Raw genomic sequence first — 72,089 nt, 5'->3', positions numbered from 1 at the left:
AAAGTCCCCTTCAGGGCTAGTCTGCGGTGACCCTCCAGCTCTCCAAGGTCAGTTGTCACCCAAAGCCTCTGTCTGCTTGTTGGGGATTTGTATTTCATAGTGAGCAGTCCACACTCACTAATTAAAACCCCAGTTGGAGCTCAGCTGAGCTATGTTCACTTGCTGGGAGAGAGCTTCTAACACCAGGAGGCTTTGCAGCTCAGGTTGTGGGGGGAGGGGTCTCCCAGCTTGGATCCGCAGCTTTTACTTACAGATTTTATGCTGCGATCTTGGGCATTCCTCCCAATTCAGGTTAGTGTATTGTGAGTGGACAGTCACGTTTGTCCCCCCTGCAGTTATTCCAGATTATTTCCTAGCTGTTCCTGGTTTTTATTAGTTCCAGGGGGACTAACTGTCTTCCACTCCTCCCTATGCCACCATCTTAGATCCTCCTTTCTTGCCCCATTTTTACAGAAGCATCTTAAGTGAACATTTATGTTTCTAAACAGTGGCCTCTGGATCCTGTTTCAATCTCACCTCTCCTCAATTTCAGCGCCATACCATAAGAAAACTGCTTGACTGGGTGCCTCTTTGGGATGACTGCTAAATGAAAGCATACCTATCCTAGAGAAAATGAATTTTGAGAGGTGAGTCACAAGATGTGTAACTGAATGTTAGAGTCTTTTCTGTAGTCATATAATCTCAGGCAATGGTGGAAGCTGGAGATCATTCTTGAGAAAGCAGGTGACTTTTTTGAGTAAAGGTTACCCCTTTGCTCCACACCATGTAAGGCTATATCTATAGCTGCCATTGCCTTGAATTTGGTGTGAACTTAGTAACTAGTTGTTGAATAAGTGGATGAATAAACTTCAGGTTATTTCATCATTAAATATGATTCATGAATAGGTTTGTTCAAGTAACATCCCTGAAGTCACCTCTGGGCCAATCCCTCCACTGAGTAATTCACACTGAATGCTGCTCTCTAAGGACTAGAATGGGTTATGGATACAAAGGATAATGTCAATAGCATGATGTAAGTGCTCTAAGGGAGGTAAGTTGCTGAGGACCAGAGCAGAGGAAATCAAGGAACAAGACACAGAAAACAGGACCTAAATCTCATCCTGCAAGAAGAAGAATATGCCTATTAAAATGGACAAAGTAGGGGGGGGGTGCTACAACAGCTGCCCAGCCCACTGCTGGGGATTGTGCAGTTGTGGGTCCATCCTTCTGTTGCCTACATTTGGAGGTAATCTGGGGGAGGACCACTAGGCTCCATAGACTTTATGCTACATTCTTTCACTGTCATTCATTCATTCTAAATTTCAAAAATATTTACTGAGTGGTAAACTTTTATGATCCAGGCCCAAGTTAAGCATTGAGGACACAAGGTTAACTAAAACATGGTCTCAAGGATTTCACAGCATTACATGGAGGGAAGCAGAGGGTATTCAGGGATCACGGCTGACACTCCTGACATGGCTTAGGGTGGGAGAGGGCAGAGTCTCAGTTCCAGTCTTAATGGAAATCACAGTCTGGTCTAAAGGAAATAGAATTTTTTGCTTCATCTGCATTCTAACACTGCATTCCTAACACTAATGGATTAACTTACCCTGGCATTATTCAGTAACTATCAGAAAGAGTCTCCAGTGTCTCTTGGAATACAGGAGGTCCCTGGGCATGAATATACCAGTATTTATGTACATGTATATGTAAATATATACATTTCCCTACTCATACTTTTTGATTTTTATAAATATCAAATCTAATGAAAATTTTAAGGAATATTATAATAAACACTTTTATTCCAATCTCCTAGATAGAGAACATTTTTTTCAAATTTGATTTCTCTTTCTAGCCCCTCACTGTTTTTTCTGATTCACTTCATTTTATAATCCCTCACAACTAAATATTAAGCCTGAAGCCCCCAAAATAGATTCTCCTATATAACCACAATATCATCTTCACAACAAAGAACACTATGCTCATCAAACAATAATAATAATAATAATCAATTTCCAATATGTTCTGGTTTGCTAATGCTGCCATTTCACAAAATACCAAAAATTGATTGGCTTTTATAGAAGGAGTTTATTTGGTTACAAAGCTACAGTCTTAAGGCCATTAAGTGTCCAAGGTAAGGCATCAACAAAGGGTACCTACACTGGAGAAAGGCCATTGGCATCTGGAAAACCTCTGTTAGAAGGGAAGGCACTGGCGTCTGCTTGCTACCAGGTCACGTTTCAAAATTGCATTCTGCATAATGTCTCTTTGTCAGCTTTGCAGGGCAAACACTGGGCTAGAACCTCCAAAGCATCAGCAAAACTCTCCTTTCAATGGCTGTCTTCAAAATGTCTCTGTAAGTTGCAGCAGCAAGCTGCTTCTGTCTGAGCTCTTATATAGGGCTCTAGTAAACTAGTCAAGCCCCGTGCTGAATGGGCAGGGCCACACCTCCATGAAAATTATCTAATCAGGGTTATCACCTGGAGTTGCATGGGTCACATCTCCATGAAAACAACCTAATCCAAAGCTTCCATCTTCATTAACACTAATACTTCTGCCCCCACAAGACTGCATCAAAGAACATGTTTTTTTCTGGGGGACATAATATACACAAACTGGTACACAATATATATTCAAATTTCTACTATTGTCCTAAAAATGACTTTTATAGTTCTTGCTTGTTTGAATAAATCAAAATTCATGAATAAATCAAAATTCATGAATAAATCAAAATTCATGCTTGTGTTTGTTACATCTGTTTAATTTCTTTTAATCTGCTGACATATATATATATATATATATATATTTGTTTTGTTTTGTTTTGTTTTTAATAACTGTGTTTTTTAAAGACCCTAGGCCAGTTTCTCTGTATTCCTTCCCATATTCTGGATTTTTCTGATTATTTCCACTTGGTTAGATTCAGGGTAAACATTTTTTGCAAGAATTCTACATATGTTATATTGCACCCTTATTGCTCATATTAGCAGGCGTATATGCTCAGGTCATCCCATGATTGTGTAAGCCAAATTAGATGATTGCTTAAGGTAGTAATTGTCAATCTCTTTACTGTAAAGATATTCTTTTTTGTCTTTAGTAAGCACTCCGTGTGGTGATCTTCTGAGGTTGCATGAATATTCTGTTTTACAAGTCTTTTAAACATTTGTGGATTACCCTTGTCTAAAACAATTATTTCATTGAAAGTAGCAAAAAATGTGATTTTCTAAATCAATTCTTTTATCTTTATTGATAACATTCTTCTGTGAGAGTTTTCTTTTTTGTTCTTTTCCTTTTTTCCTTTTTGAGTATCACTATGAACTCATAATTAAAAAATCACAGTATGCCATGCCTGTACTAGAGGTAGTCCCCAAATACCTAGGTCCCTACCTGAGATTCTATAAAGATTCACTCACTAAGTTTTCTCTCTCGGAAACTTAAATCCACCAAAGTAATCCTATGCCAGACAAATCCTAAAACCCATAAGCAACAGCCTCTTTCAGATCAACAATTGGATGCAGCCTCCTTCCCTATATTGTTGACATCCCTTTTTAATATGAACAAGTTAGGGTGCTCACTACCTAGACACCCCTGAAGATGGAGAAGGAAATTAAGTGAGAGGAAGGGATAGCAACAAACAAGATATGATTTAACAAAAGTCTATGAATATGAAATTTTATATGAATATATATATAAATAGTTTTTGATTCTGGGGTGTCAGAATAGCTGAAAGAAGGTAGATGACATGGTGGAACTGTAACCTATAAAATTCTTTGAAATTTGCTCATAGCTGCTTGTTGAATTGTGCTTTGAAAGTCTTCACCTTTCTGTGTATACCTTATATTGCATAATAGAGAAAGGACTGAGACTGAGGAACTGTAATCCATAACAATTTTTAAAATTACCTATATAACTGCTTGTCGAGCTGTACATCAAAAGTTACACCTTTTTGTATGTATGATATATTTTATAATAATGGAAATAGCTGAAGTTGTGGAACTGTGATCTATGACATTCTTAGAAATTTGCTTTCTAACTACTTGTTGAATTGTACTTTGAAAATTTTCACTATTATGTATATATGTTGAAGTTCAAAAGAAAAAAAGAAAAAATCAATTTGTTATAACACATTTAATGTTCAAGTTGTCTCACTTTTGGTCTGCATTAGCCCCTTCAAATCAACTTCTGTGTATTTTCTTTTTTCATGCCTCTATTGTCTTTGTGTTTTTCTTGCTTTCAGGCACAAGATGTTCCTATATCACTTTATATTTTCCCTGATTCCTATTTGGAATTAGTCATTTTCTTCAAGGATCCCAAGTTCTTTGAGGTGGGGAGTAGAACTTAATGCATAGGTGGGTGCTAGCTCTGCTCATTGCTGTGGGTGTCATAGCTTTGGTACATTTTCAGTGGACAGAGATTGAGAAATATGGTGATAATTTAAAAAACCGAACATTTACTTTTCTCTATTCTTGATGACACTGACTTAATTTTAGCCTCCATTCTCTTCTCCTAGGCTATTAGAAAAACCTCCTAAATCATCTCCTTGCCTACTTTTTCTATGCCTCCACGTTTGCCTTTCTAAGACCTAATACACAGTTAATCCTATGCACACTCCTGTAACATTTCTAAATGGTCTGAAAGGCTCCACAGTGTTGCAACCTTCTGTTTTTATCTCATCTCCCTCCAATACACACATGCTGAGCCACACCTGCCTACTTACCTTTGCTCAAGAATACCATATTCTTCTACATCTCAGGTTTCCCCCCACCCAAACTTTTGCTTTTATGTCCTACCCTTCCCATCCCTATTCTCTGCCAGACAAACTCTCACTCACCTCTCAGTCTCCTTCTTATCTGACTTGTTTTTCATTTCTTCTTGGGAGGGTCAGTAAACCCTCTTGTGGATTCCTATAGCCTTTTGTATGTAACTAACACAACCTTCTTACACTTTACTATAATTTTGTATTTACAGGTGTTTGTCCTACATCGGAGGGAAGAGTTCACTTTAGAATCTCCCGTGCTGAGCACAGGTCCTTGTACACCTTTCACTGGACAGAATATCTGAAGTCATTGAGGACATGAAGGAATGGAGTCTGTTGTTCTCCCATCAATCTGAAGATATCCAATTGCTTGTCATATTCTTGACAAGGTGTCTAGCTCAGAGTTCTAGATAAGGGCATGCTGGGTAAAAGATATGACTGTTTGGCAACATATCCCCTTCAGATCCAACGGAGGTTTCTTGGTTTCATCAGCCGTGGCCCCTCCTCTTCAGCACCCTGAGCATGGCCTCCCTGATGGGCTTGGATTTGACACTGTAGATGATGGGGTTGAGCACAGGAGGCACCACCAGGTACACATAGGCAACCAGAGCGTGTACAATGTGAGGCAGGTGCCTCCCAAAACGGTGGATCATGGACACACCTATTACAGGGATGTAGAAAACCAGCACAGCTAAGATATGAGAAATGCAGGTGTTGAGGGTCCGGAGGCACTCCCGGGGAGAGGCCAGCCCCATCACTGTATGAAGGATGAGCGTATAGGACAGGACAATAAGCAGGGAGTCTACACCCACTGTGGACAGAGCCACATAGAGTCCATAAAGGATGTTGATAGTAATGTCAGCACAAGCCTGCTTCATGACGTCTGCATGGAAACAGAACGAATGAGACAGGAGGATCTTGTCAGGGCAGAAGTTCAGACGTTTAAGCAGAAAGGGCACTGGGAAGACAGACAGGATAGCACGAGCCACCACGGCCAGCCCAATCCTGATGATGACGTTGTTTGTGAGGACAGCAGCGTAGCGCAGGGGGTTGGAGATGGCCACAAAGTGGTCAAACGACATGGCCAGGAGCACTGACGACTCCACCACAGAGCAGGAGTGCAGGAAGAACATCTGGACCAGGCAGGCGTTGAAGCCGATAAGCCGGCGGTCAAACCAGAGCACAGCCAGGGTGGTGGGCAGTGTGGACAAGGTGAGGCCCACGTCGGTGAGGGCCAGCATGGACAGGAAGTAGTACATGGGCTGGTGCAGGCTGGGCGTCCTCCTCACAGCCAGGAGGATCAGGCAGTTTCCCGTGAGGGCCACAGTGTACATGGAGGAGAAGGGGATGGAGATCCAGCCGTGAAGGGCCTCCATCCCTGGGATGCCAATCATCAGGAAAGCAGGTGGCTGGAAGAAGGAGGTGTTGGCATAGGCCTGGGCAGGGGGCATCCTCAGAGGGCACAGGAGGTCTCAGAAGGATGTGACCTGTTCAATCTGGGCAGAGAAGGACTCACAGGAAACTTGTATAGGGGAGACATTTATTTTTGCTGTGTAGGCTTTTCCATTAACTATTTCCCATTTATTTAGCCCTGAATCTGTATTACTAACCCTTCTGAGAATTTGCATACATTAGCTCATAGGTCCCTGAAAGAAATGCAGACTGTGTGGGAAAGTTTAGTTTAAATTCTCCACAGTTACCAGAAAATAAATGAAAATAAATGAGATGGGTATAAAATTTAGATGTTTCCAAACAACTATAAATTCTATAATATTTCCATTCTACCACTCAATGCCTTTATTATATGAGATGGTGTTTCTTAATACTCTTCTAAAATGTAAAGCACTCTATAAATGCTCACTATAATCATCATCATCATCATGATTTTACTTCCATTGATATTGCATTTTGCGAGACTCTAAGTGCTTTCAAGTTTATTATCTCTTTGGATTCTCGTCATTTCCTTGCATGATGGACAGAGAAGGGAATTATCTTGGCTAAGGTGAAAGGAGTAGAATTATTGACTCTATCAAAGAAAGAAAACAGAGACTTATCCCAACAAACCAGTTCCTAAACTCAAGATGGTTTTTTCTGGATATGGAGAGGTGGAATAAAAGTCCTAGGACATTGTGTTTTAATGAAGTCCCCATAATGATAAAGTCCCAGGCTAAACATGGGAACAGATAATAAAAGTGTTTTGGCAAATGAGGCCAACAATTGATCCTCACCAAGACACTGAGAACTCTCAAATATTTGGGGTCATTGCTACAGGATATCATCTTAGATTACTGGATGTCCCTGTAACCCAAGCTGCAAATTTCCCTGAAGTAATCACTACCTTCCTCCATTCACTTGACATTCCCCACAGCCTTTCAGACAGCAGTCAAACATTTTTTTTTACCTCTTACAGCACCTATCTTTATGTCTTGATTTACCTTGGGATGTGCCTCTGTGTAAAAAGCTCAGCATTGAGGTATATTGTTATAACTGAAAGGGGGGCAGCTGCAGTGCCAAGGACTTTGAGGTCTCTTCCCAAAGTTAGAATTTCCACAGATATCACTGAAAGCATGAAGCAAAGACATAAATGTAGGCTTTTTTAATCTGCTGGGGGTCCTTTCTTACTAATGTCACTAATTTCACTGTCTGATATTAATTTTATATATATAATTTATATAGCAAATTAATTTACTAATTTATCAATTACTGAATGTCTCTTTTGTACCAGGTACTAAGATTCTTCACCTTTTGTTTTTTTGTTCATAAATAGTATCTCCCAGCTTCAAAACAACCATGCGGGGTAGGTATTATGGTCTATGGTCTCCTTTTTACAAATAATAATAACAATAATAATGATTAAACAACCAACGGCAACACAAAAACTGTAGGGGAGAGATTTATGTAATTCCTCTGGGCTGGAGTGACAGAGTAAAAATTAAAATACAGGATTGCTTGGGTTCAAACCCTTTTCAATCTCTCAGGTTGCCTGAATTGGCCATGGGACATCCTGGATTCTGGGGATCAATAAAATATGAGATTGATTAGGTCAGATTACTTGGAAGAGTTTCTTTACTTCTGATGTTCCATGGGGACAGTATTTTTACCTTTTCAGATTAAGTCCCTTCCTATTTCTCCAAAAATCTTCCTTTTACTCCTAATCATGAACCTTCGGTGTTTCTGTTATTATTATTATTTTTTAACTTCATTTGAGTATTCTTGTGCTAATTATCACCTCACACCTGCTTTTCTTGTTATTAATCTTCGTGAAATTTTTTTCAGAAACCCCACTCAATCTTATTTCTTTGATTTTGATGATTTAAAATTCTTGTCCTTATATAAAAGCTGAACACATTTTTTTTTTTGAAGGGACAGTCGATTGAATAATTGAAATAAAAACAGAATGAGTGCTTTCCAAAACATTACTGCCTTCCACCCCAACCCTAAATATAGTATCCCAGCTGTCATAAGCATAACTCATACTGTATATTTTTTATACATTAAAGACCCATGGCTCCTCCACATTAATGAAATTAATATTTATTTTTATTCAATCTTACTTGAGTTTACTCGGGGTCAATACAGGAAATAGTCCCTTTGTCATTGGTAGCTTTAATCAGAATAGAGGGTAATTTCCTCTCTATTTAACTTGTAGGAATCTGAGGATAAAGTATCCCTGGAATTAATGTCACAGCTCCTTTCCTTTCATCCTGCAGTGATTTATCTATTATCGAGTGACTCAAAAACCTATCCCTTGTCTTAGAATTTGTCTTTGTCCACTAGTTTGTATGTAGGTTCTAGGCAATCCTGATTATTTGCCTGATTTATTCTCCTTGCTAAGATAGAAGAGTCCAAAGGCTAAATTCAGCTAAATATTACAAGAAGCTGAGAAGTCATAAGAAAAAAATTTTAAGAGAAGTTGCCAAAAATTGGAACAACTCTTGCAGAATCAAGCTAATTTCCCCCTTGTCTCCTGATAATGGTCTCTCCGTCCCTGTCATGTGTTGTAGTATTACAATTTTATGAGGGGCCTTGCATTGAGGAGGCATTCCGTGTAGTAAAGAAAGGTTTTGTTGTTGTTATTGTTGTTGTTGTTTTGTTCTTCTACTAAAATGCCCATTTGTCTTGTTTCATGGTTTGCATCAACTCAGAAAGCATTGTATTAAATCTCTTAAAGCCAGATTTGGTCTTCTGTTTTTGTTCCCAGGACAGCTATTTAAAAATTATAACTCTCCCTTGGGGAAGTAGGAAAAATGTGGATGGTCTTTAAATCATTCCCATTTTCATGCTGTAGGATTCTGTGAGCCTGTGATTATGTGTCTGGGAAAGTTGAGTTGCCTGGTAGCAGAAGGGTAAATCTATTATGCTTCCCCTCCTTTCCCATTTGGGAATCTCATAGTGAGTGTTGAGACACTAAGCAAACACTCAGATCACTCCTGGAATGCTAGCTGGCATGGGACTGCATGATATCCTGTACAGTTGCCCTACTTTAGAGAAACGAGAGTGCTCATCTGTGGGGACACACAGTCTGGGATCCTGAATCACTATTTGAATTGGGAAATCCCTGCAATAGGAAAGTAGCCTCCTTTGCTCCCTCTCTCTTATCTGTGGGCATAGACCTACTATTTATGGAAGTCCAAGCTTCCTTTTTCTCTTGTTCTGCTTCTCACATCTGCTCTTCACAAAGAGCATTGGCTCCTCCACCTGGCAGCAAATGGCAGAGAGGGCATCTTAGACCTGTCATGCAGGCACTCACCTTTTAAAATGGTTTACAAGGGGTTGTGTGGGGCCCCCAAGGTACTCACAGTGCTTGTCGTCCCAGGCTGCCCCACTCCTCCACATCCTGTGGGAACCCAGGAGGACTCTGCAGCTGAGGTATTGTCTTTATAGCACTGGCAGGATGCCTTGGTGAGTTGCCTCTCCCTAGGGATGCCTGGGCCACGGGCCCCAGAGGAGATGCTTTGCTTCATTTTCCTGGGCAATGGGAAATGTGAGGGGTGTCCATGTTTAGATGGAGAAGAGTTTGGGAGGTCAGGTATTTTGGCAACTGATCTTGAAGTTGAGTGGAGGAGTAGACATATCATCTCTCTGGAATCAAGGGCTAGCCCATTCTGAGTTTACCACATCTGCCTGAGATTTTGCAGGATATGACAGTCCTTTCCTTTTACTGGGCTCCTAATTGTCATCAGCTCCACCACTTGGAGTCACAGAGAATAATTTTGGGCCCCTTCAGAGATTCAGATTCAGCAGTGTCATTTCCCACTACTGTCCCCTAAACCCCCAAGACTACTCAAATTGGTTAAGCAACTCGACTTTCTCTGTCTGTTCCCCATGTGACATTGTGAAACCTCCATTCTGTTCAATGGAAAATATGTATTGAGTAACCTGAGAGAGGGCAGTAAAGGACCCTAAAAGAGAAAGAGAGAGAGAGAGAGAGAGAGCAAGCAAGAGAGAATGCTGAATGGGGGCAAACAGCTCTTTGTTTATTTTACCCTCAGAGTTGTGGTGTCTTCCAGCCTAGGGAATTTTCCTTGCTGGGATGCCCCATCCTCAGAAGCCTACTTTCATCCAGATAAAGTGAACTAAATTGAGGACACAAAGAGGTCCCAGGGCTGGACTGCAAAAGCCTATTGTATTATACAGTTTTATTGAGATATATTCACATACCCTAAAATCATCCACAGTGTACAATCAGTTATTCACAGTACCATCATATAGTTGTGCGTTCAACACCAGAATCAATTTTTGAACATTTTCCTTACTCCAATAAATAAATAAATAAATAAATAAATAAATAAATAAATAAATGTAAAAAGTAAAAAGGACACCTAAGACATCCTATTCACCCCATCTTTCATTTAGTTTTTGAGCTTATTTTCTACTCATCTGTCCATACAGTGTATAAGGGAATGTGAACCAAATGGTTTTCACAATCACAGAGCCACACCATGTAAACTACATAGTCATGCAATTGTCTTCAAGAATCAAGGCTATGGGTTGCAGCTCAACAGCTTCAGGTATTTCTTTCAAGCTATTCCAATACACTAAAAACTAAAAACAGATTATCTGTATAGAGCATAAGAATGCCCTCCAGAGTGAACTATCGACTCCATTTGAAATCTCTCAGCCACTGAAAATTTATTTTGTTTCATTTTGCTTCCCCCTTTTGATCAAGAAGTTTTTCACAATCCCATGATTCCAGGTCCAAGCTCATGTCCGGGAGTCATATCTCATGTTTTCTTGGAGACTTGCACACCTGGGAGTCATATCCCACGTAGCAGGGAGGGCAGTGAGTTCACCTGCCATGTGGGCTTAGATAGAGAGATGGGGCCACACCTGCGCAAAAAAAGAGGTTCTCTGGGGGAGACTCTCAGGCACAATTATAAGTAGGCTTAGCCTCTCCTTTGCAGTAACAAGCTTCATAAGAGCAATCTCCAAGATTATGGGCTCATCCTATTAAATTGTTAGTCCTCAATGTTTGTGGAAATATCAGTAGTAACCCAGGTGGGGAAGTCCAACATTACCCCATTTTTCCCCATTTCCCCAGGGGGTCCCTGCAAATATATCCTCATTCTCTGCCCAAATTACATTGGGATGTATCAGAATTTCACACTACCCTGTACAAATCTACCAGAACTGACTTCCTATTCAAGAAAATTTCCATGTAATTATGTTGTTTTAATAAACTGATTGTACAAGTTAAATTATTTAGTATTTTGCAGAAAATATAAATCCTTAACCAAATAAACCTCTCTTCCCTTGTTCTCACACAGAAGTTGAAGATTTAAAACACTGTCAATATCGTCTTTTACCCTTTGGCCTGATTTGCCTTAATCCTAAGCAGATCTGCTTCCTTCATATCTCTAATTGAAGTCTGAATTCTTTTTCAGCTTTTTTAACAGTTACTGAATGAGGCAATACTGACATTCATAGGTGCTGAACTCTAACTCCGATTTTCAGGTGTTACACAGATACCCAAAGTTCCAGAGATGGACCAGGTTATACACAAAAAGCTCAGCATGTCAGAATTTAGAGATAAACATTACAAATCAGGAGTTGATGTGAATGCTGTAAGAGCTTACAATCTAGGGACCATTGCAATAAGCATTCCCCTGATAAGCTATGCTCTAAGATTCAATTCTCATAGTTTACACATTACAGTTAGTCTATACTAGTGAGGCATTATAATGTTTGTCTTTTTATTTCTGGCATACTTCACTCAAAATGATATCCTCAAATCCATTCACCTAGTTGCGTGTCTCACAGCTTCATTCCTTCTTGCAGCTGCTCAATATTCTATTGTATGCATACAACACAGTTCACCATTCTGTTCATCAGGTGATGTTTCCTTTGGCCACCTCTATCCATTGCAAATTGTGAATACTTCTGCCATAAACACCAGTGTGCAAATTTCCATTCCTGTACCTGCTCTCAGATCTTCCAAGTACATACCCCATAATGAGGTTGCAGGCCCTTATGGCAACTCATACTTAGCTTCTTGTGGAACCACCACACTGTCTTCCAGATAGGCTGCATCATTCTCCTTCCCCACCAAGAGTAAATAGGTACATCCCTCTCTCCATAATTTCTCCAGCCCTTGTATCTCTCTGTTTATATTTTTCCCCTGCAATTTTATAGAGATATATTCACATGCCATACAATCATCCACAGTGTACAATCAATTATTTGCAGTATCATCATATAGTTGTGCATTCATCACCACAATCAGCACTTGAAATATTCTTACTTCAAAAAAATTAAAAAAGGTTAATTAAAAAGATAAAAACATATTAAAATACCATGCAATACAATATAATAATAAGGTCAGACAACAACAGCACAACAAAAATCTCATACCCCTCCCTTATATCTCCCACTCACAGACATTCATCTTCAGTATATTGCCTTTGTTGCATTTAATGGAAGCATATTATAATGTTACTGTTAACCATAGACTCCAGTTTGCTTTGATTATATTTTGCCCAATAACATCTCTTTTTCAACACCTAGCAAGGTTGACATTCATTTGTTCTCCTACATGTGGCAACATTTTTATATTTGTACATTTCGTCGCCATCATTGACCACTCTAGGTTTTACTAAGTTATATGTCTTTCATGAGAGTTTGGAAATTTTCCATAATTATTTCTTCTATTATTTTTTCTGCACCTTTTCCCTTCTCTTCTCCTTCTGGGACTCACATATTTGTGTCTTTCATGTTGTCATTCATTTCCCTAAGACCCTGCTCATATTTTCCATTCTTTTCCTTATCTGTTCCTTTGTGTGTAGGATTTCAGATGGTCTGTCCTCTAGTACACTAATTCTTTCTTCTGCCTCTTCAAACCTGGTGTTCTCAGTCTCCATTGTGTTTTTCAGCTCTTATATTTTGTCTTTCATTCCCATAAGTTCAGCCATTTGTTTTTTCAAACTTTCTAGTTCATCCTTATATATCTTTTGTCTCTTTTGCCATATCTTCTCTCATCTCATTGATTTGATTTTTGAATTGATACAGGAGATTTTTTGCGTATTAACTATTTCTTTCAATTCCTATATATCATTTGAAGTGTTAGTTTATTCCTTTGGCTGGTACATATTTTTGTATTTCTTGTATGTCTCATTTGTTTTAGCTGTCAAGACATCTGAATTTCTTGTTTAATTTATTCTGGAGCTTGTTTTCACTCTTTTACCTATGGTTTTCTTGTTGGTTGGCTTTGTTCTCTATCCTCTGGTATTCAGTTCAACTTATTGTGGACCTCTAACATAGCTTCTGTTTAGTTGATCAGAATTTTTTACCTCTTGTTTTTCTGGTTCTTGCCCTGCCTCTATGTAACTTTTTTGTGAGAGGGTCTCCCAGATATGATGAACGCTGCTCAGATTTTCCCAGTTCAGAGAGTCCCAGGTCTTAGGAGGAGGTATGGAGTTTGCCTGAGAACTAGAACCCACAGGTTTTCAGACCCTCCTGTGAAGCTTGTAGACACTGTGCTTTTCTTATCCTGTCCAGCAGGTGGTGCTTGCCAGCCTGTGGTTCCCCACCACTGTAAAGAGGAGTCACAGGTGCCTTTATTCTCTGCAGACCCTATCTCTGCCCAGGTTGTGACTGACTCAAGCTGGTTTCTGTTTTCCATCCCCTGGGCTCTGAGTTCTCTGAATGAGGGCCTCCACTTGAGCTGGGCCCTATGCCCCACTTTGTTTTGCAGATGTTATGCCCTTTAGGGAATAGTCTCCCCCACTGTACTCATTGCTTTTTCTCTCAGAGCTATCTTAGCTCTGCCCTTGCCTGGGTCCACTGGCCCATTGCAAATATCTGAGGCTTTCTGTAATGAACTATTTAGAATAGCTATTTCAATAAAAAGAAAGAAAAAAAATAAGAAATCCCTTTTCAAGGCCTTTCACCAGCCCCCAAGTTTTGTAAGCTCTGCTATTGGCTATTTAAAGATAAGCATTTTAGGCTATTATCTCTTTCACCTAAATAGTTACTGGCAGACAACTTTAATTCTTAATTCTGTCCTTGCCTGGGGTAGTGCTGAAGCAGAAGCCCTGATGGGCTATTGAAGAGTAAAAAAGATACAGAGTCTGAGAGCAAGAAAAGAAAAGAAGAGAAAAAAGAAATCCTTTTCAGAGCCAAACCCCAGCTCCCCAGGCCAGGAAGCCAGAATCCAAGATGATACCTGTATTAGTTAGGATTCTCTAGGGAAACAGAATCAACAAGAGATATCTATAAATATAAGATTTATAAAAGTGTCTCATGCAACTGTGGGTATTCATGAGTCCAAATTCTGTGGGGCAGGCAGCAAACTGGCAACTCCAATGAACGTGTTCAATGATCTCCTCAGGCAGCAAACTGGCAAGTCTGGTGGAAGTATTTGATGAACTCCTCAGGAAATGCCTCACTGGCTAGCTGAAGAGGTGAAGGTCTTCTATTTCACCTAAAAGTCTTCAACTGATTGGATTAAATCCAGCTGATTGAATTCTCTCATTGTGGAAGACACACCCTCCTTTGATGTAATCAGTCACAGTTGCAGCCAATTGACTACAAATGTCCTTGCAGTAATGGTTAGGCCAGTGCTTGCTTGAACAGACACATGGACACTCATCTGGTCAAGTTGACACATGAACCCAACCATCAAAATATCCATCTCTATGTGTCCCTTTTTCTTGGATCCACACCACTTTCCAGTATTCTGAACACTTCCAACTCCAAAAGTCTCTGCTTTGTTGTTGTTGTCGTCAGCTCTGCCTCCTCTCTGCTGAATGGATTCCTCCCAGCTCCTTTTGTGCCTGCTCCTGTTTTATCTGGGCTTGGAGCTTTTATTCAGCAGTCTGAATTTGTTAATTAATTCTGCAATTGGGGCTGAGTTAAGCCCCCCTCCTTGTTTCCAGCACAGACTGGTTTTTTTTTTCCCTTAGGAAACCACCTTCAATACAGTCTGCCCTGCCTGGTGGGGAGGGACACCAGCCCCCTGGCTGGGGAAACTTACAATTTTGCTGTGCTCTCAGCCCTTCCATCCATTCCACATTGATGTATGATGCATGATCAGTCACAGAAGTCCCTGAAATGTCTGTTCCATGTAGTTTCTGGCTATTTACCAGCTGCCCTAAAGGAGAAACTAATTCCACACCTCACCAATCTGCCATCCTGCCCCATTTTTGCTGAAGGTTCTCAAGTGAACATTTATGTTTCCAAACACTGGCCTCTGGATCCTGTTTCAATCTCACCTCTCCTCAATTTCTGTCAGTGCCCTGCCAGTGAGGAAACTGCCTGACTGGGTGCCTCTTTCCCCATTGATAATGTAAGATATATACTGAAGGTGACAATGTGAATCAGACTTCAGTGTTGCTCTGGAAGGACTAGAACAGGATATGGATACAAAGGATAATGTCAATAACATGAGGTAAGTGCTCTAAGGGAGGTAAGTTGCAGAGGACCAGAGCAGAGGAAATCAAGGAACAGGACACAGAAGATAGGACCTTTTATCTCATCCTGCAAGAATAAGGATTTGCCTATTAAAATGGACAAAGTAGGAGGGTGCTACAGCAGCTGCCCAGACCACTGCTGAGGTTTGTGCAGTTGTGGGTCCATCCTTCTGTTGCCTACATTTGGAGGTAATCTGGGGCAGGACCACTAGGCTCCACAGACTCTATGCTACATTCTTTCACTGTCATTCATTCATTCATTCATTCATTCAAAATTTCAAAAATATTCACTGAGTGGTAAACTTTTATGTTCCAGGCCCAAGTTAAGTATGGAGGACATAAGGATAATTAAAACATGGTTCCCCATCCCTGGTCTTAAGGATTTCACAGTATGACATGGAGGGAACCAGAGGGTGTTCAGGGATCACAGCTGAAATCCATGACTTGACTTAGTGTGGAAGAGGGCAGAATCGCAATTCCAGTCTTAATGGAAATCACAGTCTGGTCAAAAACAGATAGAATTATTTTGCTTCATCTGCATTCTAACACTGCATTCCTAACACTGATGGATTATCTCACCCAGGCTTAGTTTTAGGTCTTACCCCAGCATTATTCAGTAACTATCAGAGACAGCCTCCACTGTCTCTTGAAAGACAGGAGGACCCTGGTCGTGAAGATACCAGTATTTATGTACATGTATATGTAAATATATATATTTCCCTACTCACACTTTTTGAATTTTGTAAATATCAAATAAAAGGTTTAAAGAATATTATAATAAACACTTGTATTCCAATCTCCTAGATAAAGAACCTTTTTATCAAATTTGATTTCTCTTTCTAACCCCCACTGTTTTGTCTGATTCATTTGGAAGTAAATTGTAGATGTCACAATGCTTCACAACTAAATATTAAGCCTGTAGTCCCCAAAATAGATTCTCCTACATAACCTCAATATCATTTTCACACCAAAGAACACTATGTTAATCTAATAATAATAATAATTAATATCCAATATATATACAAGTTTCCACTATTGTCCTAAAATGACTTTTATCACTGTTGTTTGTTTGTTATTTACCAATTCAAAATTCATGCTAATGTTTGTTTGTTATGTCTGTTTATTTTCTTTAAATCTAGATTGAACCCCTGATATATATATATATATATATTTTTTTTTTTTTTTTTAATAACATTTTTTAAAGACTCTAGCCAGTTTGTGTGAGTGTGTGTTGCTTCCCATATTCTGGATTTTTCTGATTATTTTCACATAGGTAGATTCAGGGTAAACATTTTTTGCAAGAATTCTACATATGTTATATTGCGCCCTTGTTGCTCATATTAGCAGGCGTATATGCTCAGATCATCCCATGATTGGGTAAGCCAAATTAGATGATTGCTTAAGGTATAATTGTCAATCTCTTTATTTTAAAGGTACATTCTTCTCTTTTGTCTTTAGTAAGTACTCTGTGTGGTGATCTTTTGTAGGTTGCATGAATATTCTGTTTTACAAGTCTTTGAAACATTTGTTGATTACTCTTGTCTAAAACAATTTTTTTCATTAACAGTTGGGAAATGGTGATTTTCTAAATCAATTCTTTTATCTTTGTTAGATGACATTCTTCTGTGACAGAGTTTTCTCTTCTTTTTTGTTTTTTTTTTTCTTTTTTCCTTTCTGAGTATCAACATGCGCATAATGAAAAAATCAAGTATGCCATGCCCTTACTAAAAGTAGTTCCCAAATACCTAGATACCTACCTGAGATTCTATAGAAGATTCACTTTGAAGTTTTATCTCTAGAAATTTAAATCCACCAGAGTGTTCTTATGCCAGACAAATTCTAAAACCCAGGGGAAGCAGCCTCTTTAAGATCAACAATCAGAGGCAGCCCCCTTCCCCATACTGTTGACATCCCCTTTCAATATGAACAAGTTAGGGTGCTCACTGCCTAGATGCCCCAATGAGGGAGAAAGATTAAGTGAGAGGAAGGGGTAGCAACAAACAAGATAAGATTTAACAAAAGTCTATGAATACTGAAACTTTAAATATATATATGTATATACACACACACACATATATACATATACATACATTTAGATGCTGGGGTATTGGAATAGCTGAAAGGAGGTAGATGACATTGGTGGAACCATAACCTAAAAATCCTTTGAAATTTGTTCTATAGCTACTTGCTGAATTGTGCTTTGAAAGTCTTTACCTTTCTGTATATACCTTATATCGTATAATAGGGAAAGACAGAGACTGAGGATCTGTAACCCATAACAATTTTTGAAATTACCTATATAACTGCTTGTAGAGCTGTACATTAAAGGTTACACCTTTTTGTATGTATGATATATTTTACAATAATGGAAATAGCTGAAGTTGTGGAACTGTGAGCTATGACATTCTTTGACATTTGCTTTCTAACTACTTGAATCGTACTTTGAAAGTTATCATTATTATGTATATATGTTGAAGTTCAAAAGAAAAAAAATCAATTTGTTATAACATTGCTGTCAAAATTATTTTTAATGTTCAAATAGTCTCACATTTTGTCTGCATTAGCCCCTTCAGATCAGCTTCTGTGTATTTTCTTTTTTCATGGCTCTATTGTCTTTGTATTCTTTGTTGCTTTCAGGCACAAGATGTTCCTGTATCACTTTAGGTTTTCCCTACTTCCTACTTGGAATTAGCCATTTTCCTCAAGGATCCCAGGTTCCTTATAGTGGGTAGTGGAACTTAGCAACCTGTAGATGGGTGCTAGCTCTGCTCATTGCTGTGGATGTCACTGCTTTGGGGCATTTTCAGTGGGCAGAGATTAAGAAATGTGGAGATAATTTTAAAAACCAAACATCTATTTTTCTCCATTCTTGATGACACTGACTGAATTTCAGCCTCCATTCTCTTCTCCTAGGCTATTACAAAAACCTCCTAAGTGGTCTCGTTGCCTACCTTTTCTCTGCCTCTACTTTTGCCTTTCTAAGACCTAATACACAGTTAAGGCTGTGCAAACTTCTATAATGCAGTAGACTCCCATGAGTGACTCTGAAACATAGAATGAAGACCAAACATTTCAATAAGGTCTGAAAGGCTCCACAATGTTGCAACCTTCCATTTTTATCTCATCTCCCTCCAATACACATATACACCTCTCATGCTGAGCCACACCTGCCTACTTACCTTTGCTCAAGCATACCACATTCTTCTACATCTCTGGTTTCCCTCACCCAAACTTTTCCCTTTATCTGATACACTCTACCCTTCCCTTCCTTATTCTCTGCCTGACAAGCTCCCACGTACCTTTCAGTCTTTTTCCTATCTGATTCATTTTTCATTTCCTCTTGGCAGGGTCAGTATATCCTCTTCTGGATTCCTATAGCCCTTCGTGTGTAACTATCACAACCTCAGTACACTTACTGAAGGCTGCAGGGTACATGCAGGAGAAGGGGATGGAGATTCAGCCATGTATTTACAGGTGTCTGTCCTCCATCGGAGGGAAGAGTTCACTTTAGAATCTCTAGTGCTGTGTACAGGTCCTTGTACACATTTCACTGGACAAAATATCTGAAGTCATTGAGGGCATGAAGGAATGGAGACTGTTGTTCCCCATCAATCTGAAAGTATCCAATAGATTGTCATACTCTTGACAAGGTGATGGGGTCAGTGCTCTAGATAAGGGCTTGTTGGGTATAAGATATGACTGTTAGGCAACATTTCCCTCTCAGATCCTACGGCTGTTCCTTAGTTTCATCAGCCGTGGCCCTTCCTCTTCAGCACCCTGAGCATGGCCTCCCTGATGGGCTTGGATTTGACACTGTAGATGATGGGGTTGAGCACAGGAGGCACCACCAGGTACACATAGGCAACCAGAGCGTGTACAATGTGAGGCAGGTGCCTCCCAAAACGGTGGATCATGGACACACCTATGACAGGGATGTAGAAAACCAGCACAGCTAAGATATGAGAAACGCAGGTGTTGAGGGCCCGAAGACGCTCCCGGGGAGAGGCCAGCCCCATCACCATATGAAGAATGACAGTATAGGACAGGACAATAAGCAGGGAGTCTACACCCACTGTGGATAGAACTGCACAGAGTCCATAAATGATGTTGACAGTAATGTCAGCACAAGCCTGCTTCATGACATCTGCATGGAAACAAAAGGAATGAGACAGGAGGATCTTGTCAGGGCAGAAGTTCAGACGTTTAAGCAGAAAGGGCACTGGGAAGAGGGACAGGGCAGCACGAGCCACCACGGCCAGCCCAATCCTGATGATGACGTTGTTTGTGAGGACAGCAGCGTAGCGCAGGGGGTTGGAGATGGCCACAAAGCGGTCAAACGACATGGCCAGGAGCACTGACGACTCCACCACAGAGCAGGAGTGCAGGAAGAACATCTGGACCAGGCAGGCGTTGAAGCCGATAAGCCGGCGGTCAAACCAGAGCACAGCCAGGGTGGTGGGCAGTGTGGACAAGGTGAGGCCCACGTCGGTGAGGGCCAGCATGGACAGGAAGTAGTACATGGGCTGGTGCAGGCTGGGCATCCTCCTCACAGCCAGGAGGATCAGGCAGTTTCCCGTGAGGGCCACAGTGTACATGGAGGAGAAGGGGATGGAGATCCAGCCGTGAAGGGCCTCCATCCCTGGGATGCCAATCATCAGGAAAGCAGGTGGCTGGAAGAAGGAGATGTTGGCATAGGCCTGGGCAGGGGGCATCCTCAGAGGGCACAGGAGTTCTCAGAAGGTTGTAACCTCTTCAATCTGGACAGAGAAAAATAAGGAGAGAAAATAAAGTCATTGGGAAAAATACCAGCTCTGATATTAAGTGACATTGGTTCAAGAACAATAGCAAATATGATGACAGTGAAGGAAAGCTAGAAGTACAACATCTAAAAGAAACTAGGGGATGGCTGCAACCTAAACTTACTGACTGCAAATGTATCATTTGTTAGTGTGAAATAGTGATCTCTCCCCATCTTGTACAATGCAATGCTTTCTTATTTGTTTCTTTAGCCAGTATTATCAGCTCACTGTGAAAATTAGAGAGACCAAACTTTTTTGAAGGGTGGGAATGGGGGGGTGGGGTGCAATGTGCCTACAGGGTAGAGGATTGTACATAATTTGGTAGGGATTTTTAAAGAAAATTTTTAGTAAATTAAAGTCACTGGCTATGTCTTTTCAGTCATCCTCCATTCCTTCTCTCACATACGCTATTTTTGTGCAAATATCACACCCTGCTAGAACTTACCCCATTCAAGGATGAGTAAAAGAGAAAGTATAACATAGAATTTGTGCACACGTATTTTGTAAAAGTTAAAAGGTATAAAACAAGTTTAATGATATGCAAAATACTCTTTGAGATAAGGAATTATTATAGGAAAGAGAACATTCTATATAAAATATTATCTAAATACTTACGGAAATTAAGCAAAACAGTAAATTAGAATTTGTGATATTAGATGTAAAATGAATTCATAATAAAGAAAGAAAATGAAAAGCAAAATTGCATGAGGAAAATAATAAAAGCAAAACAACATGAGGTAAATAATGAAAGCCATTATAAAATTAAAAATATGCTATTACAGAAAGATCAATACTGCTTATAACATTTAGAAATATGGAGAGCAGGATTGAGAATAATCGAACAAAATTAAATTAATACAATGACAGGAGTAATTAGAGAGTGTATAATACATATGCTGAATAAATAATGGAATTCTAAACATAAGCATTCCAAAAGATCAGTAAAATAAAAAAAGAAAAACAGAAAATATCCAAACATATAATAAAATAGTAGTTATCTTCAAAAATAAAAAAATTAACTGAATCTTTACATCATTTTTCAGTGAATAAACAATAATGAATAAGCAAATCTAGATATATGCTTAGGTGTTGTTCTTATATTGTGATGCCATTGGAAAAATCCAGATTGAGGAAAACTTGACAAGACAAAATTCCAGTTTCTTCAACAAATAAACTGCAAAGAAATAGAGGTGGAGAGAGAAGTTATAGATTAAAAGAGACTTGTCTCATATCAACCAAATGCATTGTGTGAACCTTGTTAAGATCTTGTTTTGAGCAAACCAACTGTAAAAAGTGAACTAGCTAATGGACAAAAATACTTTTATGGAATACTGGAAAACTTGAATACTGCTTGAATTTTTGATGATAATATTTGAGTGTGTGTGATTACAATATTGTGGCTGTGTTTTCATATCTTTTAAAATATTTCTAAAATATAGAATGGCACAATGGCCTAGACTGACTTCAAAATTAATCAGGGGTTGGTGGGAAACACTTGTGACAGGAAGTGTATGTGGCTACAGATGCAAAAGTGACTAGGAGCAGATAATGATGGAAGCTGGATGCAGATGTCTAGAGATTCCTTGTATCCTCTACTTTTGAGGACTTTTGATGTTTTTTTCCATAATAACAGATTAGCAAATCCATAGTTTTCCTCTATAACAAGTTACAAAATTTAACAGGAAGAATTTTCTAGTTGAACATGGTGTATTGCACATGAATCTTTGTCTACACTAGAGAGATAGTGTAAAATGATAGTAAAAACATCTAAGTTTTTAGATGTGTTTTAACTTAAAACTAAGTTTTATGTTATTAACTGAGACAGAAGAACAGGATAACAGGATGGGATATGAAGGGTGCAAACAATATTAGGGCTGATGGATTAAAATGAGAAAAAAGTGGTAATTTGGCAGAAATGGAAGATTAAGTTACTGCAGAAAGAGGGTTCTGGCACAAATCTACTTCAGAAGAACTAAGGAGTTAGAGTTGATAAATACGAGAATTAAGAGTGGAATTCAACACGGGATGATTTTATAATGAGCAGCTATAAGATCACCTCTCCTAGCTGTACCTTCCACTTTTATAAAGATAGATTATTTTCTGGAGAAGTTCAACTAGCAAGGCTCTGGACCCAGGGATGCCAGGCAGAAGTGAAAGATGGACAGTACCAAAAACAAGGAGACTGAGGAAAATTGAGACCACCCAGCTCTCTTTGCCCACTTGGTTCACAGATTCCTGGTAATCAGCTTTATTCTGTACCAACCGATGGCCACTGTGGGGATCTCCCAGCCAGAAAAGTGTGAAAAGGAAATCCTTCGCAGAAATGCCAGTACAGATCAGAACTGCTGAGTGGCCGAACGAGTGCTCAGACCACCTCGGAATGCCAGATGGGGAGAGAACTTGAGAGACCCTCTCACTGACTCCTTCTCTTGAAAGTGTAGGAGAGGAGGCAGCTTCCTTCAGCCTCTCTTGTTCAGCTAAGGGATGGGGCTTCTGTTTCTGATTGCCCCAGACTCTTTATTCCATCTATTTCTGTGTTACGTCTAGCTCCATTCCACTGATATCTCTATCTGAGCAGAGGATGAAATCTTTGAGCTCAAGATTTCTGGGCTCTTAACACTCTGGGAAATGGAGATGGGGCCACAAGTTACTCACCCTGGCTCTTGTCCCAGGCTGCCTTGTGGCTACACATCCTGAAGGAGCCCAGGATGTCTCTGCAGCAGAGGGATGGAGATTTATCTCACTGCAGACGGTGCCTCAGTAGCATTGCCTATCTCCAGGGAAGCTCTAGGCTTGGCCCCCGAGGAGTCACTCCACACAGGTCCTTGAGGAATGGGAAAGCTGGGCAGTCTTGGAGATCAGGAACAGACAACAGGTTGGAGGACCTTCGCAATAAGGGGAAAAGGAATAACAGAATCATACATTTTACAATATCCTCATCAAGTTTCTATGACTATCTTCAGAGTCTGTCAGCTTCAACAGTTATCCGTGTTTTGGGATTCTTCCAGGATAATATTCCTGAAGACTTCTCTTGGCAAGGATACAGAGTGAGTCCTGTAGGAGCTTGGCAGAGGGTGGGGATATGGAGTGAGGTGGATGGGAACCTAGAAGTGGTGGCCTAAACCCAGACTGGGGGGTTAGAGGTTTCCCAGAGGAGATAGAGAGGGAGCAGACTTCTGAAAGGCCCACAGATCCTGCTCTTAGCTCTCATTCTAGAACAGATCCCAGGACTTTGGGCTTGAAGCACAGATGGGCAGAATCTGCCACACTCCTAGCCTGGGACTGATGTGCTGAATCAAGCAGGTGCAAAGGAAGGAGCTTGGATAGTGGAAAGAACATGGACTACAGAGCCAGTCAGACCTGGGTTCAAATTCTTGTACTCTCTCCTTTCTCACTTCCACTCCATAGGTGCTCTGTGCTCAGCTCCTTCCTAAACCTAAAGGTTGCCCTATGGTCATTCACCTGGAACTACTGTCTATGGACACATTTAACTCTTCTCTTTATTTTGGCTATACTTCCCCAGTCTGAACTGGGACCAGTCTATCTGGCTACCCACCTTCCTCCTTCTGTGGTGATAAGTAAATGTTGAGAAAAATCACACAGACTTGAAAATTTATGTCAAAAGAAATCATAGCATTTAACCTGAGCTGAACACTAGTACCACATCAAAATTCTTTCCTTTCAGTTTTTAAACTGTCATCATTCTTCTCAAGCTCTTTATCCAAACTTCTTCTTTGTCTACAATCAATAGCTAACTTGATTTTCACCCAGAAAATGAAGGCTACTGAGTGGGCCTTCTCTAAGCTCCCTGCCCATCCATCTGCTGTCTTGCCCACTGCCACTCCCACACCTATGCCGTGCTGGAGAGAGCATTCTAGAACACAAGTTGCTTCTTGTCAACCTCCTCTCCATCCTTCTAAAGAATTCTTTGTTGGCTGCCTATCATTTACAGCAAACAAAACAAAATAAAAACAAAAAACAAACAACAAAACAAACAAAAAACAAAACAAAACAAAAAACACAAAAAACTCCTAAGAATCTTTAAGATTTTTTTCATTAAGATTTTTTATTTTCAGATAGTTGTAGATTAACTTGCAGTTTTAAGAGACGATGCAGAGAAATTCCCTGTGTTCTTACCCAGTTGCCCCCAATTTTCACAAACCTATAGTACAATGCCATAACCAGGATGTTGACATTTACACAGTCAAGATACAGAATATTTCCATTCCCACAAGGATCCATCCTGTTTCCCTGTTATAGTCACACCCACTTCTTCCCCACCCCATCCCCTTTTTAATCCCCGTCCACCACCTCTATAATTTTGTTATTTCAAGAATATCATCTTAATGGAGTGTTACAGTATGCAATCTCTTCTGAAATTGGCTTTTTAAAATTTAGCAAAGTCCAGGTTGTTGCATGTGTTGATAGCATGTTCGTTTTTATTGCAGAGTAATATCATGTAGCATGGATATACCACATTCTGTTTAATCATTCAACTGTTGAAGGACATCTGGGTTGTTTCTGTTTTGGGCTATTATGAATAAAGTTGCTATAAATGTTCGTGTACTAGTTTCTTGTTTTTGTGTGAACATCACTCTTCATTTCTCTGGGAGAAAGCCCAGAGATGTAAATGGTCAGCCCTATGGTAGTTGCGTGTTTAATTTTTTTTAGAAACCACCACATTGTTTTCCAGAGTGGCTATACCATTTATATTTCTACTAGCAATGCATGAATGATCACTTCTCCATTTTCTTATTAGCTTTTGTTGTTGTCACTACTTTTAATTTTAGTCATTTTGATTGGTATGTAATGATATCTCATTCTCATTTTAATTTGCATTTCCTAATGGCTAATACAGGTGAACATCTTTCCATGTGCTTATTTGCCATCTGTATATCTTTTTCAGACAAATGTCTCTTCATGTCTTTTGCTCATTTTCTAATTGGATTGTTAGATTTTTTTCTGGATGAGTTTTGAGAGTTCTTTATATATTCTAGGTATTAGTCCTTTTATGGATATAAAGTTTGTGAATATTTCCTCCTACTCTGTAGGTTGCCTTATCATCCTCTTAATAGGGTCTTTCACAGAGCAACAGTTTTTAATTGTAATCAGATCCAGTTTTTCATTTTTTCCCTTTTATGGATCATGCTTTTGATGTCAAATCTAAAAACTCTTTGCTTAGTCCTAGATCCTGAAGATTTCCTCCTGCTTTTTCTTTAAGTTTTATAGTTTTGAAATTTACATTTAAGTTAGTGATCCATTTTGAGTTAATTTTTGTATAAAGTGTGCGTTCCATTTGTGCCTATAAATATCTAGTTGTTCCAGCACCATATGTTGAAAAGATTATCTTTCCTCCATTCACTGCTTTTATTCCTTTGTCAAAAATCTATTTGGCATATTTATTGTGTCTCTTTCTGGGTTCTCTCTTCTGTTTCATTGATCTATGTGACTATTCCTTCACCAATGCCACATAATCTTGATGACTGTGGGTATATAATAAGTGTTGAAATTGGGTAGATTGATTCTTCCCGCTTTATTCTTCATTTTCAAAAATTGTTTTAGCTAGTGTTATTTTTTTCCATTCCATATAAATTTTAGAATAATCCCATCTATGTCTACAGAATATCTTGCTAGGATTTTGATAGGAATCACATTAAACTTGTATATCATTTTGGGGGGAATTGGTATCTTTACTAAGTTGAGTCTTCTAATTCATGAACCCTGTATGTCTCTCCATTTGTTCTGGTGTTCTTTGATTTCTTTCATGAAAATTTCATAGTTTTCAGTATGCAAGCCCTATATGTGTTTTGTTAGATTTATACTGAAGTGTTTAATTTTTTTTTGAGTGATTTTAACTGGTTTTGTGTTTTTAATGCCATTGTACACTTGGCCATTGTTAGTATATAAAAATGCAATTGATTTTGTATATTTTATTTTGTATCCTGCAATTTTGTTTTACTTATTTATCAGTCCTAGGAGGTTTCTGTTTGTGTGTGTATAGCAGATTCTGTGAGTATTTCTATGTAGATATTCAAGTCCTTTGTAAGTAGAGAAATTCTTTGCAAATAGGGATATTTTTATTTCTTCCTTTGCGATCTGTATACTGTTTATTTCCCTTTCTTGCCTTGTTGCACAGGCTATGAACTATGTTGAATGAGTGGTGACAATGGACATCTTTGCCTTGTTCCCAATCTTAGGGGAGAAGTATTCAGTCACTCACCATTAAGATTATTATAATTAGCTGTAGATGTTTTTGTGGATGCTCTTTACCTGATAATTTAAGAAATTCCCTAAATTCCTAATTTTCTGTTTTTTTTTTTTTTTATCATGAATGAATGTTGAATTTTGTCAAATGTGTTTTCTTCATCGATTGGTATGATCATGTCATTTTTCTTTTTTTAGCCCATTAATATGGAGGGCTACATTGATTGATTTTCCAATATTGAACTAGCCTTACCTCTCTAGAATAAACCCCACTTGGTCATGGTATAAAATTCCTTTTATATATTACTGAATTATTTCTATTTGCTAATATTGTTATTTTTCTTGGAAACCTTTGCATGATTTTGCAAAATGAGTTGGGAAGTATTACCTGTCTTTATTTCCTGGAGGAGAATGTGTATAATTAATTCTTTAAATATTTGGTAGAATTTTCCAGTGAAACCATCTAGGCCAGGAGATTTATGTTTTAGGATTTTGTAAATTATAAATTCAATTTCCTTAAAAATTATTTATTGAAATAATCTTCGTATTGGGTGAGTTGTGGTAGTTTGTGTTTTTCTAGGAAGTGGTTCATTTTGCATGAGTTGTCCTATTTATGTGTGCAGAGTTTTTGTAGCATTCTGTTATTATTCTTCTGATGTCTGCTGGGTCTGTAATGATAGTCCCTATTTTATTCCTGATATTGGTAATTTGTGTGTTCTCTCTTTTACTTTTTGTTAGTCTTGTTAGACATTTGTTAATTTTATTAAGTTTTTCAAAGAACCAGATCTTTGTTTCAATGATTTTTTTCTATTTCTAGTTCATTGATTTGTGCTATTACTTTTATTATTTTATTATTTCCTTCATTCTGTTTGCTTTGGGTTCTTTTTCTAGGTTCTTGAGGTGGGAGCTTCATTATTGTTTTGAGACTTTTCTTAGCAAATGTATGCATTTTAAGCCATAAATTTCCCTATCAACGCTTTATCTGTACTGCACAAATTTCAATGCATTGTATTTTCATTTTTCACTCATTTCAAAGTATTTTTATTTCCCTTGAGAGTTCCTCTGTGGCCTATGGATTATTTAGCATTGTTTTGTTTAACTTTGAACTGTTTGAGATTTTCTCTGGCTTCATTGTGGTTGGAGAATACACTCTATCTCAGGAGATCCCAGCAGAAGATCCAGACTATGTTCTGGCAATAAAAGCTTCTCACAGTATCAGAAATCATTTCATTGTTTCATGCTTCCATATCCCATTTACTACCTTTGCTTTTCTATTTACTTTCACTTCCCTCTCCCCTGACCCCTGCCTCAGTTTAAATATCACCTATTTGTGAAACGTTTCCTAATCCCCACAGAAAAGCTGTTCTGTCCATCTTCTGTATGACCACTCTACCTTCTAAATCCCCCTCTGGGGCACTGAAGGCCTTATATTTATCAATTTGATTTTATATCTGATACTATATGTGCATGATTGTTTATTTTTTAATCTCCACCTTATACAAAGCCTGGAAAATTGTAAATGATTCTTGGATGTTTAATATCGAATAATATTAAAGAAATGGGCATCAGGCATGAACTTGGGCACCAGCTGTGAGAATTGGGGGTGATTTTGCTGGAAAGAATCCCAAATATGTGGTGCTGGTAATGTCTGGTCATAAATACGCATTGATTGTAAATCTTCACTTCTAATAATAAGTCTGGGGAAGTCTGTATTCCCAGAAACCCTTAGTTTAATTATGTTCTGCCTTTCTATTTTATCAATCTAACCTGGGGTAACTGATGTGCTGCTCAGAGATGAGGGCCAGATGAAAATACCAGAGGGATGAAGAGGCTGTCTCACTCACTGGGCAGTCTCAGACACTTTGGTTCTCAAAGGAAATTGGCTACCTAAATTGGTGCCCTGCACTGACCAGGCCAACATAAACATGGCTGGGAACAGGGCAGTGTTTTTATGGTCCTCAGTCCCTGGAGACTCTGTTTCACTGGGAAAGATTCTCTCACTACTGTGAGCATTTGCCTGAGTCTCACAGTTTCTGAGGTCCCTCACAGCAGGGGCTGCCTGGGACTACCCGTCTGAGCTGCTTCAGCTCCCCAAACTCCCAGAAGACCTCCTCCAGGAAGCCCTTCCAGATCAATGGGAACAGAAAGTCAAACACTCTCCCAGGACCCTGGCTTGTGTGAATGAGGAATAGACAGTGGCAACAATGCCCTTGTATTTTGCCACCTTCTAGAATGCAACCATATTTTCCTGAGGTAACTTGGGAAACTGTGGCCTTTCTGTTATCCTTCCTTATTCAGTGCATGTTCACTATTTTCACTTCCATCTCATCTACCTTGTCTTACCCATCAGTACCCCAACCTTAGTCCTGATTCTGGGGTTAGAGAGGGAGAAAGAGAGAAAAAGCTTAGTTCTTAAACTCCAAGCTCCCAAGTTAATGTGGCTAGATGGTGCTTCAAGTAAATCTGTGTATCTTGTCATAGGCAGAAAAGTACATTCTAATCCCTGTAAGGTAGAAATTATTTCCCTCCCATGGTAATAAAAATAACTATCATTTTGTAGTGCTTACTATGTGTGTTAAACACTGTGCTAAACATCGTATATGGATTCTTGCACGTAAATCTCACAACAATACTGAGGGTTAGATACCACTGTCATCCCTAATAAACAGATGAGGGCAGTGAGGCTCACAGAGGGGAATGGACTTGACAGGTTGCAGAACTGGCTGTTCTGTTGGACTATGTTTCCTTTCAATGAGACTGTGACTATCTCCTGCAGTGGCAATTCCCCAATCTTTGAAGGAGGTTAGATATTTGGAAAGAACCATCATGGGAGAATCAGGAGGTAGGAGATCAATCTGAGAAATATCAAATTTGGGCAAACAGTAGGTGTGGCCACAGAAAAGGGGGCTGCTTTCTCACTTGAGTCAGAGGGCATTTCCTGAAAGACCTCCATGGGTTTCAACATGGCAGGGCTGTTGGAATTGTTTGTGATTTCTTAATGGTGTTCAGAGCACATGAAATTTAGAAAAGGAGTGGGATTTAGAGATTATCTAATTCAATCACTTTGTTTTATAGAGTTAGTCTAAAGAAATTACATGATTAGGAAAGGTCACCCACCTAGTGGCAGAAGAGAAACTATAGCTCAAATCTCCCAGATCCCATCTCAGGGCTCTCACCACCCATAATTTTGGTGCATGTCCTCCCAAGGTTCCCTCTGGGGCTACTCAAAGGGTACACAGATTCTCTTCTTGGGAAAAGATGAGTATGGAATAGAATAGGCATCTCTTTAACAGCAGCTCACCTCTCTCCTCAGTGTGGAACTTGTGTCAGCAAAGATAGCTCGACTTGACTTTACAATATTCCTTTTCCATCCAGCAGAGTCATGAAAGTTTTGAAGGCAAATAATCCTGTGCTTTGACTGAACCTTCCTGCCAACTTGGAAGGGCAGGTGTTAACCTGGTTCCCATGCTCCAGAAGGGGAAGTGATTAGTTTGAGTTGTCTCCTGCCAAGGAAATCATTTCCAGGGTCCTTTATCACTTATCTTGGTCATTCCTAGCCTGCCTGGGCAGGATACCATTCCCATTAAGTGCAATGTAATGGAGTGGTATTAAACAGTGAGCTCAGAAGTCAGAGACACCTGGGTTCAAGTTCAAAACTCTACCACTTACTACTGTATGACTTTGGGGGAAATTATACATAATGCTTTTGTGCCTCAGTTTCCTAATATGCAAAATGGTCATCATCTCAAACGTTTGTTTAGAAGATTATGTAAACAAGTACTTAGTACAGGAGAGGATAAATAGTAAGCCCTCAATACAGGGTAGTGTTAAATATAATAGAGACATATGAAATTCTAGATTTCTCAAACTTTTTCCCATTCCCCTAACCCAGGTAGAGCAGATGCTCTGTATGTTCCATGTCACATGCCCTTGGCCCACCTCTGACCTTGCCCATAGACTAATTCATTCTATTTCCCACCTCACGTGGGTGTCTCTTCTCTCCGCTTTTCTGCTTTATGGATTTCTCCAAAACCCTAGGACCAGGAATACCCTGAAAGTGCAGAGGGGTTAAAGCTTCGGGGCAACCGTCACTCAGATGGGGGTAAGAGTTGATGGACAGATGCTCTAACTCACCCTGTGGATGGACGATTTCCCGAGGCATTCTGTAGAGGTCCTGGCAGGGTCGAGTGCCCACTGTCCACAGCAGCAGTCTGGGTAATAACCCTGAATTGGATTTTCTTCCTCCCCTGTCACACTCTCTGCCCCCTCACTCCTGTTTCCTGGAAGCATGTCCTACTTGTACTACCTTCACCCTCGTCTTTGTCTCAGGCACTGCTTTTGGGAAAACCCCAGTTAAGACACCAAGAGCCTTTCTTATACAACCCACTGCCTCGGGTTTAAGGAATTCTCACATGTTTACAAATTTTGCTAAAGCCCACCAGCTAAAGCCCGCCATGGACATACCTGTAGTCCAAGTTAGATTTATTAACTTGCTGCAGCTAAGAAGAAGATATTAAAAGAAGTAACAATTGTTTCAAAAGAAGGGAGGAAGGGAAGTATATTTATGGGGTGGGGTTGGGGGCTGGGGTTAAGCTTAGGATGGTCTTGGTGGGGATTGCTCAGAGGTCTCCTCTTCAGAACTTGAGTCCAGGCAGAGTTATTGTTGGATCAGTTTGTCCTTATCTTGAAACACGTAGGTCTAAACAAAAACAAACTGGTATTAAAGAGTTTGAGCTTGAATAGTTTGTGACACCTATTATTTTTGGTCACTACATTTTATCTGTTTTGTGTTTTACATGTGATAGTTTTTGTTATTTCTCTTTCAAATTTCAGTTCTTCCTTTATGGCCTAGCTGTTCACCAGGATGTTTTCCTCTTTTTTAACTTCTGGGTCATACAATTTTGCCTCCTCTACCTATTACCACATTGTTATTCCCATATGTACAGACTTGCAAAGTATCACCTGACAGTCATAGGAACTGTAAAATATACCTGGAAGTTCTTTTCCTTTTGTGTATTTTCATTTGAGAAATGAGGTTATTATGAGGTTCTAGGTAGAAAAAAAGAGAAAATGTGTAACTTTCTTGGTGTGCACAGGAAGAGGAACCCCCGGCTTCCAACTTCTATTTGCTCATCCTCAGGCTACATGACCAGATGTAAATGCAATCAGTGTCTTCCATGACAAGATTTGGAAGCTATAAAAATTGCCACTAAAAATCAGGGGCCTGCTACAATCCTAGAAGTCCTACAATTAAAACTTTATTCCTTTGGATCAAATATCATTCTCTTTGGGCTACTTTAAAAAGTGAAAACCTTAGCGCAGGAGGAGAGAGGAGGGGGGATAGCAAGAGAATACGAACAACTTGGGCTCTGGTAAGGGAAAGTGAAAGATTTATGGGCAAGAGATATAAGCTTTGTTGAATTGTTAATCTGGCTATGCTCTTATAGAGGTGGGCAGGTGGGTATGATTTGAGGTAGAGCAATGATCAGGGAGACAGAAGAGGATTAAGTTTGTTGGGGGAGACATAAGGGAGTTCAACCTCACTAAATTCATCCCTTTGCCTTCATTATTTGGGCCTTATGCCTGAGTCTCTACTTTCTCAGAGCGTAGCTCCCTTTCACTTCCCAAGGAGGTCACCGTCTCTTCCATTCTGTCTTCTTGCTACAGCGCTGGCCTATCCATGTTGATTAACCTCATTACTTTGGAGGCCTCTGAGGAGGCGATCACAGTTCAGAGCCGACAGCTGCCTGTGCTAGATGGACCCGTCTACAGGAGAGAGGTCATGTCTGAAATTGTAAACAACAAAGCTCCCTCCTCCCAAGGAAGAGGCCCCAGGATGGAGTCTCCCCAATGGTTTATCCACTCAAATTCCCTACCCAAGACTTGTTCAGTGAAGCTACAGAGGAACAACATTGACCCAATGATTGGCGTGGGATCTCAGCTGCTCATTGGAGCTGCTCAACATTAGAGGGGGAATAGCCTACCTTGAGATAAGATGGCATTCAGCAAACATGTACCTTGTCAGGATTTCTATTCTTATGAAGTAAGAAGACTAGAGAAACTCTTACCTCTCCAAATTCGAGGTTAAAGGATTCTATAAATGTAATGACAATTAGCATAACACTTTGCAAAATTTAAAATAAAATTTTATTGTATCTTATACCTAAGTTCAAACTCAGACAATATCAAGTGCCGTTATATCCAAAGTACTGGATGGATACAGGATATGCTAAGAAAAAGGAAGGCACGATAAGGAGATGTAGGAGATGAATTTCCATAAATCTGGAAAGAAGTAGGCTGTTAGATCATGAAAGGTGGCTGTAAAACATGAGGAGTAATCTGGATTTGTTGCTTACCAAGGGCAGGGTTATCTCTTATCACAAATACAAAGCCATCTGTCTTAGTACACAGCAGAGAGTGAGCAGAGGATTTTCAAAGGCTGAGGAAATAAATGGCAAATGTTAAACAGGAAGCAATATAACAAGGTAGTTAAGACTTCTGGCCTTGGTCATTAAATTTAATTTCAAATCTTGGCACAGAACCTAGGAGTTGTGTGACTTAATTGCATCACCTTGCTAAAGTAAGCCTCATTTCTTTTTGTTGTTTTAAGGGGACAAAAATGGCACATACCCCATAAACTTGCTGTAAGGATTAGATGAACTCTGTGAAACACTTATCATGGCACCTGGAATACTGTAAGTACTTGAGAGATATTAATTAGCATTATGATTAAAGGCTGAGATAAAATTTGATTGATGGCTTAGATAAATTCCCAAGTAATGTCAACAGTGAAGACTGCATCTATCCCTGGCATCCATAAATTATCAGTTTCATTTTCCCCCTTTTCAAAGTTGCTTAGCAGTACATATTGGCTAAGAAATCAAGAAAATTAGAAAGTAGTACTTTAGCACAAAAATGAATCACTAGTACTTTAGCACATTTCTTTCAGGGCTTGAGTTGTTTCTGAAATTTATTTCAATCATGTACCCTTATTGTTTTCCTCAATATTATAAACATGGTTCCTGCAAAAACAGAGTCTTTAATAGGTTATTAAAGACTGCATAATATTCCATTATGTGGATGGATTATACTTTAGTTTACCAGTCCTTAGTTTTATATATTATACCCCAGTTTTTCTAATACATGATTATACCAAATAATGGGGTAACTAGTACATTTTATTAATTTTTTTCTGCATTTAGGGCTATTTTGTGAGGGTAAATTTTCAAAAGTGAGATTACAGCACTAAAGGATATAACTCTTTAAAAAAATCTTGCTATATATTGCTAAATTACTTTTCAAAGGTTTTGCACCAATTTACACCATCAGCAGGGATTCCCAAGAATGTGTTTTGACACAACCTCACTTTTATTGTGAATTTTCCTTAATAACACCTTCTAATTTGATAGGCAAAAAATGTCTGAATATTGTTTTAATATAGGCTTTTTAGATTACTAATTAGACTGAAGCATTTTTCCTGTTTCATAGCCAATTGCATTTTGTGTCACTCTTTCTTATGCTCTCTTTATTGGGGGCATTGGTGGAGTTCCTATTTTTTTTTTTATATATATAATAATGAGATCAATAACTTTTTGACTTATGCAAGAGAACCAAAACACACTTTGGTACCTGGAGCAGAGACAGAATTTGGAAAAAAACACTGATGTTCTTATGGGCAACTGGAACTAAGCTAATATTAGGAAATAATTTTATCAAGCCATTAAGGATAAGAGGAAGTGGTGTGGGTGGGGTCAACTGCTGCTCACAGTCTGAAGGTCCTTGTCACAGGTGATCTTGAACATGGCCAGTACTCGTGCTCTTATCTGTTTGGTCTTGGCACCATAGATGATGGGATTGACCACAGGAGGCAGAAGTAGGTAGACATCACCCATGAGAACATAAACAATGGGATCGAGGCTTTTTCCAAAACGGTGCACCACTGAGAGGCCAATGAGTGGCACATAGAAGGCCAGTACCACACTGATGTGTGACACACAGGTCCCAAAGGCCTTGGCCCGCTCTGACTTGGAAGGTAGTTGTAGAACCGTTCTTATAATCAGAAAATAAGACAAGGAGATGAACATGACATCCACACCCATGACCAGCAGGATGGCAGTAAGACCGTAGACTACATTGGGCAAAGTGTCTGCATAGGCCAACTTCATCACATCTTGGTGCACACAGTAGGAGTGTGAGAGCACATTGGAGTGGCAGAAGGCCAATCGCTTGATGAGCAGAGGCAGTGGAAAAAAGATGAGGGATCCACGGACCACGGCCACCATGCCAATCTGGGCTGTTACTGTGTTGTTGAGCACTGCAGCATGGCGCAATGGGTGGCAGATAGCTATGTACCGGTCAAAAGCCATGGCCAGCAGGATGGTGGATTCAATAGCTGAGAGAGCATGAATAAAGAACATCTGGGCAAGGCAGGCATCAAAGCTAATCTCCCGGGAGTCAAACCAGAAGAGGGCAAGGATCTTGGGCATGGTGGATGTGGACAAGGCCAGATCGATGGCTGCCAGCATGCAGAGGAAGAGGTACATGGGAGCGTGGAGGCTGCGCTCAGTTCTTACGATGAAGACAACAATGCAGTTTCCAAATGCTGCCACCACATACATTGAAAGCAAGGGAAAGCCAATCCAGAAATGGGCTGCTTCTAGTCCTGGGATACCGATAAGCACAAAGGTGGTATGTGTGAAGTTGCAAGATGTCATAGCTGGCAATGAGGAGGCAGGCCTGGAGTGGGTGAGGTCACACTGGAGCCTGATGACCTGCTAGGACATGGAGCACAATCAAAGACCAGCCCTGGAGACCTCAGTCTTCCTTCCCCTTCTCTTTTCTCCCCTTCCCCCAAGCTCTTAGCACCTCTTTAAGGTTGGGGGAAGGGGAAGGGAAAGCTCAAATGCATTTTCAATCACTACTGTCAAGGCTTATTTAAATTTTGAAAAGGGAGCCAGAGGAGAACAATGCAGCCTCAAAATGTGGCCTTGTTAAGTCCCCTTGGACTCCTTACCTTGCCCACACCTTCATTTTCTGGGTACTGGATGGCCTGTTTCTCAGATAGGTGTTAACAGATACCCTGTTGGGAATCCCTTTCAGCAGAACTGTTTCTTTTCTTTCACTCATTCATTCGCCTCAGTTCATAAGAATTTATTTATATGACCTACTGTATACAAGGCTCTCTGTTAAGAGAGATGCTTATACTCTGTTAAGAGACCTACTGATACAGGCATGAAAGACACCTCTTGCCCTCCTTGCTCTCCCGATGCCCTGCCTAGTGTTTGAGATACAAAAGTAGACCAAATTATTAGAGTATTTTGATAGATGCTAGCACAAGGCATGTAGTTTATTGCATGGGAAAGGAGGAAACATGATCAGAGGAACCTTCCTGAAAAAGATGATCCTTTTGTTCAGTCTTGAAACATGGGTAGAAAATGGGCAGAAGAGGGAATAAAAAGTGTTCCAAGGTGGTGGACATAGGGAACTTTTTTTGCAGTTTCAGGATTCCAGGTGCCCATTTCTAAGGTCAGTGGGGAAGAAAAGAAAGAGACCCAAAACAATTAAAAAACAAAACAAAAAAATCCGAAAAGAAAACAGGGTGCTGGCAGGACACATGGATCAAGCAGATCCTGCTGCCTTACATTTCCCTCTCCTGGCTAGTGGGATCCTCCACACCCTCTGCTGCCTCTGAGGCCACTTGCATTTTCCTCAAGGAGATCTCAGGCCGAGTCCCGACTTTGAGAGAGGTATTATTGATTTTTAAAATCATATTCCTAGAGCGTTGTCTTTCCTAGAACCTCTGCAGGAAGCCAGTCACATCAGGGGAGACAGTTTCTTCCTGGAAACGCAGTGGTCTCCACCCAACTTCTTTTCCCCACACAAATACAAAAATCTGACCTCATCAAACTCTTCCCTGCTATGTTCCTAGGTACCCTGGTCTTTGGAGCTAAATATCTCCAAGGAGCCAAGGGCTTGACTGAGAAGAGCCGAGGTTTTGCTTCTAGGGAATAAACTCTGAAGGCTTCTTCATCAGTGGTATTCAGGGTAAAATGTTCATCTCCCCAGGATTTGTTTTCACTCTTAATCTGGGTCTTAACTGTTCCTGGAAGATGCCTTTCCATTTGGCCTTTGTGGAGAGCGTTCAAAGACCAGTGGTCTTAAAAATATAATATAATAACATGAGGATTAAGAGATATGACTTGGATTTTCCCCTTCTTTAATAAGCAAGGAAGAACAGATCCCATGTTCACAAGTCACAAAATCATGCTTCTGACCTCTATTTGCTCTCCTCCTTCTTCGGCACTTCTGCAGAGACAGAATAGCTACCCTCCTCGACAAATTTCAAATCCAAAATTGGGCTCACAGCTGCTGTCAGAGTGTGTAAAGCTCTTTCCAGAGGCAGAGAATTACTTCCTTCAGCGAGATTCAAGGCTTCTGTCATAGATAGCCTGGGGAGGAGGATGCAGCAATTCAAACAAGTCCTGCTGGAGAGTCTGGGATGGGGTTAAATAACCTTCCACAGAAGGAGGCCAGGCCACCAGAACACCGCGCCCAAGATGAATGGGACTCAGGCCGAGGGAAAGCATAAGCAAGGGGAGGGCACTGGGGGACCGCAGCTATGTACTTCCCCTTTCTCAAGGCCTTTTGCCCATGCTACTGTACAGAATGCTGACAGATACAAAAGCCCCTGTTGGCCAGAGTAAGGAGCTTCCTTGACCAAGAAGACCTCATTTCTCCCTCACAGGTTTTCTGCCCTTCTGCCTATTTTTTCTCTGCCTAGATCCAATTTCAGTGTCTCTTTGCATCTGAATGTGGCTGCCCCTTTCATTCTCACCTGCCTTCCTGGACTGTCAGTTAAGGCTCTGGAGCATTTCTTCCATGTCCATGGAGGTATGGATGGGACAAGGGCTTCCCCCTGCCCTGCCAGGCTGCAGTGTGTGTGTGGTCTTCAAGGTCCCTGAGGAATGCAGGAGCTTTCAGACTGCCTGACCCAGCTGAGGGCAGACTCACTTAAGAATGAAGCAGTCCAGCTGGCTCACCCTTTCAGGCACAGCCTCCTTATACAGCAGCTCGCAGGCCCGTGGGGACAGGCTGTGGAGTACGGGAGCCTCAGGGGCTTAACAGACAGAGGAACATGTCCACTGTGGGACACTCCCAGGGCCTTCCCACTGTTCCTGCCTTGGTGAGCAATCGCAAAGGGCCCACTGCCTCTGCCACCATCTCTCCCACACTTAAATAGTCAGGGATCCCAACCATCTGTCAGCCCTAACCCCCACCTCTTCTGAGCCAACCATAGCTCCCATGGTCAGTCCTGCTGCAGTTAGTGCCATTCCTCATTAGCCGCTCTGCTAGGCCGAACAGGTGGCTGTAGAGTCAAGGATTTGGGTTCTGGGTGTTCACAGCATTTTATAAAGCAAGAAGGGTATACAAAGATATAACTCCATAATTCAAAATAGGGGTATACATGCGCTAGAGGCATTTGGAGACAGATGATGGTAGCCCTTCTGACACTTCTCAGTATCTTCTCCTAGCTCCACCTTTGTAGTAGGCGAGCCACTCATTATTGTACCTGTTACAGGTGAAGGCAGATGAGATAAAGGCTCTCTGCCTTCAGTCACATAGTTAACTAGTAATAATATTGGTTGGAGAATCAGGGGTTCTGTGTCTTTGTTCATGTATCCATTCAACAATTATTTATTGAGGGCTTACTGTGTAATAAGCAAAACAGACAAAAAATCTCTGCTTCCATGGAAATTACTTTCTACTAAGGAGGACAGGCAATGAATGGAGTTAATATGTAAGCTAAATAGGATGTTAGGTAGCGATAAAGAGAAAAATAACGTGAAGAAGGAAACCAATATGAAATGCCAGGAGGAGCAGCTGGAATTTTAGATGGAGTGCCCAGGAAGACATTTGCCTAATGGGGACATTTGAGGACAGGCCTTAGAGAGTGAGAGAAATATCTATGGAGATATCTGGGGAATATCATCCCAGGAAAAAAGGAAGACACTAAAAAAGTCCCTGAGACGGGAGCATGTCTGGTGGTTTAGAACAACAAGGTGGCCAGTGCGCCTGAGTCGAGAGAACAAGGGGGAGAAAAATAGGGAGAGAGAATCAGAGAGGTAATGGGAAACCAAGCCATAGAAGGCTCTGTAGGATTTAAAGGACATAAAAGGGCTTTGGCTTGGATTCTGAGTGAGCTGAGAAGTTACTGGAGTGTTTTAAATAGTAAGAGACATGATCTGACATATCTACAAGGAGCCTCAATTCTATTAAACCGGGCTTCCCTAGCTACCTCATAGACTTATTTGCATTTCTGTGCAGTTGACCAAGCTGTCCTTTCTTTCACTTTTCCCTGTCCATGACTTCTCCATGCCTCAAGCCTTTAAGACCTAGTTTAAGCATTGCCTTCTCTAGGAAGTGCTCTAGTGCTGTAATCTCTAAAAGTAAGAACAGAACAGCTTTCCTATCAACCACCATCGAGTATCTCGTGGGCACCTACATCTGGCAATACAGTTAGTCCATTCATTCATATGTGCAGTAAGCATATCCTAAGTGCCGATTCTGTGTGGGTACTGCTGAACTTGACCTTCCAGGTGCTCACAGACAACTATCCAGACAATCATAAGGTAATAGGGAATAGCAGTGAAAGGAAATGGCACAGATTTTTATGAGAACTCTAAAGAGGGGCATTTATATTGTTAGGGGGTGGGTCAAAGAAGAGGGAATTTCAGTAGAAATAAAATCATGGAGCCAAGATACAGATTGCTTTGTGGGGGTACTTTAAGAGCATGCTATGGCTGGAGCATAGAGTACAACCCAGGATAGAGGGGCACTGGAGCTGTAAGTGGCTATGAGCCGTTGATAGGCCATGAATACAATGGCTGTATCCTGTTGGAGTTGGGAAGACAGTAAGTGTTCTTAGCAGGGGCATCATAACCACAAATGTATTTTAGATAGCTACTCTAGAAGCTGTTGGGAGAGTGAATTTGAGGAAGACATGACTGGATGCGCTTATGAATTTAGTTATGTAAGACAGAAACTTAAGACATAACCCTCCCTCATCCCTTGCATCTAATTCTTTAACTAGTCATGACTATTTTTCCTTTTAAACATCTCTTGAATGTTTCCTTTGTTTTCCATACTCATTACCAACAACTGCTATGTTCAAATAAGTACAACAGTGACCATGTGTCTAATATTGCTCTGGCTTTTAGGAATATCCTGATTCATTTTGAGCTTGTCCACGTTGGTCAGAGTGTGATGTTTATTCTGGAAACCTCCCTTTCCCAAAGTGTCTAAACTACCCACTCCTTGGTGAGGAAATCTGACACACTTCCAGGATTGTTGGACAGTGAGGCTGGCCACAGGTTAGCATGTGCGTTGTGAGGTGTGGGAGAAAAATGTATGTAGAAATGGTCTGAACATCTTGGCTGCCTGGGTTTTTAGACTGGAATTCCTTCTCCTGCTTGCTTTTTTTAAGACTCTGTGTCCCTCCATTCTTTTTCTCCAACCCATGTCACTTTTTCTCCTTTTCTCCTCCCTTCCTCCATATCCCATATTATATAGTGTGTGGAAACAAATGATGCAGTCTGTAAGCTTGCATCATTTGAAATTTTCCATATTTCCTTGGACCTGCCTATAGCTTCTTTGGATTTTTGTTTTTGTTTCATTGTAATTTAGGATAATGCAAGGAGGATGACCCATGAGGAATAGATGAGAGAAAACAAGGGGAGACAAATACACAGAAAATAAATGGGCAGTTTATTCAAAATATAAATCATCTCCCTGAATGTCCTCCTAATCTTTTTATCTACATTCATTCAATGATTAGACAAGGTGAGTTTTTTGCTGGAAAGAGAGAGAAGTAAAGGCTTCATAAGACTAGGGTAAGCTTGTAATAGGTCTTGTGAGTCAGAGTGGACATTTTCATACCCAAAGGGCAGCACCTGGTACAGTAGCCTTCAAAATGTGGAGCTTCATTTATGAAAATATATGTAGACATTAGGAATAGCTTTCTGATATTAGAGAGCTTTGTCTACTTGTATGCCATCCAAAGCCTTATGCATCTTTTAAGACAATTTATTAGCTCATTAATTCAACCAATCTTTAAAAACTATGAAGTGTTAGACATTTGGTTAGAAATGTGGAAGCTGTAGTGAACAAGACACAGTCCCTGGTCTTGAGAAGTGAGCACAGGGCCTGCTGTGGGGAGACCGGCTTAAGACAGAATGAGATAGAATGTGGAAAGGACTGTTGTGAGAAAGAAGCACAAGAGGCTGAAAGGGCATCTGGATAGGACACCAGACTTGAGAGGTCAGAAAAAGCCCCTAAAGGAGAGTTACCTCCACTCTAAGTCAGGGAAAGGGAGAGAGTGTGGGTGCTATAGGCAGAGATAACGGTTTGTGCAAAGTCTTGAAAGTGACATAGAGCAGGAAGGTTAAAGAAATACAAATTATTTGTTGTACCTGGAGCATTTTATAGAAACAAGTAATGAGGCTTGAGAGGTAAGTACAGCCAGATCATTCAAACATCTTATTATTTTACCCTGTTTTAGGAGCTGGAAAAAATCATGAATGAACAAAGCCCGTATCTTCAAAGAACTTACATTCCAATGTGGAAAACAGAAAATAAAGAAACAGATATAAAATATGTTGGGGAATGAAAAGTACTAGGAAGAAAAATCAAGGTAGGTAAGGATGAGAGTGGTGGGAGAGGTGTTACTATTATTATTTTAAGAAGATGAAAGGCCCTTTAATTAGGCAACAATTGACCAGAGACCTGAGTGAAGTGAGGAGTGAGCCATGTGGGTGTTGGGGGAAGAGTCTTCCGAGTAGAGGGAACAGCAAGTGGGAAGCCTGTGAGGTCAGAGCTTGCTGAGCGAGCTCCAGGCTACTGTGGGTGTAGCGGAATGAAGTCCCGGAAGAGCAGTCCGAAATGACTTTGGGATGGTGGAGAGGAGTCAGATCACATGGATCTTTACATTATAACGATTGTGAATTTTCTATGGGTAAAGCAGGAGACCATTGAAGCATGTTGCATAGAGGAAGTAACATGATATGCCTTATGTTTTAAAATAATCTCTAACTGCTGTGGGCAGAAAAGTCTGTCAGGAGTAAACGTGGGAGAAGGAGGACCCATCAGGAGACTAATACAGTGTTTCAGGTCTAAGATGATGGTGGCTTGGACCATGGTGGTAGCAGCAGAGGTGGTGAGAGGTGATTGGAATCCAAATATCAATAGCTGGTATATCTGGAAGAGGAATTGTCAGGATTTGCCAATAGTTTGGATGTGGAATGGAGAGTCAGGGATAACTCTAACCATTTTGTCCTCAGCAACTTGAAAGGTAGAGTTTCTGAGTTAGGGAAGACTATGGGTAAGCATGTTTGTCTTTTAAAATAATATTAGGATATGGTTTTGGACACGTAAAGTCTGAGATTATTAGACTTTCAAATGGAGATTATGCATAGACAGCTGAATATGAGTCTAGCCTATAGATACTAACTTGGGATTTATCTGCATATATAGTATTATAAGCCATGAGGCTAGATGAGATCATCAAAGACAGCAGTATAACAACAACAACAAAAGATGTCTGACAATAAAGTCCTATAGCATTCCAATACCTGTGGTTCAGAGAGAAGAAAACTAACAAGTAATTGAGACTGAAAAAGACTGATTCAACATGCTAAGGATTTTGACATCAATCATCCTTATTGTTAAATAGACAGTACTCCAGTGCCTTCATTAATTCCCTGTAGATGGAAATGACTAGTTCTACTGTCTTTCTGGACTTGAAACAGGCTTACAGCCCCCACCTTTACTGAGTAATACCAATGTTTCATTGAAATTTGTGCTTTAAAAATTTGAGAATCATTGGATATACCCAGGGTAGAAAAATAATTAACTTGCTGGATTAAGCTGTTAGACAAAATACATGCCACCGATTTCAAAATTTCTAAGTAAGTTACACAAATTAAAATTAATTTGCAATCCACACTCTTAATTTTTCACTGGAGCAGAAAGTTTACGGAGGGCTAAGAGGAATTCTGGAATTTGCTGGAGTTGGGAAAGAAACAGGTAGAAATACACATGTGAGGTTTGAAGATTTTGTTTTGGGATTTCCTCACTTGTTTGGGTGAAAATTTCTAGAGGAAAGAGGGTGTATTATTTTAGTTTTTTGTTTGCTTGTTTGTTTGTTTTTGTTTTTTGTTTTTTTACTTCTTATATCTTCCAGTAAAAATTATATGGACTGTTCTATAGAATAGAAGTAGAAGGTTAATTTTCTGGTAGGTATATAATTATACACACACACACACACACACACACACACACACACACACACACATATACATATACATATATGTGATAAACCTCTCGTGCACAGACACCATATATATATGTGTGTGTGTGTGTGTGTCAAGAGGGTGGTCCTTGGAGTCAGTTTGCATTTTACATGGATATGAACTATGGTGAAATATGATTCTACCAGTTACTAGCTCTTTATGCAAGATATTTAACATTTCTGTGCTTCAATTTTCTTACTGACAAGAGAAGTAACTACCTTATAATGTTTTAATATAAGATATGTTAATATATGTAAAAAGCACTTACAGCCATGACTGACTAAGGAAGAAGTTATTAGATAACATTATTATGGCAGTTAGAAAATACTACTTATGTCTTACAAAGAAGTGACTTTTTCGTAGTGTCCTTCTAACTGCTGTGAAGTGGATGAGGCGAGAAGAGAAAAGCTGTTAGCAGGGATAGAAGGCAATGATAAGGAGGAGAAATTATAGATCTAAGGCTTTAGACTATTATTCCCTCATCCCCCCTGTGCCCCAGTGTCTTGGCCTCCTTATCTGTAAAATAAAGGGGTGGAATTAGCTGATGTCCTAGATATATTCCAGCTTTAACTTTAAATTATTGTACACTTAGCTTCAATGAATTACAATTTTTGTTTTGTTTCATTTTAATTGATAACATGACCTATAGAACATCATGAAGAGTCCATATAGCTCTGCGATTCTATGATTCTATATCTCTTTAGAGTGGAGAATTTTTAACACAGCCCTGCGTATCTGTTTGGTCTTCACACTGTAGATGATGGGGTTCAGTACAGGAGGGATCAGCAGGTAGGTGTTAGCAATCAGAGTATGTACATAGGCTGGGGCTCGTTTCCCAAATCTGTGGACAAAGGACAGACTGATCAATGGAATATAGAATATAGCCACGGCCCCGATATGAGAGATGCATGTGCTGAAGGCCTTCTTCCTCTCTTCTGGAGATGCAATGCTGAGGACAGTCTTAATGATCAAAACATAGGAAAGAAGGATGAAGATTGAGTCCACACCAACAGTGGAGATCAGGGCTGTCAACCCAACTGCATTGTTGATCCTGGTGTCTGTGCATGAGAGCTTCATCACATCAGGGTGGAAGCAATAGGAGTGGTGGAGCACGTGGCTGCGGCAGAAGGACAGTCGTTTAAGAAGTGCCACCATGGGTGTCAGCATTAGTGACCCCCTGATGATAATTGCCACCCCAATCTGGGCTATTCTGGAGGCAGTCAAAATGGTGGCATACCTAAGAGGATTAGAGATGGCCACAAAACGGTCAAAGGCCATGGCCAGCAGCACTGAGGATTCCATCACAGTGAAGAGTTTGATAAAGAACATCTGTGACAAGCAGGCATTAAAGCTGATCTCCCTGGCATTGAGCCAGAAAATACCCAACATGGTGACCAGTGTGGATATGGACAAGCCGAGGTCAGTGGTGGACAGCAGGGAGAGAAAATAGTACATGGGTTCATGGAGGCTCGGCTGATTGACAATGGCAAAGAGAATCAGGCTGTTTCCTGAGAGGGCAGTGACATAGAGAAAGCAGAAGGGAATGGAGATCCAGGTGTGGAAAGCTTCGAGCCCAGGAACACCAGTTAGCAAGAAAATGATGGAAGTGGATGTGGTATTCTGGAAAGTTGGCATGCTCGATTAAAAGTACAGAATTCCAAGAGAGAGCCTAAAATAAAAACAACTGTATTTGTGTATAAATCCATTTACAAATAATTTCATTCAACAGAAAACTAACCAACAATTAATACATATATATAAATATGGCTCATTTAAACTGATAAGAGAATTGTAAGACTTCAACTGCTGTAGTAGCTACTTTTATTTACTTATTTAATTTTTTGTATATGGCTCAGCCCAAGTTGTTCACCTCTGTGGTTCCTTGCTACAACTGTGTTTATTCTGTGTGCCCCCCCCACCCCTCCTCTGACCATAGAAGAATAAACTAAGAGTAGATAACTGTAACCATTGATGCTAAGTTTTAGAGTAATGAGTGTGTCTTCAGGGCACCAAAGAAATTAATATCAGAAATGTATTATCTAACCTTATAATGGAAATGTTAGCAGAAAGGAAGCATATGGTAAGTTTGAGGAATGTGGAGAAGGCTTCCTAGAAAGACAGTGCTTGAAAGATTGGCTGAATTTGAATAAGTCAAGATGAATATTTCCAAGACTTTCAGAATGTCAATGTAAAAGTACTGAGCCAAAATGAGCTTGTAATATTTCTTCTTCTTTCTCTTTCCTTATGCTCGAAGACATTTACCGAGGACCTACTTTGTACATAGCCTATGTTAGAAGGTAAGGGATAATAGAAATAAGACCTATCTAATAGAATTTATAATCAAGTGAGTGAGAAAGGATGGTAGAAAAAACAGTACTGTTTACAAATAACTTCAATAGCCAGTGTACACTGATGTATAACAGAAATGAGAGTGCAGAGAACCACTATATGTGGCAATTAATTCTATCACGGTTATTTTTTATTTCATAGTCAATGATGGGATTTTAATTTTTGCTCATTAAGTCCTGAGGCAATGTTATCTAGAATCACTTAAAAAGACTAAACTGTTATCTGAAAATCTTCTCTTTCATCCCAACCTCTTCATGGCTCTCCTTATATTACTTTGTTAATTCGAACAATTGTTTATTGCCTTTCTCAAACTTCTTGACAGTTGTTATCCTTCTCTTTCTTTTTGAGAGATCAGAAAATAATATATGGCATCTAGTTTGAGCCTGTTCTGTGCTGAGCCTAGTAGAACAGAACTCAGGTGGAAGAGTCCTTTTTCCTTTTGATAACCAATAACTACCCATATGGTATTGACCATCAATCATAAACAATTCACTTCAAGAGCAAACATACACCAGGAGCTCCCTCTGTGCCAAGCATTGTGTCAGCCACCAAGGGTATGAAGCAAGTAAAATAATAGACCACTACAGGAGTTAGACATAAAGAAATGCATACAGTGAATTATGGTGTGTGCAAAGACAGAATGTGCCAAAGAGAGATACGGTAAACAAAGTAACAGATTCCATGGGTGTGTATGTGAATTCTGTGTGTGTATCAAGAGGAGTTAATTTCAAAGAATCTTTTAAAAGTAGATGAATAATAACTGTATAAAATTTTGATGGGTGGATGTGAGTTCACAAGGATAAAAAATGGGAAAAGCATTTTCTTGGCATAAACAACATGATCAATGACATGGGAATAATAAAATAACAGAGTTTGTTGGGCAACCACAAGAAAATTAGAATGCCGGAGTCCTAGTGTAAGGTTGCATGTGGTGAGAGATAAAGCTAAGAGACTGGGTCATGCCAGGAAAATCTTGAATTCTGTGGAAAGGATAAGGAATTTAAAGAGGCATTTCCAAATATTTTATGAAAAGTAAATATAAGTTTTCATCTCTTCTAATTTTACTCCAACAAGCTTGCTTTCTGTTTTTACTATCTTGCTTAGTACCATTGGCTCCTCTTCTGCAGTCTACAATACTCAAATTTACACCAACCTAATAATGCAAGCTGTCATACTTTCATCTAGATATTTGCAATTCCTTCAAGTCATCCAAGATGTATTGAGTATCTGTTATACTCAATCCATAGTCAATGATTGGATTTTAATTTTTGCTCATTGAGTCCCGAGGCAATTTTATCTGGAATCGCTTAAAAAAAATAAACTGTTATCTGAAAATCTTTCATCCCAACCTCTTCATGGCTCTCCTTACATTATTTTGTTAATTTAAATAATTGTTCATTGCCAATGTTTTCCTAATGCCTAGGACGAAATATTATTTTCAAGTGTTTTCTCTCTCATTTCAATGTTGGCCATGTTGACCACCTCTCTTTGAAAGTTTCTCCTTCCTCCTTAAAACATGCTCCTCTCTTACCTTCAAATACATGTGTTGTTTTTTTTTTCCTGTTTAGCATTTTTGTACTCTGCCTCTTAAATCATTGTGTTCTATATGACTCTTCTATTATCCCTTTTTCTTCTCCATATACTCTCCTTGGAATATCTTAACTATTACCATAGTTTTAAATATCACTTTAAAAGCAAATATGCAGCTAACTAGGACTTCTCATGAGTTCCATATTTCAAAATTTTAGCAGAATCGAAAATTTTAGCAAGGATTCTGGGTTGAAACTTGAAAGCAGTTGAATCATGGAAGGAGAGTGAAGTGATGCAAGCTTTAATTTAGTAAAATAACTGGCAACAGTGTGGAGAAGGGATCAGAATTCTGTGCTTGAAACAGATAGAATAAAGGTTATAAAATACTTTACTCCTGAGGGACTTCTCCACCCATAATTCCTCAGTCACCTCAACTCCAGTTAGAACCAAACCGAACTCATTCCCTCCTCCATGAGAAACTTTGCCCTGCCTCCTTCATTTATTAGTAAATGACATCAAACTCTAGCAAATCATCTGATTAGGATCCCCCCCCCCACTGTCCTTACTCTCCCTTATTCCTTACATATAGATATTCATTTATTTTTATTGATTCTCCTTTTGAAATATCAAACACAGGAGCCTCAGAAGGTCTACATTTGAAGACTAAAAACAATTTCATCAGAAGTGGGTACTTGAAGCTATATTCCATTGAACTTTTCTTACATTGAAACAACTGAATTGTTCATATCAAAGAATAAAGGAGGACAAATGGCTATTAATAGAGGGAGGCACTAAAATTTCTCCAGGCTACTCTTTTGTGTTATTATTACCCTCAAATTTATCCCATCCACCCTTTTCAACCCAGACACAACCTTCATTGTCTTTTTTATGAAATATATAGTCTCTTAACTAATTTTCCTGTCTACTTAGACCCAGTGCTCTTCTCTTTAATTGCACTGCTATGAGAAATAGCTTGTGGGTAGTGTTTTCAGCTGCTGAATTAGATCAGATGGCGTCACCTATATTTTCCAAATAGTTTTTCATTAGCATTGCTGTAAGTGCATGATGGATCTGGGTTCAGATCCTTACTCAATCACTAGTCTTGAGATATATACAGCAATTACTATGATCAATATTACTTGTAACAATAGCTACTATTTATTGTACACTTGCTCTGTGAATATTCCTCTGCTAAGTCCTGTATAAGCATTCTGTCTGTTTTTACTACACAGTTGGCAACTATTATTATTATGATGATGATTATGATTATTTTGGCAAATATTATTAAATTCATTTTTTCTGATAAAGGAACTGAGTATTCAAGAGATTAAGAACACTTAAGATTGCACACCAGTAGTGACTGTCAGAGCCAGGAATCTAAACCCATTTCTTGTCATTCCAATGCCCAAGCTCTCAAAAAATATTGAAAACCTACATGTAATTCAAACTTCCTTTGCTCCAATTTCTTCATCTGCAAAATAGAATACACACTTTGCCTAATACATTGCCTGGCTGTAATGTGTGTTCAAAATTGTTAATTTTTCATTTCCAATGAGACTCACTAAGTTTAGAGATGAAGTTCTCAGTCATTGTTTTTTTAGGCACCAAACCACTAATTACGATAACGTATTAGCACACTGATTCAAAATTTGACTGAGGAACCACAGTCTATCCAACCTCCACCCGGCTGAACAAAATGCCTATTCTCTACAGATTTTCTGGGAGGAATAAATTCTACCATCTTTTGCAGCTCACCATACCACTGTCCAGTGATATGTGATGAAATTCTTCCCTGTGGATAAAATAGCTCAACTCATCCAGTCTAGTGTTTTCATTGAAAAAAAGAATTTTACTTACAGAGTCCATACAGCAGTACTGCCTGTCCCTCTCAGGCTGACTGGGAAAGCTGAGGAGGCACTGAATTCCAGGCGAGGCCAAGCTTATAAGGAGCTGCATTCCAGTCTGATTGGAGAGACACACGCTGTGGAAAAGCCAGTTCCTGGTTGTGGTGCTAACTCCCTGTTTCTCTAGGGAGTGGAAGTTCCCAGAACACTTTTTCTGCCTTATAGAGTCTTTTTATATCTGTTCCAGTATACAATTACTTTTTGTGGCCATGTGCCTTGTAGGCTGATAAAATTATTTTTCCTTGTACTCCAATTTAATTTTGTTGAAGGACCTTTTTAAAACAGCTTAAAGGGACATAATTTACATGCCATAACATTTTGCCATTGAAAGTATACAATTCAGTAGTTGTTAGTAACTTCACAGTGATCTGTCTAATCTAATTTTAGAAAATCTAAATTTAATTTAGATTAAATTTAATTTTAGAAAATTTTCATCATACAGAAAAACAAATAAACCTGTACACATAAGCAGTCACTCCAAAGGGGATTTTTTAAAAAATGAAGTATTTTACCTAATTATTAAGAGGTATTTCCTATGATGACTGTGTCACTCTCTGTCCTGTATCCCCTTAGCATCTGTACTTATTTATAACAGTACTGTTTCGTTAGCCTGCCTCTGCATCTTAGCAGCCTCCTTCTTTCAGCCAGGAAAATTCATTTTTTCATCCAAACATATATCTAGCAAATATTTCATAATAGTCTCCTACACCCCAAATATCATGCTAAGTGCTGGAGAATAAAAAATATGGAAGAAAACATTTACTAATATCCAGGGTCTCCTAATATAGTGTGGAAGACAGGTTAACCAATAATCACATGGCAATCAATGATAAAATTATTTTAGAGGCATGAACCAAGTGGTAGGCAAATATAGTGGGCAGAAATTTCAGTTTACATACAACATAGGTGTTCAGAAAATAGTTTTCCTTACTTTTTCATAAATCAACCTAATTTCTGCTATGGAATCCCAACGTATTGAGTGGCAGAAAATAAATCACAATAATTTGGGTTATGCCCCAGTTGGGTGTAATTCTGGAGGTCTTATATTGTACCCAGGAATTGGGATAAGTGGGTGATGGATTTGGCTCTTGATGTCTTCTGTTGTGAGGTGACTATTGCCCTCTTTTAGGCTTTAGTAAATAGTCCCCATAGATTGCTATGGATGGTCCATCCTCTCTTACCCTACAGACTTCAGATTATCAGATCTTTCCACCATTTCTGGACTACTCTTGGGCATATCAGACATGGAATCATTCTTGATTTCTCTCTCTTACAACTTACTTCAATCCATTGGCAAATCCTGTCAGCCTCTGGAAATTTAACCAGAATTTCTTACTTTTCATCTCTTAAAAGCTGATACCTTATGTAAGACATGATTATCTTGCACTTGGATAATTTCAATACTTTTCCTCACCATTCTTCCTCTTTCCAACTTTATCTCCCTCTTCCATTTAGGTCTGTTTCACCACTGCAAAAGTCTGGGCCCAAAACATTTTACTCTTTATAATGCAGCAACAACAATGACAAGAAATACAGCAAGGCATATTGTGCATTCTGTGCCCAAGATAATATGCCAAGTGCTTAGGGTAAGTTATTAATGGTCTTCCTTAGATGCTCTTGTCCTCGTCTCTGGATCCTGTGATATGTTACCTACATAGCAAAGGGGCTTAGACATGCTTAGTGTTAAGGACCTTGAGATGGGGAGATGATCCTGGATTGTCCAGGTGGGGGCAATCTAGTCACATGACTCCTGAAATGTGGAGCACCATAGAGATGGAACATGAGAAGGACTTGATTGGCTGCTGCTGACTTTGAAGACAGTGGAAGGGGGACACACACCAACATATGTGGAGAGTCTCTAGAAGCTGAAAAGGCAAAGGAATTGATTCTCCCCTAGAAGCTTCTAGAAAGGATTGCAGTCTCACTGATAACTTGGTTTTAGCCCAGTGGATCCTGGGTCAGATTTCTGACCTACAGAAATACGAGATATTCAATTTCAAAAGTAAGGAAAAAATTTAAAGTTGAAGGCAAGAATGAATCATTGAAGGACAGTCAGGTGATAAACTTCATAATTTAGGAAAATAACTAGCAGCAGTGCAGGAAAGAGATCAGGGCTCTGTGCTTGGAGCAGATGGAATAAAGATGAATGAAATTCTTGACCCCTGAAGGACAGCTCCACCCACAATCCCTCAATCACATCAACTTCAGTATAAGCCAAAGAGAATACATTCCCTCCTCCTTTACTAACCAAATATGATTGCTAAAATGAGATCTAAAGAAATGCGAAGGGTTTTTCCAGGGGAGCTAGGGATGAGGACAGGAGGCTAGAGGGTAGGGTAAAGAGAGGACAAAAGGTTGAGGGAATGTCCTAGCCACAGTGAACAACTGTGCTTTTTTTCCTCATAGACAGAGGTTGAACACAATATTAGGGTGCTGCAAGGCAGGGGAACAAAAATAAAAGCAAAATTCAACTTCTACTAATTTATCTATAATTTTGAAATCAGAAAGTCTAGGAAAAAAGCTACTTTAATTTTAATATAGATATAAATTTTATATCAGTATAAAAGTAAAATCTATTTTGAATTCCCTTTGGGACAGAGTTTGGGACACAGCAAACAGCTTAATGTTGCCTTGGAGAAGAGAATGGCAGAAAGCTCTGATGTGAAGAGAAGCAGCTGTATGCAGGGAAATGAGTTGAGCATGGCTTCAGCAGACAGAGAGGAAGACAGGCTTCCAAGGACAAAAGCAGAGTGGTGGCAGGGCCAGACTCCTGAGGGCACCGGGAAGCCAAAGCATTGTAAGTAGGAGAATGCCCAGATCAGATTTGTCATATTATAATCAGAAGTGAGAGCTCCTTGAGGATAGAGGCTCCACCTTTTCATCTCAGTCTATGGAGCACAGTATCTGACACATATTAGGCACTTAATGATAATAAAATCCCAAGACTAACACATGGAAATACAAATTATAACAAAAAGAATGAATAGCAACAATGAATAACATTTTCATGAGTGTGAAGTTTACTGCACTAAGACCTTTCCATGGGTTAATAATGGGTTATCATATTTATAACTCTATAAATTCATGAATCACATCTTACTAATATCCCATGTTAAAATGATGAATTGGAGGTGGGATGTTTACTTAGTTAGCCCAAGGTCAGTGACAGAGCTGAGCTTTGGACCTAGTCTGTCCGGCTCCAGTCACTTTGAGTCTAAACAATGCTATGTCGACTCTTAATGGAGAGGTGGATGCAGGGAAGGTATTCAAAATATTTAAGTTCTGGGACAGTATGAATGGGTATTATGTGCTCTCTGTGTATACCCCAGAGTATTAGGCCTGGGCTGATAAATGGTTTCAATTCCTTGGGAGTGGGCTGGAAAGAGCCTGGGGCTCTGAAAACATTGAACCATCTCCTGCACCCCTGATCTTGGACTAGCGCTCTTCAGATTGGTATCCTTAGCCTTTCCACCAAGATTCTCAGATTTATATCCCAGAATAGATGTTACAGCCTGGGCATGTCTTTTGACTTAGTGTCTTGTAAGCTTATATCTGAATTGTGCATTTTTTTCACTGAGTCTTATATATTTCTTGGCAAACATACTCAGAGCTGTGAAAGTTTCTCCTCTGTCTGGTGAAGTGCTTTCTGTGGGAAGATTATGTCCAGGAGATAACTGATGAAGAGAGCATATTTTCCCAGATTTTTGATGAACTTCTGGAAAACCATGTATCTTTCCAGACTTTCCCAGGGATCTAGAATCTTATGACATAAAATGACAAAAAAAAAAAAAATTCTTTAAACAGGATATTGAAATCTCTTATCTGGAGCAACACTCACAGAAATAAATGGTTACGTCATTCCCTTTGTCCATATGGCAGGCCTTAGAAGACAATGTCTTCGTGGCACAGCTTCTTGTTAATAAACATGTTTAATTAGCCAATATCCTTGAAACTTACCAACCTTCTCAGTTCATTACTAATTATCAAAGTCTGTATTGATGGACAAAGTTTGAAAGGCACTTATGGTGTTCCCAGTTTTAATAGAGGCTGTCTGTCAAACATGTTCAATGTTGCCACAACAATTGTAAATATACTGATAGCAGCCTTAGGTCAGGTAGCTAGGCAGGCTAGCACCATGGTGGACTGATGAGGCTCAAAATTTTTTTATCTTAGGTGCTGCTTTCTAAGTGGTCATTTGTTATGCCTATGCACAGAGCAGCCCAGCCCTCGGGTATTCAAAATACCCAGGGAAAGCCTGCAGCTCTGCACCAGATGACAGCTGCATTGGCTTCAGTGATTGTAGTTGCTCAAGAAGCCCTTTCCCTACCTGAGTTCTATACCTTTGATTGCTGTAAGGCTGGCAAGGGACTAGCAAGCAAACTCACAATGATCCATGAACACTGCTTCTCCCTTAACTCTCATCCTGGACAAAGCTTTGAACCACAGCCATTTAAGGGTCAAATTACTCGTGAGTGAGAATTGGAATTGGTATTCATTTTTAGCCTTCTCCTTTAGGAAGGTAAGAGTGAAGTTAGATTGAGAAGAAATTGTCCTGTACACTGACATTTGGGGCACAAAGGGTTAGCAGGACCAGCTGCACAGAGCTCTCCGCAGGGAATTTGTTTTTTCCGCTGGGTAAATGGCTCTCACCAGGCAGCTCCTGTGCTCCTTATAAAGGCTCTTTCTCAAATCTGATAGCTCTCCTATTCTTGAGCCTTCTTCCTATGTGTTCCCCAGGCTAAGAGAAACTATTTGGAGACAGCTTCATGGGGCAGGAGTGAGCAGTTCCCAGCTTTAGGCCAGAAGAAACTTTCTGCTCATAAATTACTGAGGTTGAGATAATTTCTCTGTCTGTCTTTTTCTCTCTCTTTCTCACCTTTGTTGTCTCCCCTCTAGTGCTTTAATAGACTCTCCGCTACCTGGGAAGAACCCTGGGGGGGTTAAGATCAACTGACCTCCCTTTCCAGAACCAAGAATTCTTCTGTGCATGAGGTCAGTGTTTGAGTGCATTGCAGACTTCTCTAAATATGGCAGAGACTACATATACTTCAAAAAAGGTTATAAAGATGAAAGTAGAACAGGAAAGAGGAAATTTCTGAGCATGAACTCTGTATTGTAATCAGCAAATCCATATGTTATGTCAATTTAATAAATATTCTCTCTAAATAAGAAGTGGGAAGGAGGTTTGAAATACATCTTGCAGGAATTCTAGGTAATAGAGAAAGAAATATTTAAATTTATCATGACAAGAGTATTTATTTAATATTTGCTTATCAGTTTTAGTGCAAGGATACTTGGTTTAAAAATCATAGAATTTAAAAAAAAAAAAAAGAAAAATAGTCAAAGCTGTCTTACTACCAACCTTTGCAAATACAGTTCTCTGTGTTGGAAGAGTTCTACTATATTTACCTTTGATTATAGGAATTGAAGGGAGAGGCCATGTGAGGGACTAAGTAAAAAGATAAAGTGAAATAAAGCATTTGGCACATGAGAGGTAATTGTTAGATTACCGCTATTGTTATTAGGGAGAAAGACTATGTGAAAATGCTACAATCCATTAGGATCTCATTTCTGTGCTATAATAAAATGAACATTAAATTGAGAGGCTGCTTCCTCACCTTTAAAATAAAGAGAGAGAAATTTTAAGATCCTTAACAGCTCCATTTTATCTGGAAAAATTGTTTTTATCAACAGTTCCAAATTTGAGCAATGTTGTAGTTGGAAGGATGAATGTCCAAATTAATGAGAAAATTGTTTTTTTCTTCCTATTTTAAAATACACCACTCTGATTATATGAATTTTACTTCTAATTTGAGGGGGTATATAATCAGATGAGTGATATATGCTTGATTATTGAGAATCTATAATTAATCACTATTTTCAGAAACAATTCACTGATTTATTTAGTAAATATTTGAGGCTGCTGTTGTGCCAGGCATAGTTCTTAGCTCTGAAAATTCAGGTCTGAAAAAATATGGGGAAGGGCCTTGCAATTTCCTTGGTGACTTTGCAGTCTCATTAGAAGGCTTTATATATATATATATATATTTAAAAATTTATATATACTTAAAAATATATGTTTATATATGAATATAAATATATATTTATTAGAGATGTTGTAGGTGTATAGCAAAATCATGCAGATAATACAGAGTTCCCATATATCCTCGCTACCCCATTATTAAGAGCCTTTTTTATCTATTTTTTCCTTAAATACTGCTGTTCCCCAGGGATCTGTCTTTAGTCCTCTTCTCCCCTGAATTTATTACTCATACATATTTGCATCATATTTGCTTTCACCATGGCCAACAGCTTGATAACTCTCAAACCTTATTAGCTATGTAGGAAGTCTCTGAAATCCCTTATGGGTACAGAGGCAGGTATGTGTCCCAATTCTTGCCTGTGAAGTCGCTGGTGAAAATGGGAGAGTGTCTTTCAACTGAGGTCCAAAGGCTGACTCCAAAGCCGACTAATTTTGCTTTGTTTTTCATTGCTTCTCAATTCAGTTATACAGCCCATACGTATTTTAGTCCTTAAAGATGCTTTCTGCATTGAGCATTTTTCACTTTTCCTCTCCTCAAATAGAAGTGCCCTTTTGATTCCACCTCCTGAAACTAATTATTCTCACTCAAGTCCAGGCTCCAACCTGTTCATCTAGGAAGGGGAATGTAAGTCACCAAGTTAACTGTCCTTAAACACATTCTTTCCCAGAGTCATGTACAGATCTTCTTGGGGTATCAGCTCTAATTCCAACTCCATCCATTGCACATACTGACTTTTTGTTGGTACTTAAATATTTATTGAATGAATTCAAGTATGAATGGATGAATGAGGACCAAATATATAAAAAACTTAGCATTCTTTCTTCAGATGATAATTTGGTGGCAGAAAACTTAGGACAAGAACCAATATAGAAGAAATTTTTAGATCGTACAGATTCATCGATCTGAGTGAGTGCACAATCATAGCTCATATCCCCAAAGGAGAGGGTTGTGAGTCTTCATCGACCATATGAACTGAGCTGGTCTCAGTGATAAGTTTCTGAGTGAACATCCCCCTAAAAGACCATTTCTAATACCCCTGTGCCAAAGAGAAAAATCCAGGAACCTGCTCAGGTAATTCTGCTCCAGTTATTGTTAATCAGCCTCCAATGAGTGCCTTGGTTCTTCCTGAGGATACCTCCAGGCCATCTTTTTCAGGCAGCATTTTCCTTAAACATAATCAGGCTTACAGACACTACCTGTGAAAACAAAGGCTTTAACTACTCTTACCCTCTGTGGGTCTCTTTGCACAGATTTGTTTCCTGTTATTTAGTTTTATCAATGGCAGTTGTGCATTTATTCAATTAGAAATATTTTACTATGAACATTGTTAATATTATCATTATTTTGCTGTTTGCTGATGTCCATAGACCTCATAGAGCTGGTAAACTTCTTAAGACTGTCTAATCTCTCTATATCTGCACTGTGCCTAGATCTAATATAGTGAAACTCATGCTAGAACCCAGATTTCTTCATCCAGTTTAGTGCTCTGTCTCTTCCCCTAGTTCACCAAAGATCAATTCCACATCTAAGAAAACGTAATTTACTATACATTAAGAACAGTAATTTACTGTACACTTCCATGGTTTGCTAGTGATCCTAAATTGTATGATAGAGTAGAGAGAGGGAAAACATTTTTTCCTTTATTATTACAGGATGTGATCCTTTATCCCAGGGAAATCTGCTTCCTTCACTCATCATGCCATCCTTCAATCAGAGCATTTTCCACCCTGCAGTGTTCTTCCTTACGGGCATCCCTGGTCTTGAAACTTCTCATGCTTGGATCTCCATCCCGTTCTGTTGTCTCTATGCCATTGCCCTCTCTGGGAATGGCATGATCCTATTTGTCATCATCACTGAGGGCAGCCTCCATGAACCCATGTACTATTTCCTCTCCATGCTATCCTTCACCGACTTGGGTCTGTGTCTATCCACACTGGTCACTACGCTAAGTATTTTCTGGTTCAATGCTCGAGAAATCAACTTTGATGCCTGCCTCGGACAAATGTTCTTTATCCATGGCTTCACGTTCATGGAGTCCTCAGTGCTCCTGGCCATGGCCTTTGACCGCTTCATCGCCATCTGTAACCCTCTGAGATATGCTGCAATCTTAACCAATTCACGGATCATCAAAGTGGGATTAGGAATTGTTATTAGGGGGACTGTGGCTCTGGTGCCTTTACTCCTGCTCCTTAAACGTCTGTCCTTCTGTCACACTCATGTGCTCCGCCATTCCTATTGCTTCCACCCCGATGTGATGAAGCTTTCATGCACAGATACAAGGATCAACAGTGCCTTTGGGCTGGCCATCGTCATCTCCACAGCTGGCATGGACTCTGTCTTGATCCTCCTCTCCTACGTTCTGATTATCCGCTCTGTGCTCAACATTGCCTCCCCAGAGGAGCGGAGAAAGGCCTTCAGTACCTGCATCTCACACATAAGTGCTGTGGCCATCTTCTACATCCCCATGATCAGCTTATCTCTGGTGCATAGATTTGGGAAGCACACCCCACCCTACGTGGCCACTCTCATTGCCAATGTTTATCTGCTCATCCCTCCTGTAATGAATCCCATAATCTACAGTGTGAAGACAAAGCAAATTCGCAAGGCTGTGCTCCAAGTATTCCTTCTGAAGCTAATTTAGGAAAGTTTTAGAGCACCTTTCTTTACAAAGTCTTCCCTGACCCGTGCTTGATCATTCACTCATGTTACTTACCACTATACCTTGAAAAATCCTGGTTATATACACTTTCACCCTATTCTAGTGATCCTTTTACCAACTACACACTTCTAGACAGTGGACTCTATGAGGACAGGCACTATGTCTTCTGTACCTCCGAGTCTCCACTTTCTGTAGCTGGCACATAGTAGGACCACAGTGAATACATGAATACACGTCCACAGACAGGTACAGGTGACGCCATCCAGACAGTCCCACCTCTAGGGTATGTTGCTATGTGAGGTATTTCTGATATACTAGCCATCATATTATATTATTATTATATAATAACATGATATATTTTAAAGTTTAGATCTCAGTAGTTCTAAGTTTAGAAATAATGATCATTATTATCCCACAAAATGGATGGTTCATGGGTAAAGAACACAAGCAAGCATGAGAAATATGAAGAAATGTGAATGAAAAGCATACTCTCTTAGTTTTTAAAAGAGTCCGTCAGTCCACTTTGGTAAATATATTAATGTTTTAATTATACATAACATCTACCCTATTGATTCATCTTCTAAGTATGTGTCCTAAGGGGAAAAATGGGTAATAGTGCAAAGATGTATATTGATTTGCAATACAACACCACAGTGGAAATTTGGGAAAAGCTTAAGTGATTACTTTAGGGTGTTGGTTAAATAAAATATGAAATATCATGTAATAATTTGAATATCAATATAGATTTATAGATCAAAATGATATATTAAGTGAAAATATAGATTACTAAACAGGGTACTTATCACAGAATTGTGTGTGTGTGTGTGTGTGTGTGTGTAAAAAGATAGAGATAAACATTTCAAAATGTTGAAAGTGCTTATTTCTTAATAGTTTGTGTACCAATCAGGTTCATGTGTCAACTTGGCCAGGTGGTGGTGTTCAGGTGTCTGGTCAAGCAAGTGCTGGACTAAGCATTACTGCAAGGACATTTGTGGCTAGTTAATAAACCAGAAGGCTGGTTTATTAAATCAAAAGTCAATTGACTGCACCTGTGACTGATTACATCAATGAAAAGCCTGTTTTCTGCAATTGAGAGAATTCAATTAGCTTGATTTAATCCAATCAGTTGAAGACTTTTAAGGGAGAAAGAGAGGGGACCTTCACTTCTTCAGATAGCGTGAGTCTTCTGAGGAGTTCATCAGATACCTTCATCAGGGTTGCCAGTTTGCTGCCTGCCCTACGGAATTTGGACTTCTGCCTCCCCACAGTAGTGTGAGACACTTTTATAATATCTTGTATTTACAGGTATCTCTTGTTGGTTCTGTTTCCCTAGAGAACCCTAACTCATGCAGCTTGGTACTGGGAGTGGTTCTTGAGAAACAGAATCTTAAAATGGGCTTTTACAATTGGTTTTCTACTCTGATTAGATTTAAAGGCACTAATGACTCCATTTCCAGTAATCAAGATGGCACTGACTGTCCATGGCATCAATTGGCAATGGAGATACACAAAATAGCACCATTTCCTTCTCCTAATCATCTCTTATACAAAGCAAGGTTCTGGATGACAGTGTTTTTGATACCTTAACAGAGATTTTTGGAGTTAAGAGGTATAATGATATTGGCTGGTGGCTCTTAGATATGCTGGATAATGTTACAAGAGAAAGGGATGAGCTAAAGGCTTCAAATTAGAAACTTAAATGCCATATGACAGATGTATGTGTGCCCTGAAAGAAAATCCTATTACCTGTGGCCACAGACTTGAGATTTCTGAAAAAAAGACCCATAGTCTCATTGAGCAGATTTATAACATAAACTAAAACCTCAACCTCACAGGGTGTCTGCTGTTAAAGTAAATGCAATGATTTAAAAAAATCGGGATCCTGAAACTTCGGATGGGGACATATGGATGGATAATAATGGCAGTGAGGACATTAGAACCCTGGATTCTGCTGAGTCTTTACTAGATATACCTGTAGTGGTCTGTCCTGAGGAACCAACCTCCCCCCCCCACCCCCGCCCAGTCTGCTCTGAGGAGACAGCTACCCAACCTCCAGCCTGCTTTGAGGAAACAGCGTCCTGACCTCCAGTCTGCTCTAGGAACCTGCCATCCAACCTCCACCTAAAGAGATTAACCCTTCAGGGCCTGGTAAACTTATAATCATCTCCCCTGAGGAAATAGCCCTCACTTCTCTGTCTGGAGAGATTAATTCTGTTTCACGAGATGAAACTGCAACAGAATGTCCTGAGGTGCTTGGCTTGAGGGATACTTCTAATTCTTTTCATGACCTACCCACACTGCCACTCTTTTTCAGAATCTATAACTGGACTAAAGTCCCAACAGGCCCCAATGAGTGAGGTACAAAATGTGATCCATGAGGAAGTATGCTATACTCCAAAAGAACTGCATGAGTTTTCCAATTAATATAGATAGAAATCAGGGGAATATGTGTGGGAATGGATATTAAGGGTGTGAGAAAAAGGTGGAAGGAATATAAAGTTGGAACAGGTTGAATATTATTGATATGGGCCCACTAAGCAGAGATTCTGCATTCAATGATGTAGCTTGAGGGGTTAGAAAGGGCGTTAACAGTTTGTTTGGGTGGCTGGCTTTAACATGGATCAAAAGGTGGCCTACATTACCTGAGGTTGCAATGTCAGAACTGTCCTGGTATAATGCAGAGGAGGGTATACAAAGACTTAGAGTGATTGGAATGCTAGAGTTGACTTATCATGGAAGACCTGCTCACACACCCCTGGAATGTCCAGAGGACACACCTTTTACCAGGACTCTGAGGAATAAATTTGTGAGACGAGCTCCATCATCCCTGAAGAGCTCTGTAGTTGCCTTTCTCTGTAGGTCACTGAGCTGGAATCCTTAAAAACAATGCAGATAATTGGATCCCAAGTTGGCAGAAGCCATGTGGCAGCAGTTAATCACCAAAGACAAGGTGGGTGTGGCTACCATAATGGAAAACAGGCTCAAAGCAGCAGTCAAAATAATGTGACTCTTGGAAACTTATGGCATTGACTAGTAGATCTTGGAGTACCTAGAAGTAAAATAGATCAGAAGTCTACTAAATTCTTGTTTGATCTGTATAAGCAGAAGAATTCTAGGTCAAGTGAACAAAAGTCTAACTTGAATTACAAAATCAGAGAGTCATGGCCCCTTGATCAATTTCCAGACTTGAGACAGTTTACAGGCACAGAGCCCCTTGAATGAGGGGAAGGCATGGTACACTTGGGGAATGACTCTGTTACACTGCCCAAAATTTATTTGGTTAATCTTCCTTCCAGCCTTCCCCAAGGGAGCCTACAGACTTTTACCAGGGTAACTGTGCATTGGGGAAAAGGAAATGATCAGATATTTTGAGGATTATTAGACACTGGCTCAGAAGTGACATTAATTCCAGAAGACCCAAAACATCACCTTGGTCCACCAGAGTAGGGTCTTATGGAGGTCAGGTGATTGATGGAATTTTAGCTCAGGTCCATCTCACAGTGGGTCCAGTTGGTCTGCAGACCCACTCTGTGGTTATTTTCCCAGTTCCAGAATGTATAATTGGAATAGACATACTCAGCAACTGGCAGAATCCTCACATTGGTCCCCTGACTCATGGAGTGAGGGCTATTATGGTAGGAATGGCCCAGTGGAAGCCAATAGAACTTCCCCTGCCTAGCAAAATAGTAAACCAGAAGCAATACTGGATTCCTGGAGGGATTGCAGAAATTAATGCCACTCTTAAGGATTTGAAGAATGCAGGGGTGGTGATTCCCACCAAATCCACATTCAACTCTCCCATTTGGCCTGTGCAGAAAACAGATGGGTCTTGGAGAATGACAATGGATTTGTAAACTTAACCAAGTGGTGACTCTAATTTCAGCTGCTGTTCCAGATGGGGCATCATTGCTTGAGCAAATCAACACATCTCCTGGTACCTGGTATGCAGCTATTGAACTGGAAAATGCTTTTTTCTCAATTGCTGTTAGTAAGGACCACTAGAAACAGTTTGCATTCAACTGGCAAGGCAAGCAGTATACCTTCACTGTCCTACCTCAGGGGTATATCAGCTCTCCAGCCCTATGTCATAATATTGTCTGCAGGGATCTTGATCATTTCTCACCCCCCCCCCACCCACAAGACATCACACCAGTCTATTATATTGATGATATTGTGTTGATTGGACCTAGTGAGCAAGAAGTAGCAACTACTCTAGATTTGTTGGTAAGGTATTTGCATGCCAGAGAATGGGAGATAAATCCAACAAAAATACAGGGGCCTCCCACCTCGGTAAAATTTCTAGGTGTCCAGTGGTGTGGTGCATGTTGAGTTATCTCTTCTAAGGTGAAGGATAAGCTGTTGCATCTGGCCCCTCCTACAACCAAAACAGAGGCACAATGCCTACTTGTCCTCTCTGGATTTTGGAAACAACATATTCCTCATTTTGGTGTGCTACTCTGGCCTATTTACTGAGTGACCAGAAAATCTTCCAGTTTTGAGTGGAGACTGGAACAAAATGAGACTCTACAACAGGTCCAGGCTGCTGTGCAAGCTGCTCTGTCTCTTGAACCATCTGATCCATCTGATCCAATGGTGCTGGAAGTGTCAGTGGCAAATAGAGATGCTGTTTGGAGCTTTTGGCAGGCTCCTATAGAAGAATCACAATGCAGGCCCTTAGGATTTTGGAGTAAAGCTTTACCATCCTCTTCAGATAATTACTCTCCTTATGAGAAACAACTGTTGTCATGCTCTTGGGCCTTAGTAGAGACTGAATGCTTAACCATGGGCCACCAAGTTACCATGAGACCTGAGTTACCTTTATGTGCTGGGTATTGGCCAACCCCCCAAGTCATAAAGTTGGGCAGCACTCCATCACAAAATGGAAATGATATACATGAGATGGGGCTAGAGTGGGTACTGAAGGCACAAGTAAGTTACATGAGGAAGTGGCCCAAATACCCATGGCCCCCACTCCTGCCACATTATCTTCTCTTTCCCAGTCCACAGCTAAGTCCTATTGGGGAGCTCCTTACAATCAGCTGACTGAGGAAGAGAAAACTTGGGCCTGGTTTACAAATAGTTCCACAGGATATTCAGGTACCACCAAGAAATGGACAGTTGCAGCACTGCAGCCCCTTTCTGGGTTGTCCCTCAAGGACAGTGGTGAGGGGAAATCCTCCCAGTGGGTGGAACTTTGTACAAATTCACCTGTTCATTTTTCTTGGAAGGAGAACTGGTCAGAGGTGCATTTGTGTGCTGATTCATGAACTGTTGCTAATGGTTTGGATAGATGGTCATGGACTTGGAAGGAACACATTGGTAAAATTGGTGACAAAGAAGTCTGGGGAAGAGGTATGTGAACATATATTTCTGAGTGGGCAAAAAACATGAAGATATTTGTGTCTCATGTGAATGCTCTTCAGAGGGTGACTCCAGCAGAGGAAGATTTTAATTATCAAGTGGATATGTTGACCTGTTTGGTGGATGTTAGTCAGCCTCTTTCCCCAGCAACTCCTGTCATTGCCCAATGGGCTCATGAACAGAGTGGTCATGGTGGTAGGGATGGAGGTTATGCATGGGCTCAGCAACATTGACTTCCACTCACCAACACTGACCTGACCACAGCCACTACTGAGTGCCAAATCTGCCAGCAGAAGAGACCCACACTCAGTCCCCAGTATGGGACCATTCCCAGAGGTGAACAGCCTGCTACCTGGTGGCAGGTTGATTACACTGGATCACTTCCATCATGCATGGGGCAGCTATTTGTTCTCATTGGAATAGACACATACTCCAGATATATGTTTGCCTACCCTGCATGCAATACTTCTGTCAAAACTACCATCCATGGACTTATGGGATGCCTTATCCACCATCACGGTATTCCACACAGCATTGCTCCTGACCAAGGTATCCACTTCACAGCAAATGAAGTGAAAGAATGGGCACATGCTCATGTAATTCTTTGGTCTTACCATGTTCTCCATCATCCAGAGGCAGCTGGGTTGATAGAATGGTGGAATGGCCTTTTGAAGACTCAATTACAGTGCCAACTCATTGGTAATACCTTGTAGGGCTGGGGCAGTATTCTCCAGGAGGCTATGTATGCTCTGAATCAGCATCCATTCTATGGGGCTGTTTCTCCCACAGCCAGGATCCATGGGTCCAGGAATCAAGGGAATGACACCATTCACTATCACTCCTAGTGTTCCACTAGGAAAATTTTTGCTTTCTGTCCCTACAGCCTCAAGTTCTGCTGGTCTGCAAGTATTAGTTCCAAAAGGAGGAGGGCTTCCATCAGGAGATACAATAATAATTCCATTGAACTGGAAGTTAAGACTGCCACCAGTCACTTTGGGCTTCTCATGCCTCTGAATCAACAGGCAGGGAAGGGGATTACTGTACTGGGTTGGGTGATTGATCCTGAAATAGCACTGCAACTGCACAATGGAGGAAAAGAAGAGTTTTCCCAGAATACTGGAGATCCCCTAGGGCATGTCTTAGTACTACCATGCTCTGTGATTAAAGTCAATGGAAAGCTTCAACCACCCAATCCAGGAAGGACTACCAATGGCCCAGAAACTTTGGGAATGAAGATTTCATTCACCCCACCAGGCAAAGAATCATGGCCAGCTGAAGCGCTTGCTGAGGTAAAGGGAACATGGAATGCATAGTGGAAGAAGGTCGTGATAAATACGAACTATGACCACGTGACCAGTTACAGAAATGAGGACTATGATGGCATTAATGTTTCTTCCTGGTTTCATTATGAGTATGTTTTTGTTTGTCTGTAAAGCAAATATTTTTGTTTTCTTCTCTATCTTATGCCCTTATCATATGATCTAAGCTGGATTGTTCATTTCACAGTATTTAAGTTATAGGAAATCAAATTTAAGAGTCAATGATACCCAAGGACTTGCACCCTATTCTGGAGAGATTTAGTGTGTTTCTGGTTGTACACAGGATGGCTGAGTATTGTTAGGTGAAATATATTTCTGTTATTGTGCTCTATTTAGAGATTAAGTATGGTTTAAGGTGATGTGTATGACTGCCAAATTAACAAGGGGTAGACTGTGATGGTTAGGTTCATATGTCAGCTTGGCCAGGTGATGGTGTCCAGGTATCTTGTCAAGCAAGCACTGGCACAACAATTACTGCAAGGACATTTGTGTCTGGTTAATAAACCAGAAGGCTAGTTTATTAAATCCATCAGTCAATTGGCTGCACCTGTGACTGATTACATCAACAAAGGGCGTGTCTTCTGCAATGACAGAATTCAATCAGCTGTATTTAATCCAATCAGTTGAAGACTTTTAAGGGAGAGAAGGAGAGGTCCTTTACTTCTTCAGCTAGTCAGCATCTCCTGGGGAGTTCATTGATCACCTTCATCAGAGATGCGCGTTTTCTGCCTGCCCTATGTAATTTGGACTCAGGTATCCTGTCCTACAGCATTTGGACTTGTGCATCCCCACAGAAGCATGAGACACTTTTATAAAATATTATATTTACAGATATTTCTTGTTGGTTTTGTTTCTCTAGAGAACCCTAACTAATAGACTGGATATTGATTTATTTATATTTTTTATACTTTTTTGCATTTGTGATTATTTTATAGTGAGAATTTTTTTGTTTTGCTTTTCCAATCATGAAATAATTTCATTTTAATATCACCCCCCCCCCCCAAAAAAAAAGAAAAAACCCACAACTTTTTCTTCATCTTCCATAGGCTCTTAATTCCCAGGAGTCCTCACAGTCTGGCCTCACTCTACCCACTCTGCCCCCTGGCTGCCTTTCTACTATAGCATTCAGGCTCATCCAGACCCTTCAGAGTTCTCAGCATGGCCACTACCTGTGCATCAGAAGCAATTGAGTTTCTTGTTTAAACTTCAGATTCCTCAATGTTAGGTTGGAGTTATTCAGGAATCCACACAATGCAGTGAGTCATGGTTTAAGTAGAGAGTTTAAGGTTTATTAGAGGAAGAAAGCAGAAGAAAGCAGGTGGGAGCCAGCGAAAAGAAAGAAGAAAGAAAAATGGCTCCAGCTCTCTATCTGAGAGCAGCATTTTTAAAAGGAAAAAAACCACGTGGGGAGGGAAGGGTGTCCTGTGCTTTGAGTGGGTTAGGGCTTATTAACTTCTGAGCTGACTGGTTACTAGGGTTCTGATACACTACTCTTCTTTGATGTGCACTGTATTATCTATGTGGAGGAAGCAGGCCTTTTGTCTTGTTTGTGGTCGTTCATCTTATGGACCTATCTGATCTTGCCTTGTCCGCCCCCTGGGGTCTAGGCACCGCTATGACTGGGATTTCTAAAACAGCCTTCAACCCTTAGTTTATGGTGCACCTGGTATCTATGAGATAAGCAGCAGGGCCTCTGGATCAGACATTCCTTCTACATGTTAGACTCCTTTTTTCTGGGGTCTGACACTCAACTCTAATCCAGAGCTACTTATTCAGAAACTCTCAAAATGAAGTCCAAGAATTTGCTTTTTAACAAACTGCCTATAGGTTATCATGAATGCTAGAGTAACACTCTTCCCAGATCAAAGCTAATATCCACTTCTAAAACTGCCATGAGTACACTGCTCTTGGGTCTTTGATCATTTGCTCTTTGATTGAAATATCCTCACCTGTTTTTTTCTTTTCCTGTCTATTTCATTTTTCATTCTTCCAGTTGCTATTAATAAATCTGCAACATTATTAAAACTTCCCTGGTATCCCCCATCAATTTCCCACTTGTTTTTCTATCTCAGAGTTCTCCTAGAATTGTATAGTCCTGGATTACAGGGAGACAGCTCTCTTCATCTACTAAGTTGAAACTTTTTGAAAACAGTCATTGTGCTTTGAGGATCAATATAACTTGGACAGTTACATTGATAACATACCATCAATATAAACCATGAACAATGAACAGTGTCCATTTTAAGGTGCTTATAACCTTACTAAACATATCTAAGTTGAAACCGTGTTTTAATCACTTCTTTCTTATTGAAACTATATTTTGATCACTTCTTTATTATTAGAGTATCTACTCTAAATAAAGCAATGCACCAGATGCTAAAAGGAATCATAGATGGTGTTCTGTCCCTTTTCCAGGAAGGGCCTGAATTAATGAAAAATTAATCAACCCAGGAAGCACTTAGCTTGATGAGAAAATTTTTCTCATAGTTCCAGAAGTTTACTCTTTAATAAAGGAGATATAATATACATTCAAATCTGAGCAATAAAAGAGAAAATTACTATGGCTTTAAGGGAAAATTTGATCCTCTTGGAATTTGGGTTGATACTGACATCCAAGCAGGGATCCCTATTACAATATGGAGCTTCAAATAAAGTGTCTGATTTCCTCAGTTGCTCTGTGAGGAACTCTAGAATGAGGGATGTGTTTTTCGTGGAGAGGAGAAAGATGAAATTCCATGCTGAGCAATTTCAATTTCTTATTTGCATTCAAAAGCCTTAGCATGGCCTAAAAGATCTTCTATGACCTGCATCCTGCCTCCCATTCAGCTTCATCTCTTGCCACTCACTCCCTGCTAGCAAGCAGTATTCCAGGTGTGCTGAATACATTATTAGTGGACCCTGTTCTTTCTCTGCTGTGCCTGACAGACCTGGTACTGGCCTTCCTGCAGGTTAAATTCACACTCTTCTACACTCTCAGCGTAAGCATGCCCTGTTGTAATCACAGAGTTTTATGTCTGTTTCCTCACTAGATTGGGAGCCTTGGAGGGAAGGGCACACTGTTCAATTATTTGCATAACCAGTATAAAAACTTGGAATGTGATAGCATTTAAAATGTTTTATGAAAGAATAAATGAAATGTTTTTCGTTTTTCTTTTTTTAACAGAATTAAAGCGGTTCCACACTAATGGATAAAAGTTACACAAGTGAGTGGGAAGACAACTTTTCAGCTGGGCATGGCAGCAACATGGGGGTGAGTTGTCAGCTCAAGGATACAGCAGGTGTTTTAGTTTGGGAATTTTCACTCAAAAATTTACTTTTAATAAAATTTATCAGTTTATAAGATCAAACAAATATAGCACCAGCCACTGCAGGGGAACTACAAAGGTAAGTGCCATGAAAAACAAGGAGAAGGAAATCATGGGGTAGAATGAGCCCCTGGGAGGCTTTAGACTCTGGGGCCATAGACGTCTCCATTAGGAATTTTCTGACGGAGACACTCCAAGCAGCCTGAGTCATGGCTCCTTCTGTATAATATGCTTTCTATCCCTGAGTGTTCTACCTCCCCAACTTCCCAAAGAAATCACCTCCATACTTTGTAAGTAAAATTACTGCATTCAGGGAACACGTCATGCTTTACATACACTGGTTTTCTCAAGAATGAAAAAGATTTTGTTAGCTGCTGAGAGCGTCATAAGGGCCTGAAGGAAATTGTGGAAAGTTCTTTTCCTGAAATCTGTGTTATATGGGACATTGTATTCTAGCTGGTAGAGTTCAGTTGCTCTATGGTCATTTGTATTGTCGCCTGGATCAGGTTGTTAACATGCCCACAAGACTGGTTTGATGTGAGTTTTCAGGTTCGTTGTGCCACCCTTCAAAACTGTGGCCTCAGGACAGCTGCCACTACCTCCAGCTCCATCCTTATCCTCATTTACCTTTATGAATGCCTCCATGACTGGTCAACGTATTAGATGTTTTAAAAATGCTACCTGATTTTATCCTCACAAAGTAATGCTATTGGCAAGCTACCAACTCCACAGAACAGGATTCTGATGTTAAGTGTTTACTTGCAGCTCCCCAGCTAGGTGGTGGCACAGTCAGCTTTACACCTAGGTCTGCCTGACCCTATAACCATTTTGCTGAGTCACTGTAAATCAGAGAAGAGAGATAAATCCTGGTAACCCAGCAAAGAACCTATAGCATGCTCTGACAGTGGGACAGAGTATTATCTCCAGGTAAGGAGAGACATACTATCAACAAATGGGGAGGGGGGCAGAAAGACAAAAGTTTATCCTAAAATGCAATGGCCATTTTCCAACAGAACAAAACAAAAAACAAAATGGATAAACTATATTTACTATGCAAAATACAGAGTTTTGTGATGAGGGAGAGCTTGGTAAGATGCTTCGTAATAGTCACACACATCCTTTTAGGCAACAAAGGATGATTCAAATAGACAAAACTGGACTGTGCTGACATCTTGGGATATGGCCAGAATCCTTGTTCAGGTCATGACTCTCAGATTTAATTTATGTCAGCAATTATAATTTTCTGCCCATATTGCTGAATATAATGCAAGATGTTGAGAAGATAATGAATAAGCAATGTTCCAGTTTGTTGGTAGTTTAATCTAATTGAAGGGGCATATTTACATATAACTCTGGTTGAGGCAATGGAAAGACCACTGTTGTACATATTTAAATATACAAAATGTGAATCCACAGGAAGAAGTAATTTCTTCTGGCTTCATTTCAAGGAAGTGATTCATCAGAATGTTTCTTAAAATAAAAAATACAGTTTGAATTTATAAATCATTCAATAGAACAAATAGAGTTCTGACTTATTCAAAGAAAAGGGAACTAAATGAGTCAAATAAGGCACAATGGTGTGAAAGAATGTTCCATATTAGGAAGTTTGATGAATTGAGAAATGCCCACATTGACAATAACAAAAGGTGCCTGGGAGAGGGGAGAGAGTGGGAAACAGCAAAAATGGCTTTGGGACGAACTTGCTGTGATAAACAGTTTTGACTTCGTGGTGAAGGCAATGATGAGCTCTGTATGAGTGGCATGAAGATGTACTTTAGAAAGCTCACACTGGCGTTCAACATCGAGAAAGTTTGAAAGCACTTAAAACTCAGAGTAGGAAATTACTTATGAGCATATTGCTGTAGTTACTGCAAAATCTGATGAAAGTGGTATGTAAAGTAGTGGCAAAGAACAGGAGGGTAAGGATGGTGAATCAAGGGACATTTCAGAAGTGGAACCTGAAGGTTTGGAGACTAGAGGGCCTTGACTGTTGGGGTAAGCAGAATTCTAAAGTTTCCTCAAGATTCCTTCCCCTATTCTACCTGTCTTATACTATACCCACCACTTGAGTGCCAGGGGGCATGGGAATGTGAATATGATAGGCTGTTACTACTGTGATCATATTATACTACATGACAAAGGGACTTCACAAATGTGATTGAGGTCCCTACTCACTTGGCTACAGTTAATCAGAGGGGAGATTATCCCCAGTGGGCCTGACCCATCAGATGATTTTATAAAGAGACAGAACGAGAAGAGATTCTCCTGCTGACTTTGAAGAAGTGAGTTGCTGTGTTGTGAGACGGTCACATGGTGGGTCTGAGGGAGCATCTGGGAGCCTAGAGAAACCCCCAGCCAATAGTCAGCTGGAATACAGAGATCACAGTCGTAAGGTACTAAGCTCTGCCAACAATCCGAATGAGGTTGAAGAAGCCCACAGAGCTCCAGATGAGAATGTAGCCCTGGTTGACACTTTGATTTCAGCCTGATAAACCCATGAACAGAGAACCCAGCTACGCTGTGTCCAGACTTCTGACCTACGGAACTGGGAGATCATAAATGGGTATTTTTTTAAGCCAATGAATCTGTGGTATTTTTTTTTTATACAGCAATAGAAAACTAATATAACAGTTAACAAGAAGCCAAATTTCAACCATAGCTGTGAATCACTAAAGAGGGAAAGGAACACAGACAACACGCTCACTAAGTTGTTGGTCAAGGAGATGAACCTAAGAGGGAGGCAGGGTTGATAGGAAAGTTTTTACAATTATGTTTAGACTGAAGAAGTGACAATATTTGCAGACTGTGATAGTGGTACAAATAAAAGAGAATAAAAATTTTATAAAAAGTAGGAGATGAAAATTGTTAGTGTTACTTCCTAGGGGAGAAAGAGAGATGTTCATTCACTATTTTCTCAAATGTTTGTGAATATACAAACTGCTTACTAATTTAAAGATGACAAGATAATTCATACTTGATCCCTGTTATCATCTAACAAACACTACTTTTCAGCACTTCTATCTTATACTAAAATATTGGACACTCCACTTCTTTGACCATGCTTAGAACATCTTCCATGCTCTTTTTCATCTATCGACCTCTGCATAAATATTCTTCTCTCAGTAAAATCTTTCTTGCCATCCCCACCCCACCACACAACCCTTACTGATCACTGTCTAGTATATGCAATCTCTATTTTATGAACACATTCCATTATTTTGTGTGTTACACTGAATTGTATTTGTTTGTTGACATATTTGTTTTCCTGACTATCCTATAAAAATCTTGGAGGAGGGGGCAGTTGCCGCATTTAATTTATTTGTTAACCCTGAATCTAGCCATAATCTGGATTGCAGTGTGCATTCAGTAATGTTTGATGTTAGACCAAGCTTAGGTCCAACATTGATTGAAAGGCTGGGTATTCGGGCTGTCTTTGGAAAGGACAATGGTCTGTTCTTTTGAGTCGAGAAGTCATGAAGAACCAATTAACTTTTCTATAAGCAGAATAAGAGAGTTTCATATCTTTACATCCTTGCCAATATTCAGCATTGCAGGTTTTTAATTTTGCCATTCTCATAGAGGTGAAAAACTATTCAATTTTTAAATTCACATTTCCCTATTTAATAGAGAGACTAAGCAGCTTTTTATATCCTATTGACTATTTGGGTTTTACTACTTTGAATTGCCTGTTCACATCCTTTGATTTTTTTCTACTGAATTTTTGTCTTTTTCATATCGGTTTATAAAAGTCATTTCTCTGTAGGTTCTGTACTCTAATCTTTTGTCAGTTATTTGACTTGGAAATCTGTGTCTTCTCACATTGTTTATGGTATCTTTTCTCATGTAGAAATTTTAATTTTTCATCCCTTTCCTGTCTTAAAAAAGCATTCCTACTCCAGATTTTTTCATGATTTAAAAAAAGCATTCCTAATCCAAATCTAGAATATACATTACCAGGGAATGGGGGTTGGGGGGTGGAAAGATGGGATAGGGAATGGGAAGTTAAGGCTTAAAATGCACAGGGGTCCCATTTGGAATGATGGAAATGTTTGGTAATGGATGGTGTTGATGGTAGTACAACATTGTTAACATCACTGAAATGTTTATATATATATATATATGTATATATATATATATATATACATATATATATATATGTGAATGTGATTAAAAAGGGAAATGTTAGATTGTATATATGGTAACAGAATAAAAATTTTATTAAAAATCCAAAAAAAGAAAAAAGAAAAAAAAAAAGAAGTCATGAAGAAAGGATAAGAAAAATATAGGAAGAAGAAACCAAATAAGAGAATATTAACCAGTGGACTTGCCTAAATTTGACTTAGATAATGTTCCCATGCTTTTCTCTGATTCATCAGATAAAAAGATGAATGGATAAGTGGGAAGAGGGTTGAGAATAGAAGTAGGAAAAGGAAGAAAGATAAACATTTTGTATAATTTTTAAATTAAAATATTTTTAAGCATTGACAGATGATTTTAATGGGCATTTACCAAAAACCAGACACTGCCAATAATTTCGCATGTATTAACTAATTTAATCCCAATAACTAACCTATGGGGTAGGTATATCATTACTATTTTAGTGATAGAGGAACTGGGGCACAGAAAATTT

The 72,089-nt window shown here is 39.7% G+C and overlaps 5 protein-coding genes across 6 annotated transcripts; 1 reads left to right on the top strand and 4 right to left on the bottom strand.

The window, feature by feature from the left end:
• Positions 1–5,220: 5,220 nt before the first annotated feature.
• On the bottom strand, positions 5,221–6,183 carry LOC119538195 (olfactory receptor 51I2-like). Its single transcript, XM_037841002.1, has one exon. It carries the CDS (start codon positions 6,181–6,183, stop codon positions 5,221–5,223), a length of 963 nt encoding a protein of 320 aa, XP_037696930.1.
• Positions 6,184–19,190: 13,007 nt separating this feature from the next.
• Positions 19,191–20,351, bottom strand: LOC119537628 (olfactory receptor 51I2-like). Its single transcript, XM_037840161.1, has one exon. It carries the CDS (start codon positions 20,349–20,351, stop codon positions 19,389–19,391), a length of 963 nt encoding a protein of 320 aa, XP_037696089.1. The 3' UTR covers positions 19,191–19,388.
• A 10,857-nt stretch (positions 20,352–31,208) lies between these two features.
• On the bottom strand, positions 31,209–48,759 carry LOC119536157 (olfactory receptor 51E2-like). 2 transcript variants are annotated; one of them, XR_005217362.1, is made up of 5 exons: positions 48,725–48,759; positions 34,409–35,413; positions 32,999–33,081; positions 31,634–31,691; positions 31,326–31,341 (listed from the first exon to the last, which is right to left on the bottom strand). XR_005217362.1 is itself a non-coding variant. In XM_037838840.1 (4 exons), exons 1-3 carry the CDS (start codon positions 48,731–48,733, stop codon positions 33,043–33,045), a joined length of 1,056 nt encoding a protein of 351 aa, XP_037694768.1. In that variant the 5' UTR covers positions 48,734–48,749; the 3' UTR covers positions 31,209–31,341; positions 32,999–33,042. The 2 variants fall into 2 exon arrangements, 1 of the variants encoding a protein (XP_037694768.1); XM_037838840.1 differs by lacking the exon at positions 31,634–31,691 and having other exon boundaries at positions 31,209–31,341; positions 34,409–35,416; positions 48,725–48,749.
• LOC119536158 (olfactory receptor 51F2-like) lies at positions 43,661–44,647 on the bottom strand. The gene has a single exon (XM_037838841.1). It carries the CDS (start codon positions 44,621–44,623, stop codon positions 43,679–43,681), a length of 945 nt encoding a protein of 314 aa, XP_037694769.1. The 5' UTR covers positions 44,624–44,647; the 3' UTR covers positions 43,661–43,678.
• Positions 48,760–56,511: 7,752 nt separating the features above from the next.
• On the top strand, positions 56,512–57,456 carry LOC119536386 (olfactory receptor 51F2-like). The gene has a single exon (XM_037839152.1). The coding sequence runs from the start codon at positions 56,512–56,514 to the stop codon at positions 57,454–57,456; it is 945 nt and encodes a 314-aa protein (XP_037695080.1).
• Positions 57,457–72,089: the final 14,633 nt, after the last annotated feature.

The sequence above is a fragment of the Choloepus didactylus genome, chromosome 6 (assembly GCF_015220235.1).
Source record: "Choloepus didactylus isolate mChoDid1 chromosome 6, mChoDid1.pri, whole genome shotgun sequence".
NCBI lineage: Eukaryota > Metazoa > Chordata > Mammalia > Pilosa > Megalonychidae > Choloepus > Choloepus didactylus.
Note: the sequence above shows the minus strand (reverse complement) of the source record. Positions and strands in the feature narration are given on the sequence as shown.

Bases quoted from the DNA above. Each gene is read 5' to 3' on its own strand.
- LOC119538195 (XM_037841002.1), bottom strand. From the start codon at position 6,183: ATGCCCCCTGCCCAGGCCTATGCCAACACCTCCTTCTTCCAGCCACCT.
- LOC119537628 (XM_037840161.1), bottom strand. From the start codon at position 20,351: ATGCCCCCTGCCCAGGCCTATGCCAACATCTCCTTCTTCCAGCCACCT.
- LOC119536158 (XM_037838841.1), bottom strand. From the start codon at position 44,623: ATGCCAACTTTCCAGAATACCACATCCACTTCCATCATTTTCTTGCTA.
- LOC119536157 (XM_037838840.1), bottom strand. The intron at 33,082-34,408 runs GTGAGCAGCAGT...TTATTTCCTCAG, and splicing joins GTGACAAGGACCTTCAGACT to CCTTTGAAAATCCTCTGCTC.
- LOC119536386 (XM_037839152.1), top strand. From the start codon at position 56,512: ATGCCATCCTTCAATCAGAGCATTTTCCACCCTGCAGTGTTCTTCCTT.